This window comes from Cannabis sativa, unplaced genomic scaffold (assembly GCF_029168945.1).
Source record: "Cannabis sativa cultivar Pink pepper isolate KNU-18-1 unplaced genomic scaffold, ASM2916894v1 Contig3, whole genome shotgun sequence".
NCBI lineage: Eukaryota > Viridiplantae > Streptophyta > Magnoliopsida > Rosales > Cannabaceae > Cannabis > Cannabis sativa.
In genome coordinates, this window is record NW_026870039.1 from 324,358 (window position 1) to 396,446 (window position 72,089).

The window sequence follows — 72,089 nt, forward strand, 5'->3', positions numbered from 1 at the left end:
TGATCGACTCGCCGGGGCTGCTTACTACGACGTGGCGAATTTCAAGGCTGGAGCTCAGCGTGAGATCGAGGAGTTGAGGAAGTTGAGAGCGGAAATGAGGAAGAGGGTGGAATTTGGGGAGAGAGTGATTGGTGGGTTGGAAACAGAGAAAGAGGAATTGAAGAACAGAGGATCGGAGATGGCTGAGCAGGCGGATGTGGTGAGGAATTGGCTGAGGTTTAATGATCGGGAGGAGTTGGTGGCGGCGATTGGTGGGGATGAAATCGAGAAAGCTTTCGAGATTGTTGAGTGTGAATCGGTTTTGGAGTGCTTGGCTGGTGATACAGCGATTGAGGATACGATTTATGCCATGGATAAGGGGATTGAAATGGGACTGATGAGCTTCGAAAGCTATGTTAAGCAGATCAGAAGTTTGGCCAGAGAGCAGTTTTATAAAAGAGCTTTCCTACTCAAATTCAGAGATTCTAACGTACTTCGATGAACTCAATAATGAAATTCTGTGTATATATATATTATCTATATATATATATATCATATTCATATGCATGTATTACGATCCAACTGTTAAGTTGCATATATAGAATGGTTTCAGTTTTACGTATATGTACAGTGATGTCCAATCCATGCACATATATTATAATTTATATATTTGGTTAGATTTAATGTATAACTTTTTTTTTATCTATTAAGAAGGAAAGAGCTTATTCAGGAAAAAGAAAGAAGAAGAAGAAAAGTTGTTAGGCTTGAACTGTGGGAGTTTGAGTAGTAAAAAAGATTGTTCATACAAGGATTAAATAAAACAAATTCATCATATGATTAACTGAATTAAAAAATCCTAGTCAAATGCTACAAAAATAAAATATCATGGGAAAACATAATTTTCAGTAGTTAAACTTATTAGTTATAAAAAAAAAAGTAGTTAAACTTATGAAAAAATAAAATAAAAGAAAATATAATATAACATTGGAAAAAATTAAATATTGTTTCATATTTTATTACGAGGTATATCATTAATTTATGAACTTCGATCCACCCGTTCTTTTTATTTTACTTTTTTCTTACGTTTCATCTCATTACCACTAGAAAATTGATAAATCATTATCCATATCATGGACTCTATACTTACATAGAGATTGAGAACTCGATCCAAATGGTCAAAGGATTTAATTGAAGAAAAAAAATGGTTTCACAAAAAAAAAAAAAAAAAACAAAAAAGAAAAAAAATGATTTTACAAAATACTCCTTCCCAAACAGTGAACATCTTGTCGACACTTTCTATTTATTTTGAATATAGCTATTTTTTTTTTTAGAAAAAAAGCGTGCAAATATATATAAAAGCAATTAGACCTTCTGGAAAAGAGTTTATTTGGGATAGAGCTAATCGGTAAGGAACCGAACCTCTAGTGGGAAAACGCCCCGTTAGCCACATTATGGGCCGCAAAATTACACTGTCGACTAATATGTTCAAAAATACATCCAACAAAAAAATGAGAGGATCTAATATAAAATGAGACATAGTCGTCGAGCTCCCAACGGGAATCTTTCCCATTAAGAGCATTGATCACTATTCTCGAATCACTCTCAATCAAAATAAACTTTAAACCACGATCCCTTGCCGACTCCAGAGCTAGACAGCAAGCCGCCGCTTCCCCGCAAAGAGCGTCAGAGAACTCCAGCTTAGAGATAGTAACCCAGATCACCTTGCCAACATGATCCCTTGCGACTACAGCTGCACACATGCTTTCCAACCCTACTCTGACATCACAATTCAGCTTCACCCAATCCTGGGGAGGGGGCCGCCAAACGTCCTCCAAGTGTGAAATAGTGCAAGGGAGCAAATAAACATGGTGATCTGCAAAAGAAGAGCGAACAGAGTCAATACATTTAAATACATCAGCAGGACAATGATTGTGTACCTTTTCATTGCGAGTCCGCCAGATGAAGTCAATAAATCCCATTTTATGCCGATATTATTGATGGTATACCAAAATTACTCGTCCTTTAATTTTTTTAGGAAACACTCATATCTCTCTTTCTCAATCTCTTCTCTATTTCTCTCTATTGTCTCTCTCTACTTAGCCATTGGAGAGATGACGAGCGTCGAAGAGACCACGATGCCATGAACGCCAAAGAGATCACGACGCCACAAACGCCAGAGGAGGACCACACCACCATCCCAAGAACGCCCAGGCCGTTACTCCACCATGGAAGGCCAGAACACGTAAAATAATAGGTAAGTGTTTTTAAATAATTTTTTGTATTGTTATTTGCATTGGTTTTGTTTTGCTGTTTTTCAAAATCGGGAGATCTAGTTTTTTGGTGTAATTTGGGTATTTTTTTAATTTTCGATAGGGATAATTGCGGCAAAAGTCCCCAAAAACTTGAGGTTGATGCCGATTAGTCCTCAACTTCAAAAATTGGCGGTGAAAATACCTAAGGTCTCAATTTTTGTTTGTCTGTTGGTCCTTTTTCTAACGGATCTGTTAAATTCAAATGAAATGCCACATGTCAAATTTTAATTGGTCCAAATAATAATTTTAATTAAAAAAATTAAATAAAATAAAAAACTAAAAAAAAACATTTTAAAATCATAAATTTATTATTTTTTTCTTTTTTTTTTCTTATTCATCTTCTTCATGAACCCAGTCAGCCACGAGGGTTCGATCGGAACACCACCACGAGATCTTTGAAACCTCGAGAAACCATTCATAAACTTCATCTTGAGACTAATGATAGTCATAAAATTATTTTTTTTTTCTTTTTTTCCCTTTCTTTTTTCTTTCTCCTTATTCACCCTCTGCTCATAAACCACCCATATCAAAAACTCACCACCCACAACCGCCATCTACAACAGTATACGATTCCCATTTAAATAAATAAATAATTAATCAATAATGATTGATGATGAAGATGAATCCTAACAAATCTCAACATTCTCATCTCAACAATCAATAAACTAAAAAGAATTATTTTAAAATCATCAAACAACTTTTTTTTTCTTTTTTTCTTCTTTTCTTTTTCCTCTCCGTCTTCTACCTCTCGCTACTCCCTGGGTCATCCCATTTTGATTCTTCTTTCAGCCACACATTATTCTTACCCATCCTCAAATTTTGGTATATAAAATAAATCCAAATATATATTAATGTACAAAAAAAAATACAGTAAAGATTCAAAATGTTCTTATTCCATTCCCAGTAAACCTAAACCCATTCTCAGTAAAAAAACCCAAAATAGAAAATCAAATTCCTAGTAAACCCAAACCCAGATTTAACTCACACATCAGAAAAAAAAATCAAACTATACCCGAATTGAAATCTTCGTCTTCATCTTCTTCTTCTCTGTCCATGTCTCTTTTCACAAGCTTAGATCGCATAAGGAGAGAGATGAAAGAGGATTTGGGCTTCAATGGTCTCGGTCTAATCACCGTCGGAGAGCGATCTGTGAAGATGCTCCATAAACATTGTTGATGAGGGCCGATTGGCTCGCCGTAGACGGGGTCGAGGATGATGACAGGAAATTGCAAGCTCAAAACGTGGTTTGGGTTTTTAATGCAAGAGTTGTTTATGTGTGTCTATGCTCCATGAAGAAGGAAGGTCTTATGCTCCACAAAGAAAAAAAAGTGGGCTGGGGTCGAGCTCATGGTGGTGGTGGTGGAAGAAGCTGAACAAGGAACAAAGAGTTTTTGAAAGAAAACAAAAACGGACCAAATCGTGGTCTTTCCTCCATGAAGAAGAAGAAGGAGAAAAACAAATAAAAAATAAAATAAAAATAAAAAGAAAAGTGTTAAAGTTTTTATTTATTTTTTAATAAATTAATTATTATTTAAATTATTTAAATTCTTTATAATTAAAAATATGATTTGGACCAATAAAAATTTGACACGTGGCATTTCATTTGAATTTAACGGATCCGTTAGAAAAAGGACCAACAGACAAACAAAAATTGGGACCTTAGGTATTTTCACCGCCAATTTTTGAGGATGAGGACTAATCGGCATCAACCTCAAGTTTTTGGGGACTTTTGCCGCAATTATCCCTTTTCGATATGTTTTCTATATATTCTTGATGACTTCTTGATGTATGGCGTATAAGGTTAGGGAAGACCAAATTCAACACTATTTTGATTATTTTCTGATAGATTTCAATAGTCTATCTATTTGTTTGTTTGAATAATTTTTCATTGATTTTTGATAGTAAATTTGTTATTGATTTTTTGACATATTTTCGATAGTTTACTGAAGTTATGTTATGTTATTTGCTTGATTATTTTTTGATAGTTCTTGATAGTTTTTTAATGGCATTTTAATAGGATTTTTAGGAAGTTTGTATATTTGTTTTGCCCAAGATAAAATTTATTTTTGATGGAATTTTGATGAGATCTTAGATGTGTTTTTGATATTTTTTTTTTTTAAAACTAAATTTATACCTTTTTTTTTATCAAATATTTCTAGAGCATATATTATTCCAGTTTTAGACTGGAGACTTTAGAGGTCGTGTGACATATAGAGAGTGTGACATATAGAGAGTAGAATATTTAGCAAGATCGTCACACACTTTACAAGCATAAACAATGTAATTTAAAACAAACCAAAAGCAATTTAGTTAAGAAATAATAAACAAAATCATCAACAAACTACAAAATTATTAGGCAAAACAAATATACTTGAAATCTTATAGAAATACCATCGAAATCTTTTCGGAAAGAAAAAGTAAAAATAACATAACACAACTTTTAGTAAACAATTGAGAAACTATCCAAAACTCATTAAAAAAACACATGTCGAAAAAGCAATAAAAAATTAACTATCGAAAAGCAATAAAAATTATTCAGACAAATAAACAAACCATCGAAAATCTATCAAAAAATAATTGAAAATTTGTCGAAAATGACATTCCCTAACCTTGGTACTGTTAGACTTTTATTTAGGCTTACATTAACTTTTATTAGTTTTATTAAAACTTCGGTTGATTGAATAGTTCTTTGTTATATTAGCTCATATTGTTAGTAATTAATAGTTGATGGGCTTAGTATCTGTGTGTGTAAAATCTAGTTGAAGCAGAAGTGTGGACTTTTCTAGTTAACTGAAGCCTTTGATGAGCAGGTCTTGTCCAACTAGGGTTATGTAGTTGAGTTTCATCCCTAACTCTATAAATACATATTGTTTCATCACAATTGTATAATTTTGATGATCAGAAAAATGAAATTGCTTCAAATTTAGAGACTTGGGGAGGAAGACTTAGTTGATAGTATTGCATTATCAAAGGAAAATTTGATTTTATATACTTAAAAAATTAAAAAAATTTATTATTAAACCAAAAACCTAAACCCTAAAAAAACTATGACTTTTTTTTCAAAACCCCAAAAATACTCCCCTCACAATTCACCCATTCTCTCTCTGCATCATCTCTCTCTCTCTCTCTCTCTCTCTCTCTCTCTCTCGCTCTCTCTCTCTCTCTATCTCGCATCCCAACCGCCCACCCTCACCACCACCTCCGACCTCCATCCTCCGACCTCCGACCCTCACCACCACCTCCGACCACCCACACCAACACCCTCGACCCAGCCCCACTCTCTCGGACCACCCAAAGTCGCACCCCCTCAGCCCACTCTCTCTTCCTCTCTTTGAAATCGCAGAAAAAAAAAATTTCCCCCCAGGTTCGATGGTCGGACCCCATGGTCCGACCATCTGACCTGGGTCTCTCTTCCTCTCTCTGAAAATGCAAAAAAAAAAAATAATAAAATAAAATATATAGGTCCGATGGTCGGACCATTGCGTCCGATGGGTCCGATTGGTCAGACCCCATCGGACCCCATGGTCCGACCATCAGACCTGGGGGAATTTTTTTTTTCTGCGATTTCAGAGAGAGGAAGAGAGAGTGGGCTGAGGGGGTGCGACTTTTGGGTGGTCCGAGAGAGTGGGGCTGGGTCGGGGTGTTGGTGCGGGTGGTCGGAGGTGGTGGTGAAGGTCGGAGGTCGGAGGATGGAGGTCGGAGTTGGTGGTGAGGGTGGGCGGTTGGGATGCTAGATAGAGAGAGAGAGATGATGCAGAGAGATAATGGGTGAATTGTGAGGGGGGTATTTTTGGGGTTTTGAAAAAAAATGTCATAGTTTTTTTAGGGTTTAGAGTTTTGGTTTAATAATATATTTTTTTTAATTTTTTAAGTATATAAAATCAAAATTCCCTTATCAAATTATGGTAATTGCTATGGATTAATTAGGTACACATACCTAATTATTATATATAATCATTGTGTTCTATATTATATAAAAATTGATCTTAAGTTTATGATATCAAATCGCCAATTGTATATAATTTAGGATCAATAATTTGTGTAATAATTGATTGATATAGGTTAATTATCTCTAATTATATATTAACTTCTAATTACATATTGATTTCGCAATTATATGTTAGATTTTTTTGTTGTTTAATATCAAAATTTTAGGAGTTTTATTCCTCATTAAATTCTCTTTATCTTAATATATTATATACATGAAATTATTGAATGAATGGAAAAAAAATTTAAAATTAAACTTTTAGGGTTTATGAATTTTCATTATGAAATCAAATTTTGGTTTTTCATTAAATTGTTTATTGATCAAAATTGATTGGGCAAACCTCATTACTAAGTAATCCACAATATTTCTACACAACTTATTTTTTGAATTGGACTAGATCAAAATTACCACTATAGTCCGATTTATTTTAGCTCATAGTTTTTGGATGTATTTCATTAGATCTACCTAAGTTATGTATGTATACTCAAAATTAAATTCTAGATCTCTTAGAAATTGAAACCTGAATAAAACCCTTTAATTTTCCACAATTTTCATCAAATTTTTGCTCAAAATTTCATCCCGACCCAATTAGGTCTGAATCGGGTCTCACGAAACCCGTTTTAAGAGATTGATTGATACTCCCACTCAGCACATTAATTCTTTCCCTAACTGTAAATGGTAACTGTTGACCACCATGATGTCCTCCTTACCACCGTCTTGTCTCGCTAAAAAATGCTCATTTGCTTCAGTACCCATATGCAAGTACTGAGAAAGCATCAAAAAATTCTACTTCCGAGGCTAACCATGCATCCAATTCCCATACAATTTTACAATCTCTTCAGCCAGCGTATCAAAAAGTTTGTGGCAAAAATTCTCAGAATGTCCAATGATACTACATATGAAATAAAAAGTCGGAACATGCTCATATTTAAAGTTAGCATAAAACCATTCACCACCCGTCTTCTTCATCCTCATCCTCTATTTTAGCGGGAGATCAATATTGATGGTGACACGAACACGCAAATAATCACGCAATAACCCATTATAATTCTTCGGGTCTATTTCGACAAAATCGTCGATGGTCCTAGCCGCCTCCTTAGCCACTTGTTCAGTCATAAACCCAGACGAAAGATTGTGAATTTGGACCCACATATCAAGCTTATTCAAACTCATCGCTTTTGGATCACCACCTTTTGGCACCCTTCCAAACAAGAATGGCAACTCATTGAACGTCCAAGGACTGCCATTAATAACACTTTTAATATCAATCTCATAGTCTCATAGTATAACTGAAATAAGAAGAGATTCGAAGCCAACTCTTTAACAAATAACCTTTTTCCTGGCTTCCAAGGCCCTGCCATAGTGTGTTTCATTGCCTCAAAATCCAGCGCTCTCACGTTCAAAAAATGACCCACCAAGCACCATTGATCATCCACCAGTAAATCTTCCTCATCCACGCTATCAAACTCTACCATTCCCCCTTCATCTCCAAGTTCGATATTCGAATATTGATCCTCCAAATCATGCACGACACGACTACTGGAAGCCATTGGACAAAAGAGTTGAGATATTGGACCATAAAAAGCCAAACTAGAAAGGACAAACTAAAACTTTTGAGAGAAACTTACAAACACATGCCAAAAGGCAAGACTGGTATGTTATGTTTTGGTTAGTGATATATATGGAAGATTGATTGTTACACTATATTTTTAGTCACCTACAACAATAATTTTTTTACTTATAGTAGTGGACGATGGGAGGCTATTCCTTCGGTCTCAGATTCTTATGTTCATTTTTTTCATCTTCATTTTATTCTGGTGATCTTATTGTTATTTTATTATATTATGCTTCATTTTTATTTTTTTTTCTTTATGAAATTTCGACCTTATTATGTATTATGTTGGTTTTGTAGAAATTCCACAACTATCTACGCCGAAACGGTAACTCTATGGTGGCGTTGGATTGGTCGTTTGGGCCTGGGACTTCCACTTAATTCTTTTAAATTTGGCTATGCAACTTTGAATTTTTGTTTTATCTATGAGATAGTCTTTCTCTAATGATTTGGACTCTATTAGAAGTTATTACTAGTTTGCTTTCTAATTTTCTTAATGTATCCCTTATTCATATTTATCTTACAATAAATTAGTTAATCACGTACTTAGGGTGGATAATTAACTAGTTTAGATGTATAGTTTTTCATCTTTGCTTTTCGTTGTACACTATTTTAATTAATTTCAATAAAAGTTTAGTTTATTGTTAAAAAAAATATAAATAAATATTTGATTTACTTTTTTTTTAAGAAATAAATGGAATTTAGTCTGAGCTTTACACACATTTATTTTTCATAGCTAACAGAATAGTAGTAACAGAATGAAGTAAAATAATTTAATTTGTAAAAAAAAAATATAATATTTAAGTATATAAAATTTAAAAGTTTTTGTTGTAAATTTTTTTTAAAAAATAATATTTTGATATTTAATTTCAGAAGTTCGAGAAAAAAGTTTGATGGTAAATTATAATCTTAGAGCACTCCTAATAGTTTCTCTAAACTATCCTTTATAATACCTTACCAAAATTCTATTTTTTTCTTATTTTACTTCAAATTTTTACATTACATCATACATTAATTTTTTTATTTTTATCTCCATATTATTTAAATATTATTATGTTCAATATTCATTTATATAAAAATAATGAAAAAAAATCAATAAAATAAAGAAAGAGATGGTATGAGAGAGAAATAATAAAGTAAAATAATAATAAAATAAATATAGCTTAATGAATAATTGTAGCTACATTTAGAGAAGCTATAGTACAATTTTTTAAAATAACTTTAATACCATTCTTTAAAATAAATTTACAGTATTTTCTCAAAACAAAAAAAAAATAAATAAATAAATTTACAGTAACTCATATGATCCATTTGACCATTTTTAGCTAAATTTTTACATATAAAGGTATTTTAATGGAGTTGTGCTCTTAGCGACCAGACAGACAACTTCCCCCAACGTGCGTGTAAATACTAAATAGTAACGTAGAATTACAGCTAAAAAAAAAAAATAAAAAGATAAAACTCAGTCAATTCTCAATGGTCAATACATTATTTATTTTATTATTTTAATCGAAAGGGCATTTATCGGCTACTTTACATTACAAATTCCAAATCCTGAGCCTTTCTCTGTAAAAATGCAAAAACCAAAACCAAAAACCAAAACAATCCGCTTGTTATGTTGATCTCCCACGATTCTTAACGTACACCCTTCTCCTTTCGTTTTTCAGATCCCATTCCATCTCAACGCTCTTCCCCAAACCCGCTTGCTTCTCTTCCTTGCATTCTTATGGTTGATTTCCCCGTACACTTATGTGCACCGGTCTTTGACTCGACCCCATTGGTGAGATAGGCGGTCTCTGCAATCTTCAGCAATGGAGTTTTCTTCTTGGTTCATGGTTTTTTCTATTTCCTGCTTCCTTTTAGCATCTGGGTCATTCTCGGTCGAGAATTTTAACCAGGCGTAAGTCATTTCCCACTGTTCATTTTTTTCTTTTTCTTAATAAAATTAAGAAAGTATGTATTTTGTTCGAAGATGTGTGTGTGTTTCCATTTTTTTTAATCTTGCCTATGACTAGAATGAAGCTATTTACAATTATTGGAATGTTCATTTGTTTAGTTTTGTGATTGTTAAGTTTGATCTTATTAACTGTTAGCTGTTAGTGATAAAGGTGAATCTTTTAAGTTATGTTTCTTGTCATAGTGAAGAATTTCGCTTCGTAATTTGGTTACAGAAAATGATTTGATATGCTAAAAGAGTTGCTTTTTTCAGTTTGGTCTCTCAAATTATTGGACTAGTTTGGATAGTTAAACATGGAAATACTCGCTCTAATATCATATTAGATTTACTAATTTGATTATAATGCTAATAGAAGGGGCACCGCCAATATTAGAATGCATGCTTTCCACATATCGGAGAGTTTCTAACATGGGTTCTTGATTTGATTGCTATGTAACTTGTTCGACAAATAATGATTTTGAACATAAATTGATTTAGCTTTGTTTATATTAAACTTGACAGTTACTGCCCCTTTGTAACCTCTACAATATGTTTACACTAATGAGAACTTAAATTGATGCAACGGAGTTATTAACTAATTGTGTTATCTTCTGAGATTGTTTGTTTTACAAGTGCTTCTCAGTTTGATATCATTATGGGGCACATAATTGTCATGCAATATATTTTTGTTCACTGCTTAAATTTTAGAAGAGTTGTTTAGGTAAATTGTTCAGAAAGATTTACACATAATTTTTTGTTCTGCAAATAACATTTGCAAGCCGCTATATCTAACAATTGTTGCAACACTGCATGCTCAGGTTCCCAATTGTCGAACCCGATCCTGGTCATACCAAACTTCAGCTTTCAAGGGAAGGTTTGGAGGCCATCAAGAGAATAACAACTCCAATTGCAGCTGTTGCAGTAAGATAATTTTATGGAGCAGCTTGTACTAAGAATTAATATATTTTATTCATTTTTGAATTACGCTATTGCTTGAAAGTTTAACATAAAGGTATATTTTTGGACTTCATGAGGTTCAATTGTTTAGGGAAACCTTCAATACACTTGAGATGGCCTATTTAGCATGTAAAGATTAAAGTAGTTGTCATGTCAGACATAGGAAATCTGCTCTTTCTTTTTCTTGTTTTCATGCTAAAAGAGCTTGTCTTTTTTTTTTCTCTTTCCAAATATTTCTTCACCATTCTTTTTATTCTTTAATGTTTTAAAATATCATCTGTGTGGATTTTTGGAGCTGAACCAGAAAATCTACACATGTAATAGTGTTTTTCATTTTCAGTGAAAAAAAAATAGGTGCAAGTAATTGTTTTGAGTACCCTTATTTATGAGTTTGGTCAGATTTTACGTTTATGAGCTTCCTATACTTTTCATTAGCTTGATTCCATATCATTGGTGGCTTGTTCTTCAGGTTATTGGACCTTACCGCTCTGGAAAATCGTTTTTGCTTAATCAGCTTCTCTCGCTTTCTTGTTCCGAAGGTGCAGTCCTATTTATTTTTGTATTGTTTCTGAACAGGTCTTGTTGCGTTAATCTTTCTGCATAGTTTGGTTAGTTTATATGATGTAGTATCCTTGAATATCCAAATGCTTTTTCTTCAGGCTTTGGTGTTGGACACATGCGTGACACAAAAACAAAGGGTAATTACCTTGAAATCACTGATGTGCGTACTAATAGTTTGCTTCTTTCATTTATGTGGCTGCTATCTGACAGTTTTGTTCTTTCTTAATATCTGTTTCAGGGATATGGGTATGGGGAACCCCACGAGAAATGACGATCGATGGAGTGAAAACTTCCGTGCTTTTCCTTGATACAGAGGGTTTTGAGAGTGTTGGGAAATCAAATGTATATGACGACAGGTAATTTCCACGCCAATAAAGTACTTATTTAAATTAAACAAATAAATAAATTAAGTGCTGTTTTTCTTTGGTGTGCCTTTCCTTTTCTCCCATACTGAGTTCCCTGCTTCTGCAGGATTTTTGCTCTGGCTACTGTCTTGAGTTCTGTACTTATCTATAACCTGCCTGAGACGGTTAGTGGCAATAAGTTTGATGTTATTATTTTAGAAGGCTAGTTAATCTCGCGGCTCCTATGACCAAATTAACTTCCTTATGTCATTTGTGTAGATACGTGAGGCCGACATCTCTCGACTATCATTTGCAGTTGAGCTTGCCGAAGAATTTTACGGAAGGTTCGTGCTTTTTTCTTTCCTTCTTTCTTTCAAAATATTTTATTAGGCATCTTAGTTACTGTATTTTTCCACTTAGCAATTGTTTTAACATTTAACAATGTTTTGGTTATTGTCTATATTTTTATTGGCAAAACTAATTTTTTTAGTGGCTTGGTTTTTTCATGGCAAACAGAGTGAAGGTAATTTACAAAACCTTTTTGTATATATTACCTCCCCCCTACCATACAATTTATTTTCTATGATTCTAATGATTTCTATTGGCTATTTCTGATGATACGTGTCGTGTGATATGCATAAATAGGGGCAAGATATTGCTTTTGAACCTGCAAAGCTTTTGTGGCTTATCCAGCGTGATTTTCTCCGTAAGTTTCATTTGATATGTTTTTTGTAAGGAACCTGATCTGTAATTTATGTGACAACCTACCAATAGATCCTTTAGCTCAGAACCGAATTGTGTAATATTTTTCTACCTTCTTGTTGTCCTGCAGAAGGGAAATCTGTGCACCAAATGGTGGTTGAAGCTCTCCATCGTGTCCCTAACAGTGAAGGTCAGGTTTTTCTGCTCATTGGCTGAACTCTTTTGTTTTTGTTTTTTTTTTGTTGAAAAAGTTGCAAGCCCAGCAGTGAAAGGCAAGGGTCATTTTTATTATTATTATACTACTAAAACCTGAGCTGTTTTTGTAAAAGCAAACTCTTACTGTTGATGTTTTTTGAAAATGCAGGGGACAAAAATATCGATCTGGTATATCCTCTAATAATTGATTTCTTGATTTTCCCATTTTTTTCAATTATTAATTTAAAAAATTTCTTTTGGAACTTATCTTTGATTTGCTTTGTGTTTTTATCAGGTTAATCAAATTCGAGATTCCTTGGCTATCATGGGTGATAACAGCACAGCGTTTAGCTTACCGCAAGTACGGGTTTTACTTTAATATTTGCTGTCCATTCAATATTAGTTTCCTAGTTCTATAAGTATGACATGTATTCACGCACACTAGAGGCTGTGTGTATATTTATTTGTTCATGTTTTGTATTTTGTTTATGTGATCTGATTCTATGGTGAATTTGAATTCTGTACATATAAACAGCCTCATCTTCAGCGAACAAAACTATGTGATTTGAATGATGGTGAACTTGACCCAAGTTATGTCAAGAAGAGAGAGCAATTAAAAGATGTTGTTGGCAGCATTATTCGTCCAAAGATTGTGCGGGGAAAACCTCTTAATGGAAAGGAGTTTGTATCTTTTCTAGAGCAGGTATCTCTTAAGCTGGCTCATGCGAATTAAAACAGGAAAACCAGGGAAAAAGTTCCTGTCATTGGAGATTAATAATATGTTGTAAAGAGTAGTAGTTTTAAGCCCCTTCGTTAACATTTGTGATCCTATCAAACTTTTGGGCATTATTGATACGTTTTTCTAATATTAGCAACGACAATCAAAATGAAACGTGATTATGTGTTATCACATTTATTTGTTATGCCATTCATTTCCTGCCTTCAATATGTCATAGTTATTTTTTTTAAAAAAATTTATTATTACTACTATTATTATTATTATTATTTGATTTGTTATTCTATTACCAATACAAAAGAGTATACTTCATTTTGTTATGTTGGATGCTATCTCTTGTACATGAATTGAAATTTACACATATATTGCTTTTTGATGGTAATACTATGCATTTTAATATTTTCTTATTCAGATCCTTGAAGCCTTGAATAAAGGGGAGATCCCATCAACCGGCTCTCTTGTTGAGGTTTTTAATAAGGGTATTCTTGAGCGATGTTTGAAGCTGTATAGTGATCTGATGGCAAAGTTGCATTTACCTCTCTCTGAAGAATCTCTGCAAAATGCCCATCAAAATTCCAGAGAGGAAGCAATGCAACTTTTTGAGCACCAGCATTTTGGTCGTCACCATGCAAAGAAATCAGTTAAGGAGCTAGATGAGGAAATAGAAAAGGTATTCATTCAACTACACATATATTTATATATACGTAATCGGAAGTTGTACTAGGTTATATAGTATATACAACTAAATAGATGGTACTAGGTTATATACTGTACGTGATCAGTGTACCTGCTCTAAAATTCTTGGGTGTTTCCAGTGCTGTTTAGTGTCTTTCTTCTATCTGATTATTGGGCACTTCTGGGAGAATATATCTAAAATTATTGAGCAATTATTTCATGAACAAAATAGAAGTTTTGTCAGTGGTGAAACCTGTAGACATTGATTATGGTGCTTAATTGTGTTTGTTGAACTCCATTTGGACTTCTTCACTCCAACATATTTCGTACTCATATCATATTACGGTTTTGCATTATGCTAGAAGTACGATTACTAATTCTAGAAAAATTATATAGGCTTACAAGAACGTTATTCTAGCAAATGAAAATAAATCGTCAAAGCTCTGTGAGGGATTGTATACCACGTGTGAGGATGAAATGGATCATCTTCAGGTTCTCAGACTTCCTACAATGGCGAAATTCAATGCAGGTTTCCTGAAATGCAATCAAAGTTTTGAGCAGGAGTGTGTAGGACCTTCAAAAGCAAGCTATGAGCATCGAATGATGAAGGTTGGTCAATTTTTTTCGTTCTTTTTTGTTTGAGTTTGACATTTCCTTTAGCTATTAAAATTTGAAGTTCAAATCTATTTTGATACTTGTTTGTCATTTGGATAGCAGAATGAAGCCATAATTCATTGTTTGGCTTCATCTCTATTTTTGACAATTTTGTTGCCTTGACATAGTCTGCAACTGCAAAAATTTTAGACATACCCTTACAAAAACGACCTATGACAATTTAATTTCGCAAACTGTTCTTTTCTAAGAAGTTACAATTACCAATTGACTTTCTTTATTGCCATAATAAAATTAATTAATCTAGTTACATATTCAGTGTCGAAATATGTCAGTTTGGTATGCTGGAGCCAGATAACTGAATTATCATACATACAATTTTCTGCAGATGTTGGGGAGATCACGCTCTCTATTTATCAAAGAATATAACAACAGGCTCTTCAATTGGTTGGTGACCTTCTCCCTTGTCATGGTGGTGTTAGGCAGATTCATCATAAAGTTTATTTTACTTGAAATTGGGGCATGGATACTCTTCATTTTCTTAGAAACATACACAAGGATGTTCTGGACAGCTGAGTCTCTTTACTACAACCCGGTTTGGCATGTGATAGTTGCCACTTGGGAAACACTTGTTTACAGCCCAGTACTGGACTTGGACAGGTAAATGAACTCTCCTTTCTTTGATCCTCAATCAGAAGTTCATGTAGGGCACTTACCAAATGAGATATAAATCTTATCACACTCAATCACCATTAATACTCAATTACTGTGTTTTTGATTTGGCTTTTTTTCGTTGTTCGGAACAGATGGGCAATCCCCCTTGGTGTAGTACTTTCATTATTCATACTTTATTGGCGGTGTTACGGGATAAGGAAACACGGGTCGCGATGGCTTTTACCAATGTACAATCCCAAAGGCGGTTCAAATCGCCCCAGATCAGACTGAGAAATAAGTGTTTACTTTTGAAGTGTTTAACTATGCATCTTCTCTTTGTACACTGGGCAAGCTCTTCTTTTTTTTATGGTACGTGAAGCCTGCCGATGATCTATTCTTTTGGTTCTTCAAGGACTTGATTTGCTACTGCAGAAAAAGATGAAAAATGGTGAAGAAGATTGAAAAGAAAAGGGAAGTTTCAGACAGTGTAGGCCAAATGTAGCATTAGCCAATTAATTGTATCTTTGTTATTTAAATTATTTCCAAATTCATTTATTTCTAGCGTTTTAGATTTGACAATGAATTAATACTCAATTTGTATAATCTGAATTTCTCATCACGAAATACTTTAAATACGAAAAAAGGAAAAAAGAAAAAGATAAATGGTTTACTCGAAATATCTGTGTCAAATGCTTGTGGATTATTCATGAGATTTTGATTAAATTCCCCGTTGGACTTTAGTTGTAAAACTACTAATGACACATTGTTCAGTATTTTAATGTAATTAGCCTTTGATAACACTTATATTCCCTCTTGGCGAATGGAAATTTTTCGTAAATATGAGAATTTAAAGAATTTTTCTTTTGTTAAATATGAGATGTTACGCAAAATAAAAAAGAGATTTACAAGATGGTTGAAACTCAACTTTAGATTGAAGATAAATGATTTTAATGGAAAATTAGTCATTGAAGATAATTGATCAGTCTAAGAGCATATCTAATCGTATACTATTTTATTAAATTGGTGTGAATTTTTTACACTATTTTACTTTAATAATACACTAAATTATGGTCTAATTCTACATCATTAATAATGTTAAATTTTGAATTTACACCGATTTAGTATATAATTTTTTTTTTTTTTTTACATTCTAACCTTTATTTAATTTTATTTTCAGATATAATCCTACAATTAAGTCCTTTAATTAAATTTTATCACAAAAATAATAATTGATTTAAAACATTAACATATGTGCAAATACAAAATAACAATAAAAAAAATATTAATACTAATAAAATAAAAATAACATAACACTAAGTTATAAAACTAAAATCAACAACATTTAAGTAATTAATAATTTAATAGTCAAATTGATCACTTGTGGATCTTAGCTTTAAAAAATATTAAAATATTGATTATATAAACTTTAAGTACTTTCAGAATATTGATATTTAATATGCTTAATATTATTGATGATCTCTTTTTTGCATAATCATTTTTTGTTTGTTTTGAAAATGGTCGTGTATATTAGGATCAACTATATAACTTCAATAAGATTTTTTTGAAAAAATATTTAGTGTTTAATTGTTTTAATAAATATTTATTTTACTAAATTATTTTAAGATTCTAAATTCTTACTAGTAGTCATGATATAATTCTTACTAATTATTTCATAAATTAACTATTTTTGGCTATTAATGTAAATAATATAAAATGTGAAAATTTTTAAGTAAAATATATTTATTTGGTAGAATATTTTGTGTATTTGATGTGAATCATTTTAGTTATTGTACCAAAAATTAAATCTTTTAACATTAAATTGGTATAAATTTCACATTATATTAATAGGGATATGATTTTGTTCCGTGATGTACTCTCACGGAATGTATTCTGTGGTACATTAGATGGGTCTCAGGGTACATTAAATGAGTGTGAGGGTACGTTTCTATTTTTTAACCCTAATTACCCCTAGATCAATCTCAGCTGTTAGATCAAATAACTCCATCATCTGACGGCTTGATCTAACGGCTGCCATACACCACGGATTACAATTCGTGAAAGTATAATAACAGGACAAAATCATATTAATATAATCATTGGAGATTGTCTAAAAAAAATTATTTATGAAAGTAATCTTTTATGACAAAAATATAAGGCTATAAGAAATTAAATAAATTTGTTGATGTTCATTTTTAATCAAATTGCCCGTACAATATCACAACGCATTAAAAAGAAAAATTTATAATAGCATAGACATTATATAAATTTATTACAATATACATATTTTTTTTTTGAAAGGGACAATATACATATTTAAAAACATAATTTTGTTTGTTCATACAATTTGTTTATTATAAAAAATATATTTACATACAATTACACAACGTATATAATTGGTATGTTGATAGGGCCGTCTCAAGATGTTGAGAGACTTGGGGCGAAATTTAAATAAATAATTACATAAGACATCATTTTTTATAAAAAAAATTATATTTTGACGTTTACAGATTTTTTTTTACATTTTTATGATTTTCGATAGAAACAACACAAAAACAACAAGAAAATTACATAAAAGTAATATGAAAATAACATCTAAACAACAACAAAAAATAACATACAGATAATGTAAAATCAACAATAAATTAACAAGAGTACAACATAAAAAGACCGTATTTTCTGTAAATAAAATTAAAAAAATCGTAAAAATATTTAAAATTTCATAAAATAGTATTTTTGTAATTTTTTTGTTGTTTTTGTATATTTGTGAAATAATCTCAAATTTAAAACAGTTTTTTTTTTTTTTTTTTTTTGTTTTTACAAAAATGTAAAATAAATATTATTTAAATTTTAATACAATATCAATTTTAATTCTTTTATCCCCATATAACAAATAATTATTCTCATCACATAAATTAACTTAAGGTAATACTTGATTATAATAACATCTTTATTGAAGTAACTACCTTTTGCCTTTTTGGAAAAGTTGTGGCCCCAATGAGTGTGGAAGTTACTACTGTCCAGGAATTTGTGGACAAAACATGGCATATTCCTGTGTCTATAGTGGCCATTCCTGGTGAGGCTTTTAATTCCAACTACTTTGAACTGGGTTTTAATGATGAGGAGGTCCGTACTTGGGCTCTAGAGAAGGGCCCTTGGTGTGTTAGGGGATATACACTGGTCCTACAAGCTTGGTCTCCACGGGAGGGTGGAAAACTACAATTTACTCATCTGAAACTGTGTATCCAGATACACAACCTCCCTCATGAGTACTTCTCTGTAGACAATGGTAAGTTCTTGGGTAGCTTGGCTGGTGAAGTGTTGCAAGTGGATTTAGATGAAGACAAACCGGCTTCCTGGAGTAACTTTCTCAAGGTTTGGGTAGTGATTGACATTGCCGAACCACTATTTTCTGGGTGTTTCTTCGACTTGGCTTCTGGGGTCAAGTTTTGGCTTCAATTCAAATTTGAAAGAATTGGCATTTTCTGCTACAACTGTGGATGCCTGGGTCATCAACGACGGGGGTGCTCCCTCTCCTCCCCTGTCACGGTGGAGAAAGGAAATGGAATTCCGTTTCCACTCTTTGGTCCGTGGCTCTCAACATCCTCGTCTTACCTAGATGTTTTCTCGGGGGCCAATACTTTCGTGCCAAGCCGTGGCTTTTCGTCGACCTTCCCCTAACATCGACTTCCCGGCCTGGCCTCCTCGGCGTCGAAGGGTGGTAACGGAGTGATTTCCAGGCGAACAGCTCCCACTGTGGGTGGTTTTTCGAGAATGAGTAAGAGAGTGACCCGTCGCTCTCCTGCGTCGATGGGGTTTCTGAAGTCGGCAGCGTGGGTGCCCAGATCGAAGCAGGGTGGTGGTACGGCCAAAATTTCTGGTAATGGTAATGGTGTTCTTGGTGAGCAAATAGAGAATGGAAAAGCTTCTGAAAATTTTCCTGATATATCGTTGAGAAAGACCTTACACTGTTTCTCGAATAGTGTGAGGAATTCAAACCCACCTAATGTCTCTGAAGCGGTCAAAGAGACGCATCACGTGATGCACGTGCAGAAGGAAGTTGGCTCGGTTCTCTCTTTGCGTGGGCCGATTGAAGATCAACAAATGGGAAATGGGCCGTTTAACTATGGGCTTCAGGTTACAATTAATAAATCTCATGGAGAGGGCTGCTCACACAGGTTTATTGGGCCGGTTGGAAGTGGGCTTCAGGACACTAATAATGACATCCCAACTTCAGTGGGGCCTACAATTCCAATTAATGTTTTAAAAAGGAGTGTAATATTAAAAGATGGGCCTGAAAATCCTAACCGTGGGCTTATCCAAATGAAGGGTAACATTAATAAATTAAGTGGGGGTTCTTATCTTTCCAACGTGGGCCATGACTCTCTTGAGGCGTTGGGACCCGATGGCCTATCTAAAGAATCAATTGAGGGCCAAGATGTGGATTCGGGATTGGATGAGAAAAAAGCTCTTGCTTCCTTCTTTCAAGCCCAGGAAACGTTGTTGCATGAGCTTAAACATTTTGGGAATCTTGATTTATATGAGATCAAACAATTGGGAGGAGACATTGGTGTTAAGCCTACTTCTGAAACAAATGAGAGAGTTACTCCCTTCAAAAAGCGGAAATTTTTTGAGTCTTCTGCATCTCTATGCTCTAGACCCCATAAAATCATCCGTCGGCACCCTGGAGTTATTAGAGATTTCCCTTGGGATTCTGAGAAGATTGAGAATGCGGATAAGAATGATGTGGAGGATCCTTCTGAGGACACTTCTTGTTCATTGTCTTGCCCTGAAGGTGTTTTGAAGAACCCGTTGGTTGGCTCATTTCTGATTGGTGATGCTGACTCTAGCGAATCAATCCACTTTTGTACCCCTGTGGAGGAGAATGAGGTCTCTCCTCCACAGGAGACATGAGAGGTATCGCTTGGAACTGTAGAGGGTTAGGGCAGACCTCTACAGTTCGAGAGCTGAAGTCCCTTATCAGAGCGCGGTCTCCGGATTTTGTCTTTCTCACTGAACTAAAAGTTGACGCGGCTCCCCTGGTACGTATACTTAAATCTATGCATTTTTACTTTCACATATATGTGCCGCCTGTTGGTACTGCTGGTGGTATTATTTTGCTCTGGAAGTATGGCTTTAGTTTTGAGTGTATTGCTTGCTCTCGTAATCATATATCTGGAATTGTTTACTCGGACCCCCCGTCCCATCCCTGGCTCCTATCTTGTGTGTATGGTCCCCCCTACTTTCATGCGAAGAAACAGTTTTGGTCGGATCTTATGAAACTGGGAGATAAGTTTGGCGGACCTTGGTTAATTCTGGGGGATACTAACTTCGTGTTGAGTAATTCGGAGCGACAAGGTTCTTCAGGAACAGATCAATTCATTCCTTACATTTCAAGCCTTGTTAACTCTCGGGGGCTGATTAATCTGACTATTCAAGGTGACCAATTGACTTGGGACAATCACAGGGCTGGTAGAAGCCATGTGAAGTCTGCCCTAGATAAAGGAATCGTTAATGGCGCCTGGCTAGACTTGTTTCCCAAAATTGTGCTTTGCTCCTCTCAGACGTGTAATTCAGACCATCGTCCATTATGTCTGATGACTAATGGAATGGAAGGAAGGTTTAAAAGAGGTTTCAAATTTGAAGAAGGGTGGACGAGAGACAATCGAAGTCGCTTGGTGGTTGACCAGGCCTGGAATTCGGTCTTCCATTCTTGGGCTCCTGCCCGCGCCTTCAAGAGGGTGAGTGCTACTAGGGTTGCTCTTATGCATTGGAATAGAACTCAATATGACAAGATGGACGTGGTCATTAAAGAGCTTGAAAATAAGCTTAACGGGATTCAAAGCTTACATGTGGGCTCCCGGGATTGGAGCACTGAAAGGTCGCTCCGTAGATCTCTTAATGATGCTCTTGAAAGAAAAGAGTTGTACTGGAAACAGAGAGCTAGGATTTCGTGGATTAAGGAGGGTGGCAAATGCTCTAAGTTCTTTTTTCTCTCGGCCACTATACGACATCGAAGGAATGCCATAGAAAGCATTTTGAATGGTGACGGTGTTTGGATCTCTGACAGAGGATCAATCGGTCGTGAGTTTATGAACTTCTTCACGGGAATATTCAATAGCCCAGATGTTGGCCAGGGACTAAACTGTAGCCAACTCTTCCAAGAAAGGATTCAGGAAGTGGAAAAGGACGAACTAGTTAAATGCCCCTCTCAGGATGAGATTAAGCGCACCCTGTTTGATATGGGTAATCATAAAGCCCCTGGTCCGGACGGGATGTCTGTTCTTTTCTTCAAACATTATTGGGAGACGGTCGGGGAAGACTTTTGTAATGCCGTCTCTGACTTTTTTGTCACGGGTAATATGCATAGGGGTATCAACACCACGAATATTGTTCTCATCCCTAAAGTCCCTAACCCAACCCGTACTAATCATTTCTTGCCTATATCCCTTTGCAATGTGATTTATAAGGTCATCTCTAAGATCATTGCGAACAGAATTAAACCTATTCTTCCGACTATCATTTGCCCTACTCAAGCTGCGTTTGTGCCTGGAAGGAATATTCAGGACAACAATGTAATTGTGCAGGAAATAATCCACTCGTTTAATAGAAAGAAGGGCAAGGAGGGATTTTTTGCTATAAAGATTGATCTGGTAAAAGCGTATGATCGACTGAGCTGGAGATTCATTGATCATGTCCTCTCTTGTTACGGGATTCCCCAGCAGTTTAGGAGGTGGGTTTCTCAGTGTTTATCCACCACCACCCTCAATATCTGTCTGAATGGAGGTAAAGTTGGGGCAATTAAGCCGACCTGTGGGCTTCGCCAGGGGGACCCTCTTTCCCCCTATCTTTTCATTTGGGCAGCTGAGGTTCTCTCTAGGCTGCTTCTGAATGCTCTAGATATCGGTGAGATTAGTGGAATAAGACTTAGCAGGGGGGGACCAGTCCTCTCCCACATTTTCTTTGCGGATGACCTAATCCTGGTAGGTAGAGCCAATGTGAGGGAGGCTAAAGGAGTCTGGCAATGCCTTGAACAATTTTGTGCTTGGTCAGGACAACAAGTTAATAGGCTTAAAACTACAGTTTTCTTTAGCAAAAATACTCCACTGGATATGAAAAGGGAGATCAAGGAAACTCTGGGTATCGAATCTCCCACGGGCTTTATTAAATATTTGGGTCTCCCGTTATTCCGGTCCAGGCAAAAGGATGCCGACTTTAACTTCATTATTGAGAACCTCACTTCTAAGTTACAAGGGTGGAAGGCGAAAACTCTTTCTAAAGCTGGGCGTGCTACCCTGATCAAATCAGTGGGCCTTTCAATGCCGATGTATGCAATGCAAACCACCAAAATTTCCAACAGGCTGGTCAGCAAAATTGATGGGATGGTGAGAGATTTTTGGTGGGGATTTGAAAAAGGGAACCATGGTCTGCACCTAAGAGCTTGGGATAAGTTGTGCCTTCCGAAGTCCCACGGAGGTCTTGGGTTTAGGAGGACAAGCGAGATGAACTTGGCATTTCTGGCTAAATGGGGATGGAATTTATTGAATGGGTGTAACTCTCTTTGCTGTAGGATTCTGCAAGCGAAGTATCTAAAAGGGAAGGATCTCCTGAATCATAAATATAAGAGTTCGGATTCATGGTTTTGGAAAAACGTGATAAGAGCAAATGCGGTTTTGAGGAAGGGTGCCTGTAAACTGGTTGGGGATGGCCAAGATACCAGCGTCTGGAGGGATCCTTGGATTCCACATGGCAAAGACTTTACCCCAAAGCCGGTTGTCTCGTATGGAAACGAAGATTATAAGGTGGCTGATCTTTTACTCCCTAATGGGGGTTGGGATATCAGTAAACTAAACGCTTTGTTTAATCAAGATACGATTTCGGCTATCTTAAAAGGGGGTCATTCCTCTGAGCAAGGTAGGGATAGGTGGGCTTGGACTCTGGAACGAAATGGAAAATTCTCGTGCAAGTCCGCTTACCTAACTCAGGCTTTGGAGACATAAGATGCTTTGGTGGTGTATTTTGTCTAAAGCCCTTCCAATTAGAGCTGAGATTAATAGAAGATTTCCCATTGAAGATACTAGCTGTCCTCTTTGCGGGAGAGGGGAGGAAACTTTTGAGCATTTGTTCCTCTCATGTGAGGTGGCCTTCCACCTTTGGCGTTCTTCCCCCTGGGGTATTTATCCAGTTTGCAATACCGGAATTCAACCTTGGGACTGGGTAAAATTCATTTGGGACCTGAAGAACAAGGGTGTTAATGCGGAGGATGTTTTCCTCTATGCTTCGATTACTGTTGACGCCATCTGGAGAATGCGTAATGATAAGGTACACAACAATAGTCCAGTTGATGTTAGCAGATGTATTGACTCTATTTGCTACTCTTTTGCAGATATGCATGCTACCATTTCCCCTCCTCCTAGTCCCCCACCTTTGCAGGACTGGAGGCCTCCTCCACCGGATTGGATCAAACTTAATTGTGATATCAAAGTGGGGTTAGATAGCATGTGTTCGGCTGTGGTGGCCAGGGATCATCTTGGCAGGGTGCTTCGGATTACAACAGCCAGGCTAGATTTTGTTGATTCTCTGTGTGGCGAAGCGGCAGCTTGCTGCTTGGCGATTGAGACGGCGCTGGCTCTTCAGGCAAAATTTATTATTGTGGAGAATGATTCGAGTGTGGTTATCAATGCTCTTATTGGGAAGGAGTCTCAATGGGCACTTGAGAACTACATCTCATTTTGTAATAGATCTACTCCTTTATTTTCCAGTTGTGTTTTTTCTTATGTTAGTAGAACCTGTAATTACGCGGCCCATAACGTGGCCAAGTGGGCTTTCACCCACAAGACATTTGGTATTATTCCGGTTTCCTCTTTACCGGGGAACCTGTTATGTAATGACCGCGAGGTCTAACTCTTTCTCTTATTAATATATATTGCTTCGCTTTTCTTCAAAAAAAAAAAAACATCTTTATTGAAGTACTATATATTTTAGCACTTTTGTAAAAAAAAAAAAACAATACTATGTCAAAAAATTTATCAATTTTTTCTAATCTATGTTATTAATTGTATAAATTTAAGAAGACACATAATAATTAATAAATATACTTTTTATTTAAGTTATAATATTGTATGAGGTTGTCATTAATTTTTTAAGTTATAATATTCCCATTAGTTTTTTTTTTTTTTTGAAATATTTTATTTATTTATTATTATCGTGATAGTTTTTTTATCAGTTTGCACCTAAAAATGCTACTATACACTATATATTAGAGTAATTTAAAAAAAAATTGTACTAAATATAATATTTACTCCATATCAAATATATATAATATAATATTTATTTTATGTAATTCATTTTTATTTTTATTTTTTGAAAAAAAAATCCCAACACTTCCCTATAGAGCAAAAAATAAAAAGATATAAATATTATATTATTTTTTAGATAAAAGATATTTTAAAATATTATATAAAATAAATTCTAATAGCCTCTACAAATTTAAAACATATATATAATATAATATTTTTTTAGGTATTCATTTTTATTTTTATTTTTTTGAAAAAAAAAAAATCCAAACACCTCCCTATGGAGCACAAAAATAAAAAGATATAAATATTATATTATATCTTTTTAGATAAAATATATTTTAAAATATTAAATAAAATGAACTCTAATAACCTCTACAAATTTAAATCATTTACTAACTATATATATAATTATATATGATTATTTATTAAAATATATGATTATGTAAAAGAATTTTAAAAAATTAAAAGTGTCATTTGTAAGATTCAAACCCGAAACGTCATATATATATATATATACATTCTAAGCTTCAACTAACCACTTGTGCTACCACATTTTTATGCAATATATTAAACTAAACTTTATATATTATATTTTATTTCTACATACATACATATAATATAAATTTTAATTTTTTCGAGGCCTCCAAAATTATGGGGCCTGAGGCCTGGGGCCTGGGGCCTTGGCCCTGATTCGCTTTCACATTCGTATCCATATCACCGACTTTTGAAAATTGGGGCTATGGTTACAAAAAAAGCATATCATGACCGACTTTTGAAATCCCCGAAGTGTGCTATGGCAGCGTTATCTTCATCGTCTCCTTCGTACTTCAAGATTTCTGAGGATCATGTTCAGGTAGTTAAATAAGTTATATCACAGTTCTTTATTTCAACTACGCATGTTGGGTCAAGTTTGGTTTTAGGGGTTTTTTTTGGTTGTGCAAATAATAATTAGGATTCGGCCTCTTAGTAGTGTCGAATAATGTTATGGAAAGTGTGTTCGTCAAGAGAGCGCTCGGAGAATTACTTGGACAGGGCCTCCCGAGTCGACTTTTACATTTGATGTTGTTGCGGATAAGAGTGTTAGCCAGGTATTATTTTCAATTGATATACTGATTTAATAGTGAGTTTGTTTCTTTATATTCATTTGGGGTTACTGCTGGGATTTTATGCCCTAAATAAAATCCATTTCAATTTAATTTGATTTGTTATCAATAGAAGATTAGAAGTCATTTATGTTTACATGTAGTTTTCATGTTTATGGTTTAATGTGTACAAAATCTATTAAGTCCAGAACATATAGTTATTCACAATTACAGTGTTGTCAATACAATGGAATGTAATTGTGATTATATGCTTCAAAAGATAATGTCTCTTGATTCATCAGTGCACTGTATTTACACTGATGTGATAATCATTGATAAAGTATACTTACACCTTGGATAAGTGTTATGTTCTTTCCAGAACATTGGCAAAGTATGCTAGTTTCGGATGTATGGAGTATACATTAGACTGGGACCGATATTGATCTTGGTAAAGATATTATAATCTTACCGTTGTATCTTTCTAAGTCAATATCACTGCTTGATCTTAGATCAAAAGATCTTAATCCTGACATGCTTAGGTTAAATCTCAAGAGTGTTATTTGTGTTCATTGATTTGTTAGTTAAGCCTACCTTTTGGTCTGGGTTATACACATGATAATACAATTGACTGGGAGCGCTAAACATAAATATGGAATCTATAGCTTCTATCTGGACATAAAAGTGAAATGATGATTTCCTTCGAGCTTGGCTTAATAGAGATAAATGGAAGAACTCTTATTTCAGTGATTATATTAGTTTACTGAAATATCATTTATAGGAAGCTAAGTGTTTTAAGGATAAAATACATTGAGGGGTGAAACAGTAAATTTGTCCCTACTCGGTGTAAATTATCTATAGAGGATTTTTGATTATTGGGATTAGAACGATGGTTAAATGTTTATAGCGTATCTATATCGTGGAGCATATAGAGCGTTCTATATAACTGAGAGTGCAATTGCAAGTTCTATAGTGGTTTAATGAGAAATTAATAAGTTAGGGAATTTGCTTGGTAAATTCTAGATCTGATTATTGGAAGCTCTGTTGTATAGGCCCATGGTCCCCATAATAGTTGAGACAATACTGCTTATAAGACTCGGTTAATTGATTTTAATTAATCAATTATAATTCTAAAATTAGACTATGTCTAGTTTATGTCTTTTCACTAAGCTAGGGCTTAATTGTGAAGAAAAGAGATTTTAGGGTTTATTTGTTAATTAAGAGACTTTATTTAGTCCAATTAATAAATATGTTAAATGACAATTTTATTTAATAATTAATTTTAATTATTAAATAAATAGTTTTGACAGTTAAGTGGTTGAATTTTAAAATATGGCATTTTTGAGAAAAATAAGATAAATAGTTAAAAAAAATAGCAAAATTGCAAAGTTCTAAGGTGTTGGGTTTTATGCCCTAAATAAAACTCATTTCATATAATCAGATTTACTTATTAATAAAGATCAGAAATAACATTTTATGTTGCATGGTTCACATGATTTATTTCATGATTATATGTATATAATGTATGAATTCTTTTTAAGTCCAGAACATATGAGTTTGTTAAAGATTATAGTGTTGTCAACACAGTGGAATATAATCTTTATTATATGTTCAAAAGTTTATTCCCTGATTTGTCAGAACACTGGATTTAGACTGACATGGTATAATCAGCGATAGGTATTCTTACACCTTGGAAAAGTGTTATGTCCTTTCCAGGACATTGGCAAAGTTTACCAGTATCGGATGTATGGAGTATACATCGAAAGGGACCGATATTGAACTTTGATTAGATATGTTAAAATTTACCGTAATATCTATTCAATTCAATATCACCTGTTGATCCTAGATCACATGATTGAAATCCTGATATGGTTAGGCTCAATCTCAAGAGTGTTATTCGTGTTCTTTGATTTGTTAAGTTAAGCCTACTTTTGGGTTAGGATGATACTTACATTTTGGGAACACGGTAGTGCAATTGAGTGGGAGCGCTAACATAAATATGGAATCTATAGCTTCTATCTGGCAAATAGAAGTAAAGGATGATTTCCTTCGAGCTTAACTAAACGAAGATAAATGGTGGAGATCTCATTTCACTTAGGTGAAATATCATTTATACAGGGTTAAGTGTTTTAAGGATAAAATACATTGTAGGGTGTTACGGTAATTTAATCCCTGTACAGTGTAAATCATCTATATAGAGGATCATTGATCACATTAGGGTTATAACAATGGATAACTAATGACGTGTCTATATCGTGGAACATATAGAGCGTTCTATATGACTGAGAGTGCAATTCCAAGTTCTAAGTGTGGATTCAATGAGGAATTAATAAGTTAGGGAATTTACTTGGTAAATTCGGTTCGACTTATTGGAAGCTCGGTTATATAGACCCATGGTCCCCATACTAGTTGAGACCATACTGCTTGTAAGACTCAGTTAATTGATTTTAATTAATCAATTATAATTCTAAAAGTTAGACTATGTCTACTTTATGAATTCTCACAGTTTAAGGATGAAATCGTAAAGAAAAGGGTTTCTAGGTTTAATTATTAATTAAGAGACTTTGTATGTCTAATTAATAATTATTTTAAATGACAATATTATTTAATAATCTATTTTAGTTATTAAATAATTAGTTTTGGCATTTAAATGATTAGAATTGGAAAAATGACATTTTTGGAGAAATTGAAATAAAATTGAGGAAACTGCAAAATCCAAGTGAGGCCCATATCACCCTATGGCCGGAACCTCTTTGCTTGTTTCCCAATTATTATTTTCAATTTTAATTGCCATGTAATTGCTAATCAAAGCCTAACAAAAATAGGAAAGTGGTTGATCACACTAAATAAGGCAGTTAATTGATTACACAGTAATTAAGGAAACTGTTTTATTTGGAAAGTTGTGCTCTCCCTTCTCCCTATATATAGCAGCCCTTGTTCTCTTCTCTTGCACATCTTTTGTAAGAAGCCATAAGCCACGAAATTCAAGAGAGAAAAAGAGAGAAAATTTCGAAATCCTTGTGAGAAGAGTATTGCCCACACACATCAAGTGGTACCTCAATCATAGTATGGAAGACTATGGAATTTTTGCATCAAAGAAGGAGAAAAGAAGATCCAGGTTCAGATCTTGGTGATGCTCTGCTACAGAAAGGAATCAAAGGCTAGAGATCTGAACGGAAGGAGTCATATTATTCCGCTGCACCCACTGTAAGGTTTTCTAACTTTATACGTGTTTATTTTCATTGTTGTAGAATTCATATTAGGTTGTTAATCCAACATACTTGTTAGTAAATCTAGATCCTGGTAAAATAATTTCCAACATAAGGATGTCTAGAGGCTTATGTCTTTTGTTTTATGCTTTTATTTTGCGTACTTTATTTTTTATTCTTGTACGGCTTATAGGCCTTTTACTTTAATTTGAACAATGTTTACGTATGATCGTGGGGCCTTTTATTTTTGAACAGATGACTGGCCAGGTGATCGTTAATCCTGGCTTCAACTTCTTTTGTTAGACATGTAGATGTTCGAACTTACGCTTTTTATGTCTAATATGAAATATGCCATTTGCACTTACTTAGTTTTCATTTTTTTGCTTATCAAAGCTTTAAATTTTACTTAAGTTTAGTTGTGCTTGTTTGATGCTGTATGGTGTGGGTGCCCTCCAAGTGATCGACCAGACTTATGGTCTCTTGGTCACTTGCGATTCACTAAGTACTATAGACCTTTACCTGTGTATTTTCTTGGCGAAACCTATTTGTACGCATGTGGAACTAAAAAATAAAGATTAACTTTAAGAAGTTATCTCTTTAGCAAAAGTAAGACTTTTCAAGCTCACATTTACGCTGGCAAAAGTAAGATTTTTTCCAATGCATATTTACGCTGGAAAAAGTTAGACTTTTCCAAATGAACATTTGTGCTGGCAAAAGTTTAACTTAAACTTTTGCCAGCGCATTACTATGCTGAGAAAAATTATTTTTGCTAGCGCTTTTTCATTTTGTGTTGGTAAAAGTTTCAATACTAATACGGATTTGCCAACGCAAAAATATGTTGGCAAAATTTAATGTTGTTTTATCAGTACAATATCTAACTTTTACCAGCACAAAAATAAACTGGCAAAAATCTCTTTTTTTTAAGAGTGCATGAACCACTTTATACCGAGCGGAAGAAACACATTGCAATGCCCGTATTACTCAAACCTCACTAAAACCCATCTTTATTAACTTATTAATCTTACAAGGTTGAATAATTTAGGCAAAATTTAAATACTGCAACAAACAAGCAAGCAGGTATAGTTAAACGAACAACTTAATCACAATTATAGTTTTTATATACAAAATTCATATCTACAAACACATGACGATTTTTAATAGTAAGCTGAACGTTATTAATTAATTTATTCATACTAGTAGAACATTCTTACAAAAAAAAAAAAGATAAAAATAATAATAAACATACTAGTAGAAATACAATGTGCTGGTTCATTCAAGGCTTCATTTTCAACTTATTAATTAGGGAAATTAACAAATGGATATTGTGAAGATCATTCTTTTTTTGAATAAAGCATAAAATTTGTTTTTTTTTTTTTTGAGAGAAAGCATAAAATTTGTTGGTAGACAAAAAAAAAGCATATCCAAAAAAATCTTATTATGATACACATTATTAATTTTTTTTGAAAGCATTATTATTTCTTTAATATAACTGATATAATACCATTTGATGCAATTTAGGATAAAAAAAAGGTCATGTTATATGAGTATGACTAGATTTTTCAAAGGATTTTTTTCCTTAGATTTTAAAAGGTCATAAATTAAGATTATTAGTACTAATGGTGTTTAGTACTTTCTACAAGTAGTATTTTACGATGCGATATTTTTTAAAAGTTATTCTTTTTAAAATTATATGAAATTCAATATTTAATTACACTAATAATAATTCAATAGCAAAAGAAATACTAGGCACCAAACATTTCTCATAAATTAATTACATGAATTAAGAGAGTGTTTTCACTTAATTACATTCTCCTTGATTTGAACACCTTTTTTATATTGTCTACCTAGGGATGTAAGAAATAAGAGTGCCAAAAATAATGTGGAATAGAAATAAAATAAAATATTATATCTTTAGATAATGTGTAAATTTTTAGCATCCTTAAAGAATGCTATCATTGCATATGCTCTAATATAATATTTGGTAATTGTGCCTGTCAACCTATAGAGTCTAATTAGACAACAAATATTGTTTTTTTTTCTTTTCTTTTTCTTTTTTTTTTAAACAAACAAATATTCCTTTTTCTTACAAAAAAACCCTCCTATTTAGGACATATAATATTTTTACACCATATGAAGCACAAATATTTACAATAAATTTAAATATATAAATTTTTAGATAAGCACCCGACTATAAAAAGGAAAAGAAATTTGCATATATATAAATAGATTTATTATATAAAAAAAATGTATATTTGTTTTTTTTTTTTTTGAAAAGAAAAAAATGTATATTTTTAGAAAAGAAATTTGCATATATGCCTTCTTATAGCTAATTCAGACAACAAATTATAAATGTGTGTGAGGCAAAGTCATATATGTAACGGTTTAAAATATTCTTTACGAGGGTGCGTAACACGCACACGACGGATTTTCGAGAGACCAATGGTTATGAAGTCAAAGTCAACAATATAAGAGAACCTAAAGTAATATTAGTCGTAGGGGTGACGTGGAGAGTAATCATTGGATGAGCACGAGCGCACAGCGTTGATGTGCGAGGTAGAGGATATTTTGTTTGAAAAACTCATAGGCCAATGTCTTAAGTAAAAACAATTAATTAATTATTTTTTTTTAGTATATATAGCGAACCATATTATGATAAACCATCATCATTTGCCAATTACATTACTACAGTTTCACTCTCTGAGTACTTTTTTTCTTCTCTCTCTTGATTCCTCAGGTTAGTGTGACTGAATTTTCTTTATGGGTATCCAACTTTTTCTTATTGTCTTTTATATGTATTGTACACAAATATATCTAATATCTTATCTTTGTGATTTTTTTTTAGGGTTGTTTGTGATTCCAATCTGAAAATGAGTGAGGCAAATGAAGTAGTTGAGATGATGGAGGAAGGTGAGACAAAGTTTTTTTCTGTGTTTAAATCTAATTGTGTGTACATTTTGTTTTGTTTTATTTTTCTCTATACATGCTTTTTTACATGAAATCTAGCTCCAAGTTAATTTGTTTTAATTTTAGCACCTCAAAATGTTCTGATGAATCAGATGTTGCATCACAAAATAATATAAGGGTGGAATTTTGAAAAAAAAAAATACTAGATTAATTCAAGCATGAAGAAAAAATAGAATGATATATAGAAATTAAACATATCTTATTAGACACTAATAAACAATTATATATTTCATTTTTATGAGCAATTTTTTGTGATGATAACTATATTCTACAAGAAATTCATTGAAATTCCTTCAATTTTATTGTTATTTGATTTCAATTATAGTTTAGATATAATATCCGGTTCGATCTATTATGTACATACAATTGAGAGTATAATTTGCCCATTTTCGATGATGTAGGATGGAATGTTTTTGAGTCAAGTTAGATCTAGCCTTAGGAAGTACATTTTCATAAAATTTCAATTAGAACTAGCTAGTATATTGTGAAAATTGATTAATATGTCATCTACATCAAAAATAAATTATTCTTCAACATAACAATGATAAATTTATTGTTATTTTCTGTTTTTTAAGAAAAAAAATATTGTATTTACGTACTATTTGACTTATTTATTATACACATGCAACGACTTCATTTATTGTTAAGAATATTGTTAAGTCTACTCATTATTTCGGTATATGAAAAATAGATTTTTGACAAAACTTTAATACTCAAATTAATTAAGCTATTAGCTAGTTGATTAATTTTAATGATGACTTTCGAATAAAAAATGCGGCGCGCGTGAGGTATAAGAGAGATTTTAAAAGTTTTAAACTCGCATTATTTATCAATCTATTTGAAATTGTATAAATAAATTGTAAGAAATATTACTTATTACTTTTCCTATTTTTATAGTAATTGGTATTAATAGTTTTTTTTTATTTGGGTGAAGCATAAATTTGACTCCAAAAAAATCATGTTTTTGATACCAATCATTAACTTTGTTAATTTTTTGATAGTCTCACTAGATTTTCCAAAAAGGAGTTTAGCCATATAGAGGAGTTGTGTACTTGCCCTAACTGTCAACCTATTCAATACATGTTCAAATTTGACAGTATATATACCCTAATGGTTAATTCCCTTTTTGACAACAAAATATTCCTTTAATATAGCTTGTCCAAATTAAGTAGACATATATAACAGGCACAAATATCTATATAATAATAATTAAATTTAAGAATCTCTTTTCGTTGGAAGCAAATGCTTTTATTTGTTAACACATTATTTCTCGCGGTTCATCAAATTTTGGGTCCATATTTAGTACTACATTTTTAATGTGTAGAAATAAAATATTATATATAAGATAAATATGTAATTTTTCTGATAGTTAATTAGTTTTAAAATAAAATCTCATGCATCTTATTTTAAATTTTAACATAATATTAGAACCTCTTCTAATTCTTTGTGAGCCTAAAATGTCGCCGGTCTAAAAAAACAGTCTTAAAAAGAATTGTTTATTGTGATTTGTTGTGAAAAAGACAATTCCAAACTAAAAACTTTCGCTGTCTCCCCTTTAACCTTCATTTAGATCCTTTCGACCAATGTACCAACTTCTAGTGTTGGGATTTTTGATCTGTTTCAAAAGCTATAAATTTCTTGACTTGTACACCCACAAATTTCTCAATTATGTCTTGTTGAATTTTTTCAAATGTCACGTTTGGTTCTGTGGTCTTTTAAAGATCATTTGTTATACCCACACTTTTCAAGCCCAAACGTGAGGATAGTATATATATTAGAGTTAGTCTCACATTGCTAATGTATAGAAATAAAATATCATATATAAGATGAATGAGTTACTCTTCCTATTACCATTTAATTTTAAAATAAAACATTATGCATCTTATCTTAAATTCTAACAACTTAAAAAATTATACATATATTTTTTAAGTAAAAAATATAATATATGTTGATACTAAATATTACCCCCTTTTTTATTAAAAAAAGTATTAACCCCTTTTAGTTTATTTGGTCTATTATATAAATATATCTGTGTAGGATTAATTAAATATTGTGAGATCTGTAAATAATATTGAAATAAAAATGATATGTATATTAGTATGTATAATTAGGATTTTTCGTCTAAAATTTTATAGTTTTGATCATGAACTTTTTTTTTTTGTTTCTGAACTGTACAAATTGTTACAAACATTCAATTTTACTTACATTATGCTCATTTTTAAACGATTAATTTGCTAGTGTGGTTATGCGTTACAAATATAGTTGCAGTACCAAGTTGAACTACCCAAAATCTAATTTATTAATATTAAATGTACAAATATTAGCTCTAAAATACATGCATTCATATTTCATAATAAATAATTATATCAGATTGCTATTTTGATTTTATCTTTTGTTTGGAGTACTCTTAATAAACTAGGCATCGTCACATTAGTATTATATATATTAGCAAATTGTTTAAACAAAAATATAATTGAAACTGAAATTGAATATTTGCAACCATTTTATAGTTTAAGACTTTCCAAAAAAAAAAAAAAAAAAAGTTATAGCAGAACTCTGAAGGTCATAGCTAAAAAGACAAATCCTATTTATTATATATATATATTAATGGAAGAATTACCAGCTCTTACATTATCTGAGTTAAACTTTTAAAATATTTATATATAATGTAAATATACATTATTATTGATAATGAAGAGGTAACGAGTGCGGCCTTCCTCCCTTATGAAGAGAAAATTGATGAGAAGAAGGAACCAACGAACATTGCCCCCAATCCCCACGATGACCATACGGCGCCCACTCCTAAGAAGACTGATAACGTAAGCTTTTTTTTTTTTTTCCTATAGATGTGTAGTTTATTATTATGAATGCATTTTTTTGTTATTTTTATTTTGCGCGAATAATAATGAAATTCAAATTAATTAATAAGAATATACATTGATATTTGAATTTGTATAAATGTATATTTAGGAACGTAAGAAAGAACTGAGGCTGGAAGCTAGCAAGTGGATTGGAGTTGTTATCTTTAAGACTATTGGCCATGATACCTACAAGGGAAAGGTGGTGGACTATGTGGTTAGAAATGGCTGGTTTAAGGTACATGTATATGTAGTGCGATCTTTAATTTATATATACATAACACTCATCATTTATATAAAATTATTTATGTGATGTATACATGTGTATATATAATGTTACACACATGATTAAATGGTGCAGGTTATGTATGATGATGATGAGAAGGAAGAAATGAGCAAGATTGAGCTACTTCAATTGATGTCTAATCCTGAAGAATTTATCGAATCTGCCAACCGCTTACCTCCTAGGTATGCCCTAAATTATTAATTTCAAATCGTTTGCTATAGAATATATATTATTTACTGAACTTATATATATATATATAGTTTGGAGACGCATAGGCCGAGAAGGAGGAAAGAGAAAAGTGATGATGATGATGAGAGAAGGAGTAAGAAAAGGGAGAGAGGTAGAGGTGGTCGAAGAGTGAACATGGCGACTGCCTCAAATGTCCCAGTGCGTTACTCAGAACCAGCAGAGCCAGCTACTCAACAGAGAAGGCCTCGCAAGCCCAAACAGCCCAGCACCTATGTACCTCTTGCTCTCAAGGAGTCTAAGAAGGATGACTACTATTGGTATTGGCCATGAACAATGATCACCTCTCACCTTCAATCCAATCCAATCCAGGTACTTATTTATTTTAATTAATTACTCTTCTTTTTTTTTTAAAAGGCTCTTTATTATAACCCTTTGTTTGATTAAGGATATTTCGATATGAAAAGGGAAGATGAATATATTCCAAAACATAATTATATAAAATTTAAATAATTCTATTTTTTGTTTCCATACAGGTGAATCGGTTGCTTGTTCATGAGCTCGTGAAAGGCTATATATTGTTCATCTTCTTTTCTATATTATTATTGTGTATCTTTCGATATGCATCAGTATTTTAATTTTTCCTTTGCTCATCAAGAACGTGTGAGACTTTTGAACATTTTATTGTCTCATTTCTCTATTTATGATTATACTGCTATGACTTTATGATTGAATGTTATATATTTTAAGCAAGTTAAGTCTTAAATATCTGGTTTTATACATTAGTCTGAAATGTTTCCAAAATATATCAGACCTTACATAGTCCCTGATGTGGGTTTCTGCCCTAATCAAAATTTTAGTTTATATGTATAATTTGTGTGCATATATAAATGTTTTATCTGTGATCTCTTAAAATATTTATTTCTTTGCTTCTCTTTTTGAATTTTATTTTCAACAAAAAATAAAAAATTTGATTTTTCTATCCTTTTCTCAAATATTCACACACACACGTAACATAATTTTTGGTTTAACATTATTAAATTTTAACAGAATATTCCATTAGAAAACCAATTAATTAAAATTATTAATTGTAGCTTATAATCCTTAATAAAATTTAATCAAACTAATTTTTCAAAAATAATGGTAAAATAAATTCTCATTATTCATCCCCTTAATCTTCTACGATTGAAATTACACAAAGGAGAAAAATCATCTTTATGTTGATGTTACAATTTATTAAAAATAATGGTGAAATGCGATTCTGCCAGACTGTCGAAGTTGCCTACGGCTAGAACCCTCTTTATGCAATTTGATTGAAGGGGTCCTGGAGATATGGCTTTTATAAGATGACTTCAACAACGGCACAACCGCCCTCTCAAGCAAAGAGATTAGTTTTCAGTTAGGGAAAAAGATAAACTTCTTGTAACCCCTTTACCAGCAAGTAATGAAATCAGCTCACGTATGTATATACCATACACAGGAGAGACTGTATTGGTATGCATATTTTGATTCTTTTAATATTATTGATTTTATTCTCATATTTTGTTAGTTGTCTTCTTGTGAATGTAGTTGGATTGCGTATGGCTGCTTTGCCATATTTTTATGAGATTGATCCTTAAACAATTAACGTTCTTCTCATCTATGTAGCTCTTATAACATATCTTCATTAAGAATTACATATGGATTGGATTTTTATGTCAAGTGTCGCTTTAACTGCCAGCTGAAAATAAGTTCTTTTTTTCCTTCATGTATATAAATATTGATAATAGGGGATAATAAGTGATCAACAATGTATATTTTCTGCTACTCTATTAAAGGATTTTATTTGATCTTTCAGAATAGAATTTTGTCAATTATTTAGAGCTTATACTTTATTTTTTGGAAAAGTTCTTTATTTTCCATGTAAATTTTATGGGGGTCTTTGTATACCCATATATAATGCTATTTTTTCTTTCGTAGTTGTCGAATTAATACTGGTGTTATTAGTTTAATGCTCCAATTTACATTTCTCTTATTACTATTCTGTCAGCTTTATACTTAGTTTCAATTTAGTGTTCTTATCGGATAGAATATAATTCATGATTACTCTTTTCTTTTTTTCTTCCTAAATTACGCTATGTAGTGGTTCGTTTATAATTAGCAATTGCAGATTTTATATGGGTTGTTGTTATTGTAATTTGATTGGAATTTCAAGTATTGATCTACAGTAAATTTGCAAGATGGTTGAGATTTTTATTGATTGTTTTACTATTCTTATCATTTTTACTATGGTATAGGGAGTATTTTTGGACCTTGTGTTTTATGAGCTATTGATTGGGAAAGGAATATGCAAAATATTTGTAGCAATATTTGTGCATGGATTTATTAGTTGAGATTATTGTAAATTTTATACAACTAAAAATATGTCTAATTTAAAAGAAAACTAAAAATATAAACATTAACCTAATATATATCTATACCTCTTAGTAGTCTGTGATTTTATACCCACCCCCTTTCTTGATATTTCAATCCATTGCTTTCTTTATATCTCTTTCCACCTCTCTCTTTATAGTTATTGTTCCTTCTTTATCGATGCTTATTTCCCAAAGATACCTAATTCCTCTTTCTTTTGTCACATATAATCTTCTTATTATCACATAAATTAACTAATTTGGGTAATATGTTAGTAAACGATCCAGTTTCGAACACTAAAATAAGTACTACAAGGAAGGGGATCTTTTATTCCACTTTTTAAATTAACAAAAATAAAAAATAGGATAAAATATGTTATTGAGATATTTTATTCCACTTTTAAATTTGTCGCTTCAAATATGTAGCTAATTTTTTTTTCAGGCAAGGGCTTGTGTTTGGTAGAACGTTAAAAAATATATCAAAGGTAAAAATTGAGTTCAAGACTCAATTTTTATGGGATAGCCTAATGGGCTTCAAGGTTTTATTAAAACCCTTTTATTCCGATTTTTAGTTAAAAATCAAGATAAAAGAGTTTGCGTGTGGAACTCTTTTATCCCATTTTTTCATTTCACAATGTCCAGACCACCTACCCCTTTCGACCCTTCTTCTTCCTCTGATTAAATCCTCCCTCAAACCCTTTTCCATTGCAGTTCTAACCTCACCATCAACGTTCGCCCCTCCATTAAGGTATATATTTTTCATTTGTTTTAAACTCTTTTACATTTGACTTACTATTCTTCTTTTTTTTGGAGTTTTTTTTTCAGGATTTTTTTCTGCTTGTTCTTTGTTTTTTTTTTCTCTTAATAATATTTATTTTTGTAATAATTTTTGGGTTTATATTTTTTCATTAGGTATCCTTTTTTTTTTTACTTTTTAGTTCTTAAAGATTTGATTTTTATAATACTTGAGTGATAACTTGTGCAGCAATAATGGATGTGCAAGTATGTGTATTTCAATATTTCTTCTCTAATATACTTTGATTTTACTATTACTGCCTTCTTGGTTATATATTGTTGATTACAAACTAAATTATATTTGTATTGGAGAACATTATCCCACATGGATTAAATGTAAAAGTATCGAACCATATATAAGAACATGGGCTACTCCACTCATTGCCAATTAGTTTTAAGATGGAACCCCATGATTCTCAACATGGTATCAGAGCCATATCCCTAGCCGCCTAGTGGGCTTTCGATCCACACCTATCCAGATGGTTAAGACGCCTGAGATCCGAACAAAAATAAGCGAGCATGTGATAAGGTGATTCAAGATTGATAAACAAAAATAGCCACTAATATGAAATTTAAAACTATGTGCGAAAAAATTAAGCTTGTTAAAATTTCTATTGTAAAAAAATTATTAAAATTAATCTAAAAACAATTTCAATAGTTCATGTGATTTCTTTAACGACCTTAAAAATTTAGAGAATATAATTTAACACATAAAACAAAAAATTCTAATTAGCCTCAATTTTATATATATTGTTTTATTATTCTCCACATGACATAATTTTATTTTTATCCCTATACAATTTATATTTTTTATTATTGTCTTAACATATGTTTATTTTTATCTCATTAATACTTAACAAATAAATAAAAAAAAAAAAAATTGGCCCCACTTAGAATTATGATTACCCTGCCGAGCACTGGATAAGGAATCCACATCTAACCGTTGAAACTCAAATGACGGTCAAGAATTACAGGGGGGATCAAGTGTTGGAAAACGAAGTACAGACCGAAGCAAAGTGTAAATTTCAACAACTTTAAGATTTAAGAGGGTCCCAATGGAATGGAGCAATTGAGAATCAAGATAATGACTAAACAAAAAGATGTTTCTTCAAGGATCTAGTGGAAGAGGAGCTTAGCCAGAAGCAATTGTTGATGATGATGCAGCTCAGCTCATCTCTGTAGATAGAGAGTGTTTTGAGCTACTACATTATTCTGAAGCTTTGATTACTTGTAAAAATGGTGCAATCTCTTCTACAAGCTATTCCACTTTTTTATTCCCCCTCTATCTCCACCTCCAGGTTCCATACAGCTACTATATAATTATATATAAATATATATGAATATTATTTTTGTAATTACTTAAATAGCTAGCTTTCTTTTGTGGTATTCGTGCTTGAATCTGGTGCCCAGAGTTGACACTCGTTGTCCTGCTAATAATGCAGGAGAGGGCTTGGGAAGATGATGCTGAAGTGCTCAATTGAGCATCCTTCCGGATCTAGTAAGCTAGTGACCAAACATGTCTTATCTAGTTTTGCAGCTTCGATAATCTTCCTCTCCCAAATTGATCAGGTTGCTTGAGTTTCTTTATCTTCTAATATTATGGATTCAGCTATTTTGAAGAAAAAAGTGGTTGACATGGGAATGATTGCATTTGATTTGTGAGAACAAAATTATTGAGATGGGTGTTGTAGCATGACAAGGTCTACTAAAATTGAACATTTAGTTATAGATTTTACTTTCCAAATCAAGCTGTTTATTGATTTGTTGAAAGATATTGTTTTCTCTTCTGTATGTTGGAAGCCACAATCGTATTTGAGTTTCTAATTTGACTGGAAAAATTATGCCTAATTAGTTTGTTTTATATGTAATGGCAGGCTGTGGCTGCTAATGTACCCCATCAACGAAGTATATGCCAGCTTGCAAATGCAGCAAGTAATTTGCCAACTCTTCCACTTGATGAGGATTCTGATAAAGGAGGCGCGAAGCTAATGATGATGAGAGGCATGACAGCTGAGAATTTCGATCCCATCAGATATTCTGGAAGATGGTTTGAAGTAGCTTCTCTTAAACGCGGATTTGCAGGACAAGGTCAGGAAGATTGCCACTGCACGCAGGTAAATGCAAAAGGGTATGTATAGTAGTTGAGATTTGTGAATCTTAATGCTTATAATATTCCTTAAAGATTAGACATTAAAGGATGAAACCTTAGCTCTTACTCTCAGTAGAATCTATTTTGGCTGTGAATTTAAAATATTCTTTGGCTTACTGTTAATATAGTTAGGAAGCTGAGATAAATAAATTTCAGCTCCTTGATGTAATTTAAGTCAAAATGAAGATTGTTCAATTTCAATATTATGAAAGATATCTATGGCTTCTAAAATGTATGAAATGCAGGGTGTCTATACGTTTAATATGGAGGCACCATCAATTCAGGTTGATACCTTTTGTGTTCATGGAGGCCCTGATGGATATATAACAGGTATTAGAGGAAAGGTCCAATGCCTATCAGAAAACGATTTGGAGCAAAATGAGACTGATCTGGAAAAACAGGAGATGATCAAAGGGAAATGCTATCTGCGTTTCCCAACATTGCCTTTCATTCCTAAAGAGCCGTATGATGTGATTGCAACAGACTACGACAATTTCGCTCTTGTTTCTGGAGCGAAAGACAAAAGTTTTATACAGGTAAGAACTCATTAAAACATATAAACTAGTGTGAAAGCTTTAATTCTCTTTTTATTTCGGAGTCTTTGAATAGCATTTACTCTATAGATTTAACTTAACAAGCAATTTTTTAATGCAAATATCAGATATACTCAAGGACACCTAACCCTGGGCCTCAATTCATTGAAAAGTACAAGTCTTACTTGGCCAACTTTGGATATGATCCGAGCAAAATCAAAGACACTCCACAAGATTGCCAAGCAATGTCAAATAGTCAGCTAACTGCGATGATGTCAATGCCAGGAATGCAACAGGCTCTAACTAACCAGTTCCCTGATCTTGGATTGAAAGCCTCTGTTGAGTTTGACCCTTTTACTAGTGTCTTTGACACTTTGAAAAAGCTTGTTCAGCTCTATTTTAAGTAGTTTCTCAGTAAACTTGCTATGTAAATTTTTATTTACTTTTTCTTTTTTCTTTTACCTATAATCCAACTCAAGACAGTAAATAAATGTATTTATTTTAAGCTTTGACTTGATATATTCTAATAGTACCTTGGATAATAACATCCAGCTCTCGAACAGATTATTAATAACACAAAATAAGTACCAACTTTCAACCAAGTACAGTATAATTCTCTTCCATATAAAAGGGCTATGTCGGCTCATCTTCCTAATTTGGAAACTTTTTCTTTCTTCCAATAAATTACAAATCATTGTTTTTGTTTATTTCTTATACATGTCATGTCATATTTTTTCTTGAAAAAATTATACTTCATACTATTTTTATTTTATTACTATTTAATTTATATACAGTTTTATAGATCATATCACAATTAAGTGGTTAGGGACTTTAATTTTAACAAGTTATGTGAGATTATATTTGGTACTTTAATTATAAAAAAAAGTACTTATCAATTAAAATTATTTTGCAGTTATATTTGGTTAATGTGTAATAAAAAATGTGTATTTTTTAACTTATCCCTCTTTCTTTCAAAACAAAAGTTAGGGTTGGGCCTAGGCTAAGACGGGCTATAGGGCCCACCGAGCTCAGGGGCCCAAAAAGAAATATTTTTCAGTTAAAATTATACATATTTTTTAGTAGTTTTCAAAAATACTACATATAATTTTTTAAAAAAAATAAATGGCCCAATAATTTTTTTTTCTTCTAAGACCCACCCAATCTCATAACCCTGCCTTAATAGAAGTTCAACGTTTTAATTCTAAAAACAAGAAAGTAGAGAACAATATAAAATTAATTGTCGTAGGAAGAAAAGAAAAAGATTTAGATTAGATGACAAAAACGAGTACAATAGATTAAGTTATTATCATTTACTTGAAAACGTGTCAATATCATGCTTTTTGAATCGAAAAATTAAGAATTGTTGATAGTGTACATGAAATTGGTTAGTTAGAACTTGGTTGTTATAGGTTAGTTATGTTCTTGTTTTCAACTAACTATCAGAATGTTAGTTAAGGATTCTGTTATAATTAGCTAAGCTCTCTTTAGAGTATATATAATCATTGTACGCATTTTACTTCAATTAATGAAACACATTGTTTTCTTCTTCATTGTTCATACTCTGCTCCTTTGAAAATCAACTTGGTATCAGAGCTCATGGTTGCATCACTAGTGTTCACTTCCTCCGATGCTGCAGCTCATCATTCTGCAGTTCCAACCACAATGTTCGTTCCACCCCTGCGATTGAATCGAAACAACTATTTTTTTTGGAGATCTCAAGTTCTCCCTACAATCAGAGCCCATGATTTGGAAAGAATTCTTCTCAACCAAAATCGACCTCAACCAAGGATTCGCAAACCTCCTGAATCAACAACAATGGTAAGCAATCCTGAATTTAATAGATGGATGCACTTAGATCAATTCCTTTTGCCGTGGCTAATGTCAACTATTTCTGAATCTATGAATGGACATGTGGTGAATTATGCGTTTGCCTCTAAAAGTTGGACCACACTCGAGCAACTATTTGCAACTTCATCTCGAGCTCGCCAAATTCATCTGATGAATTAACTCCAATCCACCAAGAAAGGCTCTTTAGCCATTGATGAATACCTTCTCAAGATGAAAAATCTTGCAGATGGCCTTCGTGCAGCTGGAAATCAAATCTCAGAGGAGTAACTTATTCTTTATGTTCTTGCTAGTCTTGGAACAGAGTATGAAGTTTTTGTCGTAAACTTAACCTCAAGAGAAAGACTCACTCTTGCAGAGGTTCAATTCATGCTTCAGAATCATGAAATTCGTATTGAAGCAAATCAGGCCCAGGCTACCATTGATCTCCATGGAGCTACAGCCAACTATACTTAGTTCAAGAAAAATCAATCTGGTGGATCCAACCCCAATGGAAGAGTTGGATCCATCAATTTTTGAGGTTGTGGCAGGACCTCTTATGGTGGAAGATCAAACAATGGTGGTGGCAGAGGCTACTTCAACAACAATTGACCTGTGTGTCAACTTTGTGGCTGCATTGGTCACACAGTTCAGAAATGTTACAGAAGGTTTGATATCTCTTACAATGGTCCTGATGAGAACAATGACAACTTAAGTCCAAATCTACCCCAAGCACTTGTTGCTTCAAGTGGAACTCATGATGATGATGCCTGGTATCTTGATAGTGGTGCCTCTCACCATGTCACCCAAGATAGTGCCAATCTTCAACAACAAAACTCCTACAAAGGCAAGGAAAAGATTACAGTATGTAATGGTTCTTCCCTTTCTATATATAACATTGGTAATAGTACTTTAACTGCAAGAAAATCTCTTTTATCTCAAAAATATTCTTCATGTTCTAGCCATAACAAAGAATTTAATAAGTATTTCTAAGTTTACTCATGACAATAATGTCACTGTTGAATTCACTCCTGATTTGTCTTTTGTCAAGGACAATGACTCGAGGATCCCTCTTCTCCAAATTCTATAGTCACTAGATCCATCAAACCTGCCAATATCGACTTTTATGTTACTCATGTTAACAAATTCAGAATTAATTAAAAATTCATTTTGAGAAGACTTAGTTTGATTGTCCAATGGGACATCCTCAAACTCCTTTAGATCAAGAACTCCTTCTTAAGGGTATACTTCCTTCTGTATTGATCACCTTCTCTTCTTTCTTGCGAGTTATTCTTGTTGATCTGCTCAACTCTAATACCACTATAAGAATTTTACAGATTTAACCCTACACAACTCATACACACGAATCAACACATTATTTTTGAAATGTGGATGAAGAGGAGAAACATGTTTTCTTTCTATAAGTTTCCTTTTATTTTTTTTAGTTTCTGAGTTTAACAATACCAATTTTCTTTTGCAGTGATGGACAAACTTCGAAATCAAAGCAAACACAATGGAGTTAAAATTGAAACATAATCAAGTAAAATCAAGAACTTAAGTTGTGCAGAGTAAAGAACAAGGAACAAAGAAAATTTTAAAAGAGGTGAGAGAAGAGAATACAAATTAACATAGTAATTTTACATGGTTCACCACTTGATTTTGGGGCTGCGTCCTTGGTGAGCTACCTCAGAAAAGCTCACATAGAATTTACTATAATCAAGATCAAGATTACACGGTGTCGAGAAGATTCAAAGTCACACAGATTGACTAATAATCTTCTACTTCACACTCAAGTACGAAATTCTCCTTTCTGTACAATTTTTTTCTTTCTAGATCTCTTCAATCCTTTTCTTTCTCTCTCTAACTCTCTTCTACTACTACTCTTTGCACACGAGAGTTTCTCTCACTAGGTTCTCACTCTAGCTTTCTTCTAGATCTAGAGAGAAGAATATTTTCAAGTGGTAAGTCTCTTCTTCTGATCTTCTTTCTATTTATAGATGTAGAGTTAGTTGAGTTGAAATGGTAGTTAGTAAATAACTTAGTTAATGTTGATTGCAGAAGTTGTTATGGCTGTTGAGTCTAGTAGATTAGAATCTAACTGATTTTTTGTTGTATGTTGAAACATATTGGCTTATATGAGGAATTATTTCAACACTTTATATTTTGCCATAACCTTATACATAATAACAATCTACAAATTTTTATAATTTTGGGGCAAAGTACAACTTTACTAAAATATTCTTTTAGAATGCTAAAAATTTCTAGATTTGCACCTCATTACCAAAATGCTCATATCTTGAGCTATGAACACATTTTCAAGAGTTCCAAAGCCTAATATTAGATATTGTTCTACACCTTTTTTTTTTTACAAAATCAGAAATGTTTTGGAGGTCTGACCTATTGAAAGTCAGACCACGAACATTGACAACTTGTATTTTTACAAAAATTACAACTTCAACAATTTTTAATCAAAACTTTAAGCCCATTGATGCATGAACGAATTTACACATAAAAAGCATAAGGGATATATAAAGTTTTGATCATGTATATATGAAATGAGCCATATATATTTTTGTATATGTATATTGCATTTTAATGTAGCGATGAGGTAGATAAATCCATGGTCAAAACAAAATGGTGAAATTAATATATAATGGAATTATGAACGATGGTTTACAGGCTGAATTTCTCCTAGAAGATGTCTTTCGGACTGATTAAGTTGGTCCCCAACATTTGCCAACTCAACTACTACTCCAACTGTATTACCAGAACTACCATCTTTATTAGGACCCACTTGGCTAGACCCATTTGAAGCCTTTCTCATTCCTTTATTCTTCTTGGCCTGCCGAGCCCAATCAACTAATCCATCTTGTATGTGTTCTTCGAAAATAGCTTTCTTGAAGGAACTTCCCATCTAATAATTCAAATTCAACAACATACAATCATATAATAGTAATGAACAAAAAACAGGTACTTAATTGTTTATTACAACTCTTCCCATTCAACTCACCTGTGTGACAATGGCATACAAAGGCAAGGTGCTGTAACTACAAAGGAACTGAACAAATACCCTGAAAAAGAAAAAAAAAATGTTTTTATTAGCTGGAAATATAGTACTTTTAATCTCTACCAAATTTTTTTTATATATATATAAATATATAGAGATATGATTTTGTCCCGAGATGTATTTTCACGGAATGTATTCCGTGATACATTAGAGGGGTCTCAGGGTACATTAAATGAGTGTTAGGGTACGTTTCTATTTTTTAATCCTAATTAGCCCTAGAACAATCTCAGCCGTTAGATCAAATAACTCTCTCATCTGACGGCTGTCGTACATCATGGATTACAGAACAAAATAATATCCCTATATATATATATATCTTTTCACGTACCCAATCACTAGTCGGGGAATGATAAAGCCGATCTGCCCCATTATGCAAGAGTCAAATCCGTATTGAACCTGTGACACATTATATTGAACCAATGATAGATTCAATATATGAGTAGGGAAATAATATTATATATCCCAAAATAGCAACACTACCAAGAAAAATGTGTAGAAAAATGTACATTGCGTACCCAAATCCAGAAGAAAAATGCTAGTTCGAAGGAATTTTGGAAAAGTATGATATGAATGAGTATGAGAACAAGGCGGGGTCGATGAAACCAGAAGTGATCGTCTGATGGTTTAACTACCAAATCGCCTTCAATTGCTACATGTTTCTCAGCAACTTCATGGGCCAATTGGGTAATTACATGCTCCAACTTAGTGCCAACAGCAAGCAGAAGCTAATACATTATTTTTACAATGTTAATTACTAATGCATTATAAATATACTTATATTGGCATAATAAATAATTATATGTATATATATATATATATATGTACTACTTACAAGCAAAGGTACGAATGCCAACCAAAAATATGCGTGCAAACCTGTATATGTAGAAATTCCTCAAAGGTTAATTTCCGGAAGAAAAAAAAAACAAAGTTGATTATTTGTAAGAGGATGAAATAAAATGAAAAAAAGCTAGCTTACCGGATACATTCAGGCACAAAAAGAACACCACAAACAACCACAAATACCAACTGCAATTGATTATTCAAAAGTTTGTGTTAGTTTAGCTTAATTTGTTTCAAAAAAAAAACATTTAGTTTAATTCAAGCGAAAATGTTATGGATATGAATATAATCTATATATATAGCAAGATAGCACTGGTGAATGCTTAATGTTTCATAATAATAATTAACTGTAATGATCACAACACACCTTATCCCAACAACTTTTTTAAAATCAGCTTCAAGGGCACGAATCATGTACTTGTGGAAATTAAATTTTCGGTTTCCCCTGCAATGTGTCTACAATAAAGATTAATTTACTTCAAATTTATCATATACAAAGTAAAAAATATTAGTTACACAAAAAATTTACCATGATAAAGCCTAGCCTAAGTGTCAAATAATCTGCTTCGGTCACAGATCCAAAAATTTGCTTGAAGAATGAATGCTGAAATTTAAGAATCAAAAGTTTATAATCATAATTACACAGACAGAAATGTATGCAACTAATAATAATGAATAACGGCTTAAATTGATTGTAAAGCATAATTATTAATCATCATCATTACTACTCACCACCCAGCCTAAAAGTGATAAATTCTTCCCAATGCCCAAAAAGCGACCCCTGATAAAATCGTGACCTTGAACGTCCGTGAACTTTGTTTTTAGAGCTACATATACATATCAACATAAAAATGTAGCAAGTAGTAGTAAGTACTTAAACTTGAAAAAAAAAAACCAAAAAAAAAAAGCAAAATAGGTACGTACCCTCTTCTGCATTGTTTGTTCCATTTTTTGAGATAGAATCCTCCCATTTTTTCCATTGACGTATCTAGAGAAAGGAAAAAGATTTTAATAATATGTACATGTTCAATGAAATTGAGTATAAATTTAGAGAGATAGGTAGGTAAGATACCTTTATCCCACCAAAAAGAATAGTTAAAGCACAGAAGGTGACATGGACAACGGCTAACACAAAGATGAAGATATGAAGATGGTGGAGTGCTGTAGTGGACAACAGTGGAACCTTTTCCTGAGGACAAAAGCAAAGAATTTATTTATAGACTATCATTAATTTGTCTCTTAATCTATTCTATCTGTTCTTGATTCTTAAATATGTCTTAATTCACTTGTCACATAATAAAAGTATAATTCTCTTGGTATGTATATGTGAAGACAGAGTAAATTGAGTCATATTATAATAAATAAGGATCGAATAAAGAAATGAAAGAAAACATAGTGGAGTAAGACTTAATAGATAGATAATTAATTAAGGGTAATTAGGATTTAAATGTACCAAATCATGCCTTACAAGTTAAAAATTCACGTGAATTATTGGGATGGTTAGATTTAAAACTTTTATCAAAATTCATTCAATTTTACTGTTTCAAAGATTGTTTGTGTACTAAAATATATCTACCAAATCATAAACTCAAATTTGATATGTACTAAATCATACCACTAGAATTTGTTTACTAAAATTAGAAAAAATCCTTAAATCTAACATTAAAAATTTTAACGGCAAAAAAAAATTTAGGAGAATGATTTGTCACCTGTCAAACAAAAAATCCTAATTAATGAAAAATTTGTGTGATGATTAAGATACCTTTTTGGAACAGTAGTCATCGGAACCTGAAGAGGAAGCCTCGGCAAGGAGGCGTGGAACAGTTGTGAAAAGGGTCTGAAAGTGATGAGTAGTTTTAGATGATGAGTCATCTTCGTCATCGCTACAAGGCAGCCACTGCTTGGCATGCTCTTTGCTTATACATATTTTGGCGATGCGGGCTTGGAAAACCGTCAGCAGCAGCGATATGAATCCCAAAAGCATTAACTCTGCAAATTAATACAAATATATCAATAATATTCATTCCAAGGATGATTGATCCATTCCCACAGAGATACAAGTAATTACCTTCTTTGACCTTTTGCAATGCTTCGAACAGAGGCTTTTGGTTCTTTTTCTTCAAATACTGCAATATTATGAGAGATATTAATATTAATAAGACTGAATGGGTGAATATTGAATAACAAGTATAATATATACATGCCTTTCCGGTGTAGTGAATGATTCTCTCAACGGTTAGAGAAATGAAGACGATGACAGTACAAACCAGAGCCACAACCCAGGTGGGCGTGTACTCCAACGTTGTTCCCTCCTCTGTCATCCTTACTTTATTCTCTTCTCTCTTCTTCACTCCTAATCTTATTTCTATTTCATTTACATTTACACTAAAAAGCCAAAATCACTTGCTTGCCTGTAAAGCTACAAACAAAGCCCTGTCTTTCTTTCTCTGTTTCTTTTTTTTTTTTTCTTCTTTCTTTTTTAATAATAAACCAGTCATATACATAATACATATACATATTTTATATTGAATCGACTCGGACTGCGAAAGAAAAAAGAAGAAGAAGAACGCGTACTGGTATTATTACCACAAATACAATAATAATTTGGCCTGGTGGTGGGTAATGGGTTGACTTTGTAATTAAACCAAAATCAATATTTTTACAAGGTAATTAATCTCTTTGGATTTTTCTTTTCGTTTTTAGTTACTTTCTTTCTTTATACATTTTATTTTACAAAGATAGTATCTCCTCATATTTCATTTCAAGTAACCATATATTAATTATTAGTTAGCAAAAAAAAAACATATCTTAATTATTAGTGTGTAGAGAATATTAGACACTCTGTCTTTCTGGATTGATTGACAATGCAATGAACATAAGAATCATCAGTCACGCCTCAATTAAGGCCGACTAAGGAGCCACTACTACTACCCCATTCTTCATTATTAAGGGCCCACCCTCCTAGGTATAATGTTATTGGTGTGTAGTATATAAATTAATTGACGGTGTGTAGCATATAAATTAATTGATGATGAATTACTTTATATATTGTTTTTAAAATTTTTTTTTATAAATTCACGGTTGGGTATATAAAGTAGTTGCAACAGTAATTACAATAAATAAAAAATTTTAAAAATATAAAAAAAAAAAATCTTTTAAAAAGTAAAAAAAGAAAAGCCCCTTAATTAAATTAATTAGATAATAGTGTGAATTGTGCTGCTAGATAGTACAACTGATGCCAAAAAAAAAAAAAAATTACCATACATTAGTCATTACATACGTATCTTTATGAGTTTGTTTCTATTTTCACCTTATTTATTTTGTTTTTCTATTTATATATAGATACATTTTTACAATTAAATATAAACTTTATTAATATTTTTTAAATTACTTTTCTCTTTCTTTTTTATTTTCTTGTACAATGAATTCTTCTTCTTTCCAATATTTAAGTCTTCCAAACTTTAAAGGTGTAGCCTAAAATTATTCTCACATTTCAGTAGTACCATCATCACTATTCAGTTTTTTTTTTTTTTTTTTTGAATAAAAATAGAAACTTCATTAATTCAAATCATCCGAAATCAAAGAAGAGATTACAAAAGATAAAGATAAACTATTAAAAATACGATCAGCCTCAAGAAGAGAGGACTACGCCAAACAATGCGCAACCCTATTAGCAGATCGCTTAACAAAACTCAAAGAGATGTTGTCAATCTCGGCACAAAGAGCCTTACATTCTAAGATGATATGTGTAACACCCTAACTAACTTAGGCGTATTACGTGATTTTTAAACGTACTGTGCAGCTCGTTGCTAATCAACGAGGTTTATGGAAAAACGTGATTAATTAAAATTTTGCTTTTTAATTAAACTTATAAACCATATTACAAAAGACTCGGGATCCCGATTTATAAAATCATTTACAAAAGTTTTAACTGTTTAACTATTACATAAAATTAAAAGTCGTCTAACGACCAGTTACAAAATTCAGCCTTGCTGTCTCGAGGATCGTACGCTCCAGGCCTAACCGCCCCGACATGTACAATCTCATAAGCTCGCTCACGGTCCATCAGCTATAGCCTTGCCTTTACCTACACATGAACATAAACTGTGAGTCGACAGACTCAGTAAGAAAAGCATAATAATATCATACATAAATCTAACTGCCGTGTCCAACACGATACTGAGTCCCGCTACTGCCATGTCCAACATGGTACTGAGCCACTACTGCCATGTCCAACATGGTGCGAGTTACGAACGTTCACGGGGACGGTACTATTGACAAGTATCCTCCGATCGGTCGAGCCGGTCATACTCATTCTTGGTCATACTCCGGCTGTACTCGACGGATAGGTCAATAGCATCGAACCACCAACCAAATGTCGGCTGATCGGTCGAGCCGGTCATACTCCATTCTTGGTCATACTCCGGCACTGTACCGACGTGACAGGGTTGGATGGTTCGAAGCCTATATACATAACTAATGTAATCTAGCAGGCTTCCTACATGCACGCTAAACATGTAATCTACATATGCATACTGTTATACTAATCTTACCTGGATTTCGATTTCAGGTGTGCCGGTCAACCTGACTGGAACTGAAGCTGAGCGGCGGATTACTGGCTCCTAAACCATAAAAATCACAACGCTATAAGTGACACGCTAAATCACTTTCCCGGGGACTAAAACTAGGAACTAAAAGTTTCCCTATCGATAAAAAGCATGGCAATACCCCTAAAAACATAAAAACGAGGAAAACTAGGGTCCCTGAATTTTCCCCAACCGTAGGCAGGTTGCCCAATCGAATTCCGGTTGGAAAATTCGAACCCTCATCCGAGATTCCGGATGCACAACCGAATCGGTTCCTCGCGAGCAGCCAACCAAAATTTTCATAACTCGACCAATTCAACCCCAATTGGTTCCAAACTTTCCAGACCTGCTCTAAACACCCCAAAGAACAAATCTAAGGCCTCAAAACCACCCAGAAAACACATATACAAAAATCACCATTGGAGCTCAAGCTTTGAGTTCCAAACTCAAGCTTGAGCAAATCCACCTAAACATGCATTCCACTAGCTTAATTCTACTCAATCTAGCATAATATCACCTCTGAAAACTATTAGAAACAACAGCAACATCACAGAACAGATTCACAACATTTTCCTTCCAAAAACCACATTTTTGCATAGAAAACTCAAAGCTTTGAACAACCTAACTAACATGCTTCAAACAACTCAATTAACATCAATTAAACATGCTTTGAACCTCAGAAAATAACAACCAAACACAGCAATAATAACAGCCACAAAAGCATGCATTTTACTCAACTTTTTCATCATTTTTCATCAAAGTTCAAGAGAAAACTAAAGAAGCTAACCTAGCTTGAAGATTGCTTAGCTTTGGATGAGAATCCACTAGAGAATCAAGCAAAAATCCACCCCCTTTGCACCCACATGCACAATGAGAGAGAGAGAGGAAAAGAGAGAGAGCTTTGAGTGTGTGAGTTTTGAAATTTCTTTCTAATTTTGACTAAGTGTGGAATTAAAGGGAAAAAGGAGTTTATAAAGCATTTAACATATTATTTCAGCCAAGTAACAATAGAATAAACATTTATTTTTCCATTTCATAAAGTCACAAAAGACAAAATACTAATGGGGCAAAAAGACCATTTTGCCCCTCCACCTTAAAACCACATAAATCATACTAAAGGGGTATTTTTGGGAAATTCTAAATTCCCGGCCATTCCCGACATTCCCAATGTCTAAAACCCGTCCCCAAATTACTAACATACTAAGTTGTGATTTCTACTGAGCCAAACGCCGAGTTCCAAAATACCGGACACCGGAAATGCAAAATATAAAAACTACTGATGACATAATCATGCATTTCTGAATTCCATAAATAACAGTAATAAATTATTTAAATAGCTATAAATAATTTCATAATTAAACATAAACAACTGCTAATTTCCAAATTAACTAAGCGGGCTTTACAACTATTCCCCCCTTAAAAGGATTTCGTCCCCGAAATCTAACTCGAATAACTCTGGATATTGAGCTCTCATATCTGACTCTAGCTCCCAGGTGGCTTCTTCCACCTTACTGTTTCTCCAGAGAACCTTGACCAATGCTATGGTCTTATTCCGAAGGACTTTATCCTTTCTATCCAGGATCTGCACTGGCTGTTCCTCATATGACATGTCTGGCTGAAGCTGAAGACTCTCATAACTGAGTATATGAGAGGGGTCTGAAACGTATTTTCTCAACATTGAGACATGAAATACGTTGTGCACTTCGATAAAGGCTGGAGGCAATGCTAACCGATATGCCACTTGACCTATCTTCTCGAGAATCTCGAAAGGTCCTGTAAATCTAGGGCATAACTTGCCTCTTTTCCCGAAACGTTTAATCCCCTTCATCGGAGATACCCGTAAAAATACATGTTCCCCTACTTGGAACTCAACATCTCTGCGTTTCGGATCTGCGTAACTCTTCTGTCTGCTCTGTGAGGCAAGCATTCTAGCTTTTATCTTTTCTATTGCCTCATTGGTCCGCTGAACTGACTCTGGACCTAGGTATTTCCTCTCCCCTGTCTCATCCCAGTGGATAGGGGATCTACATTTCCTACCGTACAACAGTTCATAGGGAGCCATCCCTATCGTACTCGATAATTGTTGTTGTATGAAAATTCTATTAACGGTAGATATTTACTCCATGAACCCTCAAAGTCCATAACACAGGCTCTCAACATATCCTCCAATATCTGAATTGTCCTTTCGGACTGACCATCTGTCTGAGGATGGAATGCTGTACTGAATTTTAGCTTTGTACCCATTGCCCGTTGCAAACTTTGCCAAAATTTGGAGGTGAATTTCGGATCCCTGTCCGAAACTATAGACTTCGGTACCCCGTGAAGTCTCACTATCTCTCTGACGTACAGTTCTGCCAACTGATCCACTGAAAATGTTGTTCTAACCGGCAGAAAATGAGCAGATTTCGTAAATCGATCCACCACTACCCAGATGGAATCGTACATACCCGTGGTCCTAGGTAACCCGACCACAAAATCCATCGTAATATCCTCCCATTTCCATTCTGGTAGGGTTAGAGGCTGCAACAACCCTGCTGGTCTCTGATGTTCAGCCTTAATCTGCTGACACGTGAGGCATCTCGATACGAATTCTACCAAATTCTTCTTCATACCGCTCCACCAGAAGTACGGTTTCAAATCTTGGTACATCTTGGTGGTGCCGGGATGCAGAGAATATGGGGTAGAATGAGCCTCCTCAAAGATCTCATTTCTAAGTTCCACACTGCTCGGGACACAAACCCTGGCTTTATACAAAAGCATCCCACTATCTGACACTGAAAAGTCCTTGGCTTGACCAGCCAATACCTCATCTCGGATTTTCACTAACTCCGGATCTGTCATCTGAGCGACTTTTATTCTTTCTAATAGATCAGATTGCAGCGTCAAGTTGTGAAGCTGACCTACCACAAACTCAATGCTAGATCTAACCATATCCTCAGCTAGCTGAGGTGAGATCTGAACCATGGTAGCTACTTGCCCGGGACCCTTTCTGCTCAGGGCATCGGCCACTACATTGGCTTTTCCGGGATGATAGAGGATCTCACAATCGTAATCCTTCACTAATTCCAACCAACGCCTTTGTCTCATGTTCAAATCTTTCTGAGTAAAGAAATACTTGAGACTTTTATGGTCGGTATAGATCTCACACTTCTCCCCGTAAAGGTAATGCCGCCAAATCTTCAGTGCAAACACCACTGCGGCCAATTCTAAATCATGAGTCGGGTATCGCTGTTCATAATCCTTTAACTGACGGGAGGCATAAGCGATAACCCGATCGGCTTGCATCAATACACACCCCAAACCCTGTTTGGATGCGTCACAGTAGACTACGAACTTCTCCTTGTCCGAAGGCAAAGCTAGTACCGGAGCAGTAATCAACCTTTGTTTCAGCTCCTGAAAACTAGCTTCGCATTTATCTGACCAGATAAACCGCTGATTCTTCTTTGTAAGCTCGGTTAGGGGCATTGAGATTTTGGAGAACCCCTCCACGAACCTACGGTAGTACCCAGCTAATCCCAAGAAGCTTCTGATCTCTGTCACTGTCTTCGGTCTCGGCCAATCCCTGACGGATTCAATCTTCCCGGGGTCCACCTTGATCCCATCTTTACTCACAATGTACCCTAGGAAGGACACCTGAGACAACCAGAACTCACATTTCTTGAACTTGGCGTAGAGCTTATGTTCTCGAAGTCGTTGCAGTACCATCTGAAGATGTAACTCATGCTCCTCTTCTGATTGAGAGTACACGAGGATGTCGTCGATAAACACAATCACACAGATATCGAGGAAATCCTTGAATACTCTATTCATCGTGTCCATGAATGCCGCGGGAGCATTGGTTAGTCCGAATGACATAACCGGGGAACTCGTAATGTCCATACCTAGTGCGGAAAGCCGTCTTTGGAATGTCCTCCTCTCGGATTCTCAACTGATGATAACCCGAACGGAGATCAATCTTAGAAAAGACCGTCTTTCCCTGAAGCTGATCGAACAAGTCATCGATTCTAGGTAATGGATATTTATTCTTCACCGTCAGCTTGTTCAATTCTCTGTAGTCGATGCACATCCTCATAGATCCATCCTTCTTCTTGACGAACGAACCGGGGCTCCCCAGGTGACACCTTTGGGCCGAATGAACCCTATGTCAAGCAACCCTTGGAGCTGAACCTTTAATTCCTTAAGTTCAGCTGGAGCCATCCTATACGGGGCTTTGGAAACCGGATCCACCCCTGGTGCCAAGTCAATCACGAAATCAATCTCCCGCTGAGGTGGTAACCCTGGAAGTTCTTCGGGAAAAACGTCCAAAATTCCTGAACCACTACGATGTCCTCTCGGCCGAGATGGTGTCTGGCCGAGTGGTGTCCACCACCACGGCCAGAAACCCTAAGCACCCACCGTGCAACAATTCTCTCGCTGACATAGCCGAGATCACCGGGATCCGAGATCCCTGAACTGAACCCACAAATACAAACGGTTCTTCACTTTCCGGTTGGAAGACCACCATCTTCCTTTTACAGTCAATGCTCGCCGAATATTTAGATAGGAAATCCATTCCTAAAATAATATCAAATTCGACTAAGCTCATCTCTATCAGATCAGCGCTTAACTCTCTACCATCTATCCTGATCGGCATAGACCTAATCCACCTATTGGAGATAACCAATTCTCCGCCAGGTAACAGGGTTCCAAACCCTGATTCATATCTATCAAAGGGTCTACCCAACTTACTAAAGACTACGGGCCGCCACATAAGAATGTGTAGCCCGTAATCAAACGACGCGAATATAGCGAGTTGTTAATAAAAAGGCGACTGTGACTGCGATGGGTGGCATCCGCATCGGCTGCGTGATAGCGAACACCCTGGCTGGAGTGGGTATCGCTGGAGCTCGCGGTGCCTCTGGTCGGAGCTGGGGACATTCCCTCTTGAAGTGTCCGGGCATGCCACAATGAAAGCATCCCTGACCTTTGCACTCACCCCGATGGTGCCTCTTGCAGCTAGGGCACTCGGGGTAGGAGAATCGGGTCTCAGTACCACCAGGACGACTCCCTCTGTTCTGGTTCCCCCGGAACCTCTTGTTCTGACTCGAGCCGCCGGAAGCAGTGGGTGCCCTCTTCCTCTGATCAATGGCCGAACCACTACTCCCCCTGCTATAGCCTGATGCAGGAGGGGTAGGAGCTCCGCCACTCACCGGAGTACTGGCTGATTCAGACATACACCCCACTGCGCCCTCAGCTCGCAGTGCCTTCTCCACCATCTGAACATAGGTGGTGCTGTCGTCGGTGGTGATCATCAGGTCATGCCTGATATTGGGATTCAACCCGTCCAGATATTTCTCCTTCTTGCTGAAGTCGGTCGGCACAATTCCCGAGGCTAACCTCGCCAACCGATCAAACTGAGTAGTATACTCAGTGACGCTCATGTTCTCCCGCTGGGTCAGGTGAACGAACTCTTTCCTCTTGGCGCTTCTGACCGCCTCATTGTAGTATTTCGCATTAAAGAGTTCCTGGAACCTTTCCCAGGTCATGGTGGTGACGTCATGGATCTGAGACACCATGTCCCACCAGACCAATGCGTCCTCCTGGAACTGAAACGTGGCGCACACCACTCTGTCGTTACCGGTGACACCCATGAAGTTCAGTATCTTGGTAATCACCGTCAGCCATTGCTCGGCTTTCATTACATCCGGACCTCCCAGGAATACCGGAGGTGCTTGCTTCCGGAACCGCTCATACAATGGTTCCAATCTATGGGCCGCCACCACTATCTCGGCACAGGCGGCGGGCGGGTGCCAGCCGGAACTATGGGCACAGAACCTGCAGGGGCACCTGCTGTCTCGGCCTACGAATCTCGAGGTCTTGTTCTTCGATCCGGCTTGCATCTCCGCAAACCGTAACTCCCGATTCGGGGCTCCCCGATCGGGCAGGGAGCCTGGGCAGCCTGTGGCGGGTTCTCATCACCCCGGCCACAAGCCCTGCCTCGGGGACCTCTGCCTCGGCCCCTAGCAGGTGGGGGAAACTGAGCTCCCTGTCCTTGGTTCGACCCTACGGAGTTGCCCTGACTCCTGGTAGTCCGCCTGGCGTCCATCTAGTTAGAACCGCCTGCGAGACCAAGAGTTGGCATATCAGGTCGTATTCAAGGCGAGCTTACTAATGCCGCTTAATTTGGAAATTAAAAACGAAACATGCGCCTATTCTACTATCGCTACTAACATGCTTCCTAACAGCTTTTCTTTTCATAACCGAATAAAATAAACTACTAAAGCAATAAAGGCTTACCGAACCGTGAACCGAGCTAAGCTGGCGATGATGATTGTACATGTCGTGACGATCTTCTAAGACAACCCGGCGGCTACGATACCAAATTGTAACACCCTAACTAACTTAGGCGTATTACGTGATTTTTAAACGTCTTTGTGCAGCTCGTTGCTAATCAACGAGGTTTATGGAAAAACGTGATTAATTAAAATTTTGCTTTTTAATTAAACTTATAAACCATATTACAAAAGACTCGGGATCCCGATTTATAAAATCATTTACAAAAGTTTTAACTGTTTAACTATTACATAAAATTAAAAGTCGTCTAACGACTAGTTACAAAAATTCAGCCTTGCTGTCCCGAGGATCGTACGCTCCAGGCCTAACCGCCCCGACATGTACAATCTCATAAGCTCGCTCACGGTCCATCGCCTATAGCCTTGCCTTTACCTACACATGAACATAAACCGTGAGTCGACGGACTCGGTAAGAAAAGCATAATAATATCATACATAAATCTAACTCGCCGTGTCCAACACGATGCCGAGTCCCGCTACCGCCATGTCCAACATGGTGCGAGCCACTTCTTGCCATGTCCAACATGGTACCGAGTTACGAACGTTCACGGGGACGGTACTATTGACAAGTATCCTCCTGATCGGTCGAACCGGTCATACTCCGCCTTGGTCATACTCCGGCTGTCTGCGACGGATAGGTCAATAGCAGAACCACCAACCAAATGTCGGCTGATCGGTCGAACCGGTCATACTCCGGCTGCTGGTCATACTCCAGCCTGTACCGACGTGACAGGGTTGGATGGTTCGAAGCCTATATACATAACTAATGTAATCTAGCAGGCTTCCTACATGCACGCTAAACATGTAATCTACATATGCATACTGTTATACTAATCTTACCTGGATTCCGATTTCAGGTGTGCCGGTCAACCTGACTGGAACTGAAGGCCGAGCGAGCGGATTACGGCTCCTAAACCATCAAAATCACAACGCTATAAGTGACACGCTAAATCACTTTCCCGGGGACTAAAACTAGGAACTAAAAGTTTCCCTATCGATAAAAAGCATGGCAATACCCACTAAAAACATAAAAACGAGGAAAACTAGTGGTCCCCGAATTTTCCCCAACCGTAGACCGGTTGCCCAACCGATTCCGGTTCGGGAAAATTCGTAACCCTCATCCGAATTCGGTTCCTCGCAGTACCAACCAAAATTTTCATAACTCGACCAATTCAACCCCAATTGGTTCCAAACTTTCCGGACACCTGCTCTAAAACACCCCAAAGAACAAATCTAAGGCCTCAAAACCACCCAGAAAACACATATACAAAAATCACCATTGGAGCTCAAGCTTTGAGTTCCAAACTCAAGCTTGAGCAAATCCACCTAAACATGCATTCCACTAGCTTAATTCTACTCAATCTAGCATAATATCACCTCTGAAAACTATTAGAAACAACAGCAACATCACAGAACAGATTCACAACATTTTCCTTCCAAAAACCACATTTTTGCATAGAAAACTCAAAGCTTTGAACAACCTAACTAACATGCTTCAAACAACTCAATTAACATCAATTAAACATGCTTTGAACCTCAGAAAATAACAACCAAACACAGCAATAATAACAGCCACAAAAGCATGCATTTTACTCAACTTTTTCATCATTTTTCATCAAAGTTCAAGAGAAAACTAAAGAAGCTAACCTAGCTTGAAGATTGCTTAGCTTTGGATGAGAATCCACTAGAGAATCAAGCAAAAATCCACCCCCTTTGCACCCACATGCACAGCCGAGAGAGAGAGGAAAAGAGAGAGAGCTTTGAGTGTGTGAGTTTTGAAATTTCTTTCTAATTTTGACTAAGTGTGGAATTAAAGGGAAAAAGGAGTTTATAAAGCATTTAACATATTATTTCAGCCAAGTAACAATAGAATAAACATTTATTTTTCCATTTCATAAAGTCACAAAAGACAAAATACTAATGGGGCAAAAAGACCATTTTGCCCCTCCACCTTAAAACCACATAAATCATACTAAAGGGGTATTTTTGGGAAATTCTAAATTCCCGGCCATTCCCGACATTCCCAATGTCTAAAACCCGTCCCCAAATTACTAACATACTAAGTTGTGATTTCTACTGAGCCAAACGCCGAGTTCCAAAATACCGAACACCGGAAATGCAAAATATAAAAACTACTGACGACATAATCATGCATTTCTGAATTCCATAAATAACAGTAATAAATTATTTAAATAGCTATAAATAATTTCATAATTAAACATAAACAACTGCTAATTTCCAAATTAACTAAGCGGGCTTTACAATATGGCCATAAGGAGAGACCATACTTTTATTACTTTGAACATCAGAAACCACCCGCAAACAATCCGATTCCAAAATGACCCCCTCCCAACTGTTGGACTTTATCCAACTCAAAGCTTCCTTAATCCCAAATGCCTCCACCTCATGCGGCTGCAGCAAGCCAATTTAAAGCACAGTCTTAGCTTGAAGAACCAAACCAGCCGCACTTCTAGCCACCATTCCCACCCTAAACCGCCCTTCGGAAGCAAATAAAGCACCATCAACGTTAACTTTAATGTTTGGAAAATTTGGAGGTCACCATTTCTCACTGACAACCATTGAATGACTAGGAAGAGATTCTTTTTCGAACTGTTGTGCTTTGCATCAGTCCGAATAATTCATCTTAGCAACATGAATTACCTCTTCACTCGACGGAGAAATTGAGTTCCAAACTACATCGTTACGCATCTTCCACACTGCCCAAAGAGTCATGGCCGCTTCAATACTCTCAACCTCACTCCATTTCGACAGACCTTCCTCAAACCAGCTCCTAAAGAGCATTACAGCAGGAGCAACAATCGGCACATTAGACTGCTGCCAGCAGGAACGTGCGAAATTACACCGCACCAACACATGGAGAGCGGTTTCAGGAGCAGCCGAACAAAAGGGACACAAACTATCAACGTGCACATGTCTAATAGACAAAAGGAATCTCGTCGGAAGGCAGTTCGCACTCACCCGCCAGAGAAAATTAAGTACCTTCGGAGGCACTTTAAGATTCCACAATCTCTTCCACAGATCAGTAGGGACATTAAGATTGATATGGCCATGAGACTCTTGTTGATGCCTATAGGCACTCTTCACCAAAAACATGCCCTTGCTATCTTTCAACCAATACCAAACATCTTCCCTACCAGCTGCTGTAAGAGGAATACGCCAAACCAGCTCTTTGTCACGATCATTTAGCACATCTGAAATGACTTCCTGATCCCATTCAAGTTTATCAATTTGCATCAGCGCATTTACCATCTTCCCTTGAAGACTCGGGCTGGATGTTTCAATATATGTATTAACATCGTCAATAAGCCAAGGTTCATGAAGAATACTAACCCGAGACCCATCACCAACCAAACGCCTTGCACCAGCACGAACCAAGTCTTGAGCTTCCAACACGCTACGCCAAATGTAACTCGGGTTACTGCCTAATGTAGCAGTAAGAAAGTTACCAGAGGAGAAATACCTAGCTTTAAAGACTTTTGTAGCTAAAGTATCCTCACAAGACAACAGCCGCCACCCTTGTTTGGCAAGTAAGGAAATATTAAAATCTCGAAAATCTCGAAACCCCATACCTCCATTAACTTTATGGGCCGTGAGCTTGTCCCAACTCAACCAATGAATGCCTTTAGTGCTATTCGACTTCCACCAAAATCTACTTATGGCACTCTCAATTGCTTGACAAGTTCCCACTGGAAGAAGGAATAAGTTCATAGTGTATGTTGGTAGTGCCTGTACCACCGCTTTAATAAGGACCTCCTTACTAGCTCTAGAGAGAAACTTATTGTCCCAAGTTTGAATCCTTTTTTGAACCTTGTCCACCACAAAACTGAACGCCGCTGTTTTATTCCTTCCAATTGAACTAGGAAGGCCAAGATATTTGCTATTTTCTTCAGCTTCTCTAATACCCAACCGATCACAAATGGTTGCTTTCATGTAACTAGTTGTATTGGAACTGAAAAAAGCCGAAGACTTTCCAAAGTTCACCCTCTGTCCCGAAGCGTTAGCAAAGATCTGAAGCATCTGTTGAACATTAATAACCTCTCTCTCAGTAGCTTTGCAATAAAGAAAGCAATCATCAGCGAAAAGCATATGTGACACCACAGGAGCACCATTAGCCACTTTGCACCAATGAATAAGCTTCCTTTCCTCATAGCGTTGAATAAGAGCTGACAATCCTTCCGCACAAATAAGAAACAGATACGGTGAAATAGGATCGCCTTGACGAAGCCCCCGACTTGGTATAATAGGTCCAATAGTATACCCGTTACTCACAATATTGTATTGAACCGAAGAGAGGCACCCATAAACAAGCCGAACCCATTTATCACTAAACCCCAATCGAGATAACATAGCCGTCAAAATATACCAATCCACTCTATCATAAGCTTTACTCAAGTCCAACTTCAACGCCATACAACCGTCCCTCCCAACTTGCTTCCGCTTAAGATAGTGAAGAACCTCATACGAAACCATAATGTTATCAGTAATCAATTTTCCAGGAATAAAAGCACTTTGATTCAAAGAAATAATCCCAGGGAGTAATCCTTTCAATCTATTAGCTAGCACTTTAGTGATAACTTTTGCAACAACATTACACAGAGAAATAGGCCTTAATTCACTCATGTCATCAGGCTTTTTCTTCTTGGGAATCAGTGCAATATTGGTATCATTCAAACCCACCGGCATCTCCTCAGTCATGAAGAAATTCTGAACACAAGCTACCACATCCTCCCCAACAATGTGCCAATACTTTTGAAAAAAATTTGGGTTCATTCCATCCGGCCCGGGAGACTTATCGGGATGCATTTGGAATAATGCATCTTTGACTTCTTGAGTTTCAATGGGTCTAATTAGAAAATTATTTTGCTCCTCATCAACCTTGGGAACAATACAACTCAACACTTCTTCCCAATTACCAGGCTCGGCCGAAAACATTCTTGAGTAATAATCAAGCATTAACTCACCCAAGCCAGAATCCCAATATTTCAAAACTCCCATATCATCTTTTAAACAAATAATATTATTATTACGTCTACGAGAAGAAGCCTTTGAATGGAAAAACTTACTGTTTCGATCACCATCTTTGAGCCACAATTGCTTCGAACGTTGGCGCCAATAGATTTCTTTCTGGTTAAGAGTTTCAAACAGCTGAAGTTTGGTGTCCGAATACATTTGTTTCCCCTCAATATCACACCGACCTTTAAGCACTTTAAGGTCATTGTTGCACTGCTTAATTCTTGTTGAAAAGTTCCCAGCAACACTACTCCCCCAAGCTTTTAAATCCTGGCCGCATTGATAGAGCTTTTGTTGCATTTGCGACCCTCCCGAACGACTCCAACTATCTCTAATGATCGACTCACACTCCTCCATCCGAGTCCAATAATTTTCGAAACGAAAAAAATTTACCCCAGCCGGTTTTACATGTTGCAGCATATCCAAGAACAACAGAGAATGATCCGAAGGAGAAATCACCAAATTGAATAGTTTTGCTTCAGGATATCGAGTCAACCACAGAAAATTCACCATAGCCCGGTCTAGTCTAGCCTCTATCCACTCAGGGGTGTCTCTACTTTTTTCCCAAGTAAATTTGTGCCCAAGCAAGTCAAGATCACACAATCCACAATGGCGAACCGTATCTTGAAATCCATCCAAAAGCCAAGTCGGGTAAGCTCTTCCTCCCTTCTTTTCAGAATTATGCAAAATGTTGTTAAAATCACCCATAATACACCAAGCATCTTGAAACCGATCATGTAGGGTGCGTAACAACTCCCAAGAATTTTTCCTAAGACTCCGATTCGGCTCCCCATAAAAGCCAGTAAAGCGAAATTTAGGATAGCCCTCAAAATGAACAAAACAATCGATATGGTTCACAGAGAAAGAATCAATCACCACTTCTTCCTCAATTTTCCACAATAATGCCAAACCCCCACTTCTACCTTGAGCTTCAACAACAAAACACCCTTCAAAACCTAACTTCCTACTCACCATATTAACTTTCTCCTTGTTACTTAAAGTCTCACACAAAAATAACACCTTGGGCCTTTTTTGGTCAATCAACTCTTTAAGGAACTGAATGTTACATGGCGGCCCCAGCCCACGACAGTTCCAGCTTAAAATTTTCATAATGTTTGGCGAGCCCCCATACCAAGGCCCGCCACTAAAGAGTTTTTTGGGAGTTCACTACCACTATGGGCCTGCCCCACGTGACCCACACTTTCCTCACCACCAACCTTTCTTTTTTTTATTATCATATATAGCCACTTCAGAATTACCACCAATCACTATCTCCTTTTCTTTATTTTTTCCATTTTTTGAAACATTGACTTCACCCTCATTACTTCTAGCAATATCTCCTTCCAGATCACCTTCCATCATATCATTAAACATAGCATGATCCTTTCCATTATTGTGCAAAATTTCCTGAGCGTGACTTATGGCCAAACCAACTAGAGGATTAGTTTCCATATTAGACTGGTTTGAACTATGACCAGGTGCATTGTCCCCGGAGTTTGCCACCGGCGTCCACCCTCTATTCCTCAGCCACCTTGCTCCGATATTCTTATACGATCTTTGTGGCATAGCAATCATAAACTCACCATAAGGCTTCATAATCTGATCAAGAGGTTGCTGGAATAACCGACTACAGAACTTGTCTGAATGGCCAATTACACCACATATGAAGCAAAAAGTAGGGACTCTTTCATACTTGAAGTGAACCCAAAACCAGCTACCATTTTTGTGAGTTAGCTTCAGTCTTCTTCTTAGTGGCTTCCTAATATCAAGAGTAACCCTTACCCGAAGGTAATCCCTCCAAACACCGACGAAATTCTTAGGATCATTCTCTAACAACTTCCCGATAGTATTTCCTACCCCTCGCACCGTCACTTCTTTCATACATCCCGGTTTAACATCATGTATTTGAACCCATATATCAAGATGATTTAAATGAAGAGAATTCGAATCCCCTCCCACCGGTAGTCGTTCTATAATTAATTGCATCCGATCAAACGTCCATTGACTCCCATTGATGACTCTTTGAATGTCCACTTCATGATAAAATTGAAATAAGAAGCGATTATCTTCAAGCTTTTTGACAAACATTCCCATTCCCGGTTGCCATAACGAGGCTAAAATGTTCTGCATTTTTTCGAAATCTATCATACGATTCGACAAAAATCTTCCTACAAGACACCATCTGTCGTCGATCCCCTCTTCCTCTCCCTCATGTCCGATTGTTAGCCCTGCCAAATCTTCTTCTTCAATCTGAAAACTAAAGACATCTTCCCTGCCTCCACTACCTACCCCACTTGAACTAGCCATGAAAAAAATAATCTAAACAAAACACACTCTTCAACTGGATAAAACAAGAACAGGACAAAAACTCTCACACCATGTCAATAGACAGGACATTGATGGAAAATATTGGAAGTTGGTTACTATGGTCCGCAAACTTTTACAAAATGTATGATTTAGTTTCATACGCACACAATTATTAGTAGTAGCCCTTCTAATTAGCCCATTCACTATTCAGTTTAATTTCTCTCAATATTATACTTTTAAAATCTTACTCAAATTGACTTCACTTTCCATGGGACCACCACAATACGAAGCTACACTATTATAAAGTAGACTTTTTAGTATCAATTTGAGGAATTATTTTAAAAAAATCAATATTAAAAATCACCCCAACTGTAAGGTGTTAATTCATAATTAACACTTATAATAAATTTTAAATATCTGTTAGTAAACTGACACTAAAAGAATAACTGAGATCAAAAAATTAAAATATATATATAGGGCTGTTCAGAAATGATCCAATCCAATGACAAACCGACCGATCCAATGTCAACCGACCGCTAAAATTGGATATCCAATCATGATTGGATTGGATCGGATGATATTTTTGAAAATCCAATATTGGATCGGTCGGTTCTTGGATGACATGTAAATCCAATGGATCCAACCGACCGATCCAATCCAATAATCATCCAATACCATCCAATATTAAATTAAAAAATATATATTATAAATTTATAATATTAAATATATTATATTTTAAAAACCAAAATAAAAAAATATAAAAATTAAAACATCACCATCATTCACGTCAAACCCCTGTCTCTATATATATTATATAATTTATATTTATTTTATTACATATATAAGAAACATTTAAAAAAACAAAACCCTAAACAGACCCCTCTCTCTCTATCGTATTCTCTCTCACACCTCACCCCTCTTTGAAGCCGCATGCTGCCCACTGCCCAGAGAGTGGACGATGACGTGATTCGCTGCCCAGCGATTTGACGACGACGGAGACGACAACATCTTCTCCCCTACTCGCTGACGACGATGATCATCTCCTTCGGGAGTCGCCGACGGCATCTTCACCAACGACAGAATCGACACAGCTCCTCCCTCCCCAACGACAACACAACTCCTCCCTCTCCAACGAAGACACATCTTCTTCCTCGAAAACGGCAGCAAGCAACTCGGGTCATTTAACTTTCTCTTCTTTTTCATTTTCATAGTTATGCCCAAAAATCAGTGAGTTAATTAATTCTTCCTGGCTGTCTCTTTCAGTAGGATGTTGTAGTTGGAGAGTGATTGTGTGTTTTTTTCTCTTTTTGTTTTCTCTTCTATTTATATTTCTTTTTTCTTGTCTAATCGAACATAAATATTAATAGTTATTATATGTAAATTTTTCAGTTAGTGTCTGTTTGCAGTCATAAACTTTCTATTTTATATTCAAAATACTGGATTGAAAGCTTGGGAGAATTATTTATTATCTTTATATTGTTATTTCTATGGAATTTTTACGCATTTTTACGCTATTGTTGTTAATGATTGATTCTTCGATAACAGCCAGCAGTTGTGGAACCTTAAATTCATAGTAGGTTTTAGGTGAAAAATTAGGTTTTACTCTTGGATTGGATGGATCCAATCAATCCAATTTATGTTGGATTAAGAATATTGGATGGATCCAATCTAGTCTAAAAAATATTGGATCAAAAAGGTTGGATGGATCCGATCCAATACAGGGTTCCATCCATTGGATGGAACTGATCCAATCCAATGTTTCATTGGATCGGTTCGGTTCGGTTGAGACAACAGTATTGGATTGGATCGGTTGGAGAAATCCAACATCCAATGTGTAATTGGATTGGATCTGGATGGGCCCAAAAATATTGGATGTGATCCAATGAACAGCCCTATATATATAAATTGAATACAAGTGTCAATTATAAATCGACACTTAAAAGTCTTAAAATATATATATTTTTATTTTAGTTATATCAGATTTTTTTATTAAAAGAAAATAAAATAATAACAAGGGGTATCCAAAATTTCAAACCTAATCATACCATAAGTAGATTTTTAGTTTGGGAGAATTTGGATGGGAAGTTTATTGTATGTGTGTGGAAAAGGTGTGAAAATTGAGAGAATATAAAAAAAATTGATTGACAACAACTTGGAAGAAGAAAAAAGAAAGAAAAATTTGACAATCAGTGTCAAATCTAGAAAAAAAGATAAACATAAAGTTGTTGCATAATATCTCTCATGCAATTAGAAAAAAGGGTATTGGGATTGTGTGAAAAATATTTTGGGTGACATGATTGGGAGAAGCTTATGGTATATTAAAGCCTAAATGACCATTTCAACTACCTTTACCCTAAGCCTAACATTACAAGCCTAGAAAGACCTTCTGATTCTTAGTTGTGCATTAATCTATATTAGTGGAGAATAGTAAGTATTGCAAGCATATGGAATTTTGGGTTAGTAGATTGATGATTGTAATTGGCATGCATAAAGTGGTTTAATTGTTAGTTAATTGCATTCTATGGTTTAATTGTTACATGCATAAGTGAATTTTTTTCGTAATCATGTTATTGAAGCTACTTGAAAATTACTCATGTTTTGGAGATTGACTTGTTTAATGTTTATTTAGTGTTTTACTCGAGGACGAGTAAATGTTAGAATTATTATAATGGACTAATACAATCATAGGTTAAATTCCATAATACACAATCATTAACTATGTGCCTAATGTTACTCATAACCATAATGGGATGGTTAGCAACTTAATTATGTGTTAGAGGCACATGAGAGCACCCTTAATACTATAGTTGGCCCATTAAATTATAGTATACCATAAAAGACCTCAAAAGCCCTATTAGTTAATAACCCCTTAGGGTTATAAGGGTAATAACATGTGTATATATATATATGTGTGTTATGTGTGGTAAGAGGTTATTAGAGTTTGTATGGTAAAAGGCAAAGGGGTTAGCTCTACAAGTGCTCTCTCTAGATTTTGCTCAAGGATTGGTGGTGATTCTCATTGAAGACATTGAAGGATAATGGCTCACATGGATGGTATGGGAGGTATGTGTTTTACTGTGTTTGATGCTCTAAATAAATACTTGGATCTTGGATGGTTGTAAGAGCATTATTGGATTAGTAATTGATTATAGTGATTACAATGCTCTTGCTTGATTATTTTTCAACAATTGGTATCAAGAGCCAAAGTTATTGATTTTAGGGCTCAATTTTTTTTTTCACAAACCCATTTTCTCAAATCTAAAATTTGTGATGATTTTTCGGATTAATGTATTTAAGGTTGTGTGAATATGAGTATTATCCTCTAAATGTGTTCATATATGTCTTGGAAACAATCTTTTATATTTTTTATTGAGATATATATGAGATTTAACAATGGAAACCCATTTTGGATTCATCATTTTATGATGTATTATTTTGTGTTTTTTGAGTAAATGGGTATTGGAAAATGATAGAGGATTAAAAATGAGACAAAACGCCTCAAACGGCGTCGAATTTGGTGGCCGGATGTGGGAGATATGGTCGGGTCACGGAGAGGTCACGAACTGGGTCGCGTGACCCGAGTTTCAGACCCACGGTCAATTTCTGGGCGAAAGGGACGAAGAAAAACGACCTGTCGTTTTTCAGCCTTCGGAAACGACGTGTCGTTTTTGGTATTTGGGAACATCCAAAAACGACGTGTCATTTTTGCTTATGGTATCTTTCCCAAAACGACATGTCGTTTTGTGTCTTTGGATTCAACCTCAAAAATGACTTGTCGTTTTCTTGTCCCCAGAGGTTCCTGTTGGGTTATATGCCCTAAATAAAACTCTATTTCAATGTAATCCAGATTATTCAATATCAATAAAGTAACAGAAGTATTTTTCATTCATTTGTGTATGTTTTGGTTCATTTAATCAATTGTTTGTCTATTTGATTTATAAATTCATCCAAACCCCTTTTCACATACTTGATCATGTTTATTGTGTTGTCAACACAGTGGAAAGTAAACATGACTATGTGAATAAAGTATTCCTAGATTTATCAGAACACTGGGTTTTACTGATATGACAATCTACAACAGAGTTTACTTGCATTTGGAGAAATGTTATGTTCTTTCCAGAACATAGGTTAAAGTAAAGCTCAGGTTGGATGCATGGAGTATGCATTGGAATGGACCGATATTGAACTTTGAAATAGATTTTTGAAACTTACCGTAAATATCTATTCAATTCAATATCATAAGTTGATCCTAGATCACATGATCGAAATCCTGATATGGTTAGGCTCAATTTCAAGAGTGTTATTCGTGTTCTTTGATTTGTTAGTTAAGCTTAATTTTTGGTAAGGGCAATACATACATTTTGAGAACACGGTAGTGCGATTGAGTGGGAGCGCTAATATAAATATGGAATCTATAGCTTCTATCTGGCGAATAGTAAGCAAAGGGTGATTTCCTTCGAGCTTAACCAAACGAGATAAATGATTGAGTACTCATTTCACTTAGTTGAAATATCATTTATACAGGGTTAAGTGTTTTAAGGATAAAATACATTGTAGGGTGTTACGGTAATTTAGTCCCTTTACAGTGTAAATTATCCATATAGAGGATCATTGATCACATTAGGATTATAACAATGGATAACTAATGATGTGTCTATATGGTGGAACATATAGAGCATTCTATATATTGAGAGTGCAATTCTGAGTTCTATGTGTGGATTCAACGAAGAATTAATAAGTCAGTGAATTTAAGTGGTAAATTCTAGATCTGCTTATTGGAAGCTCGGATATATAAACCCATGGTCCCCCCACTAGTTGAGATAATATTACTTGTAAGACTCATTTAATTGATTTTAATTAATCAATTAAAATTCTCAAGATAGACTGTGTCTATTTGAGAATTTATCACTTATTAAGGGCAAAACAGTAAATAGAGATTTTGAAGGGCATATTTATTAATTAGGAAACTTTAATTAGTTTTATTATTAATAAAATAAATGACAATATATTATTTGATAATTAATTTTAATTATTAAATAATTAGATTTGACATTTATGTGGTTGAACAAAGGAATTTGCAGTTTTTGACAAAACAGGAAACTATCAATGTAGGAAAAGGAAAGTTGGAAAAGTGGCAAGCCTTATTTCTACAATGCCTAGGCCGGCCACTCAAGCTTCCTTTTCTCTTTGATTTTTTCAATATTAAATGTCAATTAATTCAATCATAGCCCTGGGTGGTCTTCTATAAATAGAAGGCAAAGGCTTCAGTATTCAACACAACTGATACACAACATTATTCTGACAGAATTTTCTCTCTGAAAATTCTCTCTGAGCCGCCACCCTCTCTCTCTCTCTATTCCTTCACTGTTTCGAAATCTATAAGTACTAGAGTAGTGCCCACACACATCAAGTAATACCTCAATCATAGTGAGGAAGGCTGTGTAGAATTCAGAAACAACAAAGAAGGACTATCCGGCTCAGATCTTGATTATACTCTGCTACAGAAAGGAATCAAGGGTTAGAGATCTAAGTGGGAGGAGACATATATTCCGCTGCACCCAATGTAAGATTTCTGATACTCTTATGTGTTTAATTTTCTATCGTTTTAGAAGTTTATATTTAGGTTGTTAAATCAACATACTTGTGAGTAGATCTAAGTTCCTGGTAAAATAACTTCCAACAGTTCCCGCGAACGATGGTCGTTTGCCGTCCTGCGCATGTCGTTTTGTCCAAACGACACATCGTTTCCGTCAAACGACATGTCGTACGGACACATTAAAAAAAAAAAAAGGTAATTCTCAGGTCGCGTGGGGGCGCGTGCGTGGCCCATTTTGGGCCATTTTCCACCATTTTCATATTTTTTAATTCTCTATTAATTTTTGGTATGTAAAATACTAATTGCATGAATTTTATTCATATTTGGTTGATAATTTTAGTATTGTAGCATAAATTTTGTAATTTATTTCAACAATTAGTGCTTATTTTCTTGCCTATCGTAAGATTAAGCATGGAAAATTGTTTGGTGATGAGCAACACTTAAATATTAATTTATTTAAGTATTGTATTTTCCTTCAAATAACTTTGAGATCTTTATAAGTAATTAATTATCCTATCGATGATGGTTGCTTACTAAAGATGCTTAACATGGTGAAGAAAATTATTAAGTATTATGAATCACAATTTATCTATCCTTTCGATAGTGAATTAATGTATTTGATTATAATATTTAATAGATTGTTCTTACCTGTGTAAGAGTTCCATCTTGTTAATTTGTCTGAGAACTCTAGCATGCATAATGATCATTTGTTATTTTGCGATCATTTATTCATGAGAAGAGAGCACAAATGACATGATTATGTTATAATATGCATTTAATGGTTATTGCTCTAGTTTCTCATTAGCTTTAAGTAATCCAAGAACCTCTACCATGTTGACGCTAAACAGAATTAACCACACGCAGTGGGTAGAATCTCTCATGATGAATTTGACTCTTATGAGAGTGGATTTGGCCTTGAGAACTGATGCACCTCCGAAAGCTACTGATGATACCACTGAAAAGGATAGAAAGTCCTATGAGGATTCGGAGCATTCCAATCGTTGTTGTCTGATTCTTATGAGGTATCACATGGATAAGTCCATTGGTGATAGTGTTTCCCAAACTGTGATTGCAAAAGATTTTCTCAATGCAATCAAGGAGAAGTACAAGAAATTCTCAAACAATGAGAAAAATGAATGCTTGACTTTGTTCCATCAGACTAATTATGCTGATTCAAGTGACATTAGATCTCACATTGACAAACTGATGGGTTGTTACCAAAAGCTCAAGGACATGGGATTGGATCTTGGTGAGGATTACATGGTGTGGTTTGTGATGGAAACCATTCCCTCTCAATTTGATTCGATCAGATCAAGCTATAATGCTCAAAAGGAGCAATGGACCGTTGAGGAGATGACTGCCATTCCTGCTAAGGAAGAGGAGGACTTGAAAAAGGGAAAAGCAATAAGCATCTCCATGGTAACGAACCCAAGCAATTCTCAGAAGAGAGACTCCACTTCCAACAACTCTAGTGACCAAAAGTCCACTTAGAGAAGAA

General features: G+C 34.9%; 5 protein-coding genes across 6 annotated transcripts in view; 3 read left to right on the forward strand and 2 right to left on the reverse strand.

The window, feature by feature from the left end:
* LOC115716244 (protein ELC-like) overlaps positions 1-481 on the forward strand; it is a 1,044-nt gene extending 563 nt beyond the window's left edge. The window contains exon 1 of the mRNA XM_030645004.2: positions 1-481. This exon is cut by the window's left edge and continues 563 nt beyond it. Coding sequence (XP_030500864.2) covers positions 1-481 — 481 coding nt within the window.
* A 919-nt stretch (positions 482-1,400) lies between these two features.
* LOC133033259 (uncharacterized) lies at positions 1,401-3,346 on the reverse strand. Its single transcript, XM_061107949.1, has 2 exons — positions 3,304-3,346; positions 1,401-1,852 (listed from the first exon to the last, which is right to left on the reverse strand). The coding sequence occupies exons 1-2, from the start codon at positions 3,344-3,346 to the stop codon at positions 1,401-1,403; spliced, it is 495 nt and encodes a 164-aa protein (XP_060963932.1).
* A 4,567-nt stretch (positions 3,347-7,913) lies between these two features.
* LOC115716338 (uncharacterized) lies at positions 7,914-15,940 on the forward strand. The gene is made up of 19 exons (XM_030645142.2): positions 7,914-7,932; positions 8,192-8,219; positions 9,681-9,791; positions 10,646-10,748; positions 11,254-11,323; positions 11,444-11,482; positions 11,584-11,701; positions 11,817-11,874; positions 11,969-12,033; positions 12,206-12,212; positions 12,335-12,395; positions 12,522-12,581; positions 12,756-12,775; positions 12,882-12,947; positions 13,122-13,289; positions 13,735-13,992; positions 14,394-14,606; positions 14,998-15,269; positions 15,416-15,940. The coding sequence occupies exons 1-19, from the start codon at positions 7,914-7,916 to the stop codon at positions 15,552-15,554; spliced, it is 1,875 nt and encodes a 624-aa protein (XP_030501002.2). The 3' UTR covers positions 15,555-15,940.
* A 23,276-nt stretch (positions 15,941-39,216) lies between these two features.
* On the forward strand, positions 39,217-41,610 carry LOC115716198 (chloroplastic lipocalin). 2 transcript variants are annotated; one of them, XM_030644972.2, is made up of 5 exons: positions 39,217-39,624; positions 39,769-39,895; positions 40,201-40,440; positions 40,721-41,011; positions 41,137-41,610. In XM_030644972.2, exons 1-5 carry the CDS (start codon positions 39,563-39,565, stop codon positions 41,413-41,415), a joined length of 999 nt encoding a protein of 332 aa, XP_030500832.2. In that variant the 5' UTR covers positions 39,217-39,562; the 3' UTR covers positions 41,416-41,610. The 2 variants fall into 2 exon arrangements, with proteins under 2 accessions (XP_030500832.2, XP_030500896.2); XM_030645036.2 differs by having other exon boundaries at positions 39,285-39,565.
* A 3,747-nt stretch (positions 41,611-45,357) lies between these two features.
* LOC115716111 (MLO-like protein 1) lies at positions 45,358-49,396 on the reverse strand. Its single transcript, XM_030644870.2, has 14 exons — positions 48,944-49,396; positions 48,808-48,865; positions 48,502-48,728; positions 47,812-47,928; positions 47,664-47,727; positions 47,472-47,566; positions 47,269-47,343; positions 47,107-47,195; positions 46,876-46,925; positions 46,732-46,772; positions 46,415-46,624; positions 46,228-46,295; positions 45,843-45,903; positions 45,358-45,746 (listed from the first exon to the last, which is right to left on the reverse strand). Exons 1-14 carry the CDS (start codon positions 49,058-49,060, stop codon positions 45,492-45,494), a joined length of 1,527 nt encoding a protein of 508 aa, XP_030500730.1. The 5' UTR covers positions 49,061-49,396; the 3' UTR covers positions 45,358-45,491.
* Between the last annotated feature and the right edge of the window lie 22,693 nt (positions 49,397-72,089).

Bases quoted from the DNA above. Each gene is read 5' to 3' on its own strand.
- LOC133033259 (XM_061107949.1), bottom strand. From the start codon at position 3,346: ATGGACAGAGAAGAAGAAGATGAAGACGAAGATTTCAATTCGG. The intron at 1,853-3,303 runs GTATAGTTTGAT...CTTCTTTTGCAG, and splicing joins AGACGAAGATTTCAATTCGG to ATCACCATGTTTATTTGCTC.
- LOC115716338 (XM_030645142.2), top strand. The intron at 9,792-10,645 runs GTAAGTCATTTC...CTGCATGCTCAG, and splicing joins GTCGAGAATTTTAACCAGGC to GTTCCCAATTGTCGAACCCG. The intron at 12,396-12,521 runs GTAAGTTTCATT...GTTGTCCTGCAG, and splicing joins TATCCAGCGTGATTTTCTCC to AAGGGAAATCTGTGCACCAA.
- LOC115716198 (XM_030644972.2), top strand. From the start codon at position 39,563: ATGGTGCAATCTCTTCTACAAGCTATTCCACTTTTTTATTCCCCCTCT. The intron at 39,625-39,768 runs GTTCCATACAGC...CTAATAATGCAG, and splicing joins CCCTCTATCTCCACCTCCAG to GAGAGGGCTTGGGAAGATGA. The intron at 39,896-40,200 runs GTTGCTTGAGTT...ATGTAATGGCAG, and splicing joins TCCTCTCCCAAATTGATCAG to GCTGTGGCTGCTAATGTACC.
- LOC115716111 (XM_030644870.2), bottom strand. From the start codon at position 49,060: ATGACAGAGGAGGGAACAACGTTGGAGTACACGCCCACCTGGGTTGTG. The intron at 47,929-48,501 runs GTATCTTAATCA...TTTTGTCCTCAG, and splicing joins ATGACTACTGTTCCAAAAAG to GAAAAGGTTCCACTGTTGTC. The intron at 45,904-46,227 runs GTACGTGAAAAG...TTTCTTTTTCAG, and splicing joins ATTCCCCGACTAGTGATTGG to GGTATTTGTTCAGTTCCTTT.